The following is a 58,506-nucleotide window of genomic DNA, read 5'->3' as shown; positions in this document are numbered from 1 at the left end:
GCAAAATAAGAAATAGTTCATGTCCAGAGAAATTCTTACCTGGTCCAAGGGTTAAGAAGGAAAGGAACTTTCTTCCCCATTTTACAGAAGGAAATGGGGCAGGGCAGGAGCAAATCCCAGGATTGCCGCCCCAGCCGGGTGCTGTCCTCTTTACAGTCGGGGAAGCCACATGACCCCACCTGCCCCCAGAGCTGGCCCAGGTGCTTCCGACTCAAGGGGAGCCGACTGGGACGAGCCCCTGCACCTCTGAGAAGACCTGAGCACCAGCTGGGCAGCAGGTCGCCCTGGGGGCCTCGTGCGCCTCTTCACGTCTCCTGAGGTGAGGCAGTAGACCCTCGCCTCCGGCTGCTCTGGAGGCTGGAGGGGGCCCTGCTGTGCCGGGGTGGGGTGGGATTCGGGGTACGGCAGGGATGTCCGGGGCCGGCATCCCTCCCAGAGGCTGCCCCTCGGCTCTCTGTCTCTGGCCAGGCTGCCCGGTCAGGCGGCCCCCACGGGCGTGGGCTTGGCCTTGGGACCTGAGCGCTCCTGAGCTGGGGCGCTGGGCCCCTGTGAGAAGGCAAGCAGGTGGGGGCTGGAGCCCCTGCTGAGAAGAACGGGGTGGGGGGTGCTGGTCCCGGGGTGGGGGAGGCCCAGGCCCGGCCCCTCCGCGCCGAGTCCCAGCCACCTGCAGGGCCCGGGAGGAGCTCAGGGGAGGGCCTCTGCCACCGACCTCCAAGCTACCCTCCTGCCCAGAGCACGGGGGTCTTGGTGCTGCCCACCCCCTGCCCTCTTCCTGGGCACTGCCTCCCCTCGCCGTGGCCACCGGGGTGGGTGACGGAAGGGAGGTGGCTCGCTCCCAGGGCCTCCTGGAGAAGCACGCGGAGGCCCCAGCAGCTGTCTCCTTGGCCCCTGGGGTGGGGGCCCAACCCTGATGCCTGGAGGGTCTGCAGCTGCGGATCTGGGACCCCCATGGGTGCGCTTCCCCCTGCCTGAAGGTGCTGGGGCACACCTGGGCCAGGCGTCAGCGCTTCCCCCTTACGAGGTTTGGGATAATTACCAGGCACAAGGCTGTGACTCTCTCAACCCGCTGAGCAAGCACCCACGGGGGTGGGGGGGGGTGTAGGGGCAGCCCGGCCCCTCCCAGGAATGAACAAAGTGCAGCAGCGAAGGGCACCACCAACCGCCCTCTCCGCATTCCCAGACCTCGCCCACCTCCCCTGGCCACCTGGCCCCAGGCTGTGCTCGGTTTCCCACCTATCCTGGTGCTGCGTACAGTCACACTCACCACCTGCCAGGGGTGGGCTGAAGCCTCTCTTCAGACCCCCACCGTGCCAGTGGGGGGGCTGAAGTCCATTCTTGAGACCCCTTCCCTTGGGAGAGTTTCCCAATAAACTTCGGCCTGCAATCCCCAGTCTTGGTGTCCCAATGAGTGCCGTTTTCTCACTGGGCATCTTGGGGGCCCTTTGCGGCCCCCTCCCCAGTGCCTGGCCACACACGCCCCGCACCTGGGGACTTCGTGCCTCCCCTTCCCCCATGGCTCAAGAACTCTTTCCGAAGTCCTTTCTGTGCAGAGCCAAGCCCTTGTCCTTCCTGAATGTGCAGCCTCTAGAAATGTGGTTTTCTTTTTTTTTGTTTTGTTTCTTTGAGGTCCTAGAGGCTGGAGATTGAAACCCTGACCTCGTTTGTAGGAAGCTGGTGCTCAACCACTGAGTCACATTAGCTCTCGGGAGTTATTTTTTGTTTGTTTGTTTGCTTGCTGTTGTTTTGTCTTTAGGAGGCATCAGGAACCAAACCTGGGACCTCCCGTGTGGGAGGCAGGCTCCCAACTGCTTGTGTGTAGAAGTTGAGAGAGGTTCAGTTATTTGCATATAGAAAGGCCAGGTTTCAGTAATGATTTTGAGAAGGAAAAAATGATTTTATTGACGCCGGCTGGACTCGGGAGCTTTTTGTTTCAAACCCGAGCCCCAAACAGGATTTTTGAGTTCCTCTTTTACAGAGGGAAGGGCCAAATCGTTTTTTTGTTTCAGTGTTCAATAGGCTTGAATTAGCATATATTTTCCACATTCTAGGTAAGCTTTTAGCATGAACTTCATACATTTTAGATAAGGTTTTAGCACATTTGGTTTGCATTTTTTCTGAATATTTAAAGTTATAGAGTTTGCATTGCTAAACTGTTTTTCTGGGACTGGAGTCGTTGCCGTGGTCACCAAAGGCAGGACTGCAGCCTCTCACTGTCCCACACCCACAGGTCAGGACACACAGCTTGGGTTATCTACAAAGAGACAACAGCCTCCCACCCACAGCCCACATCACTTGAGCCGTATCTACTCCTCAAACCCTCAACCCCCCCCCCAACTATCATTCCCCTGCCTAGGAAAGTTCTGTATAAATTCAAGTCCCCCCTTCCAGGAGTGGCTGAAGTCTCCCTTCAGACCCGCTCTGTTGGGACAGCTTCTCAATAAATTATTTGCTTATGGTCAAACAGTCTCCATGTCCCAGTAAGTGCCATATTTTCTCCAACATATGGTGCTGAAACCCAGGACTGGGGTCATGTTGAGACTGACCGACTAGTGAGGCGTCTGCCCCCTCTGCCCCAGCTGAACGCCCACCCGACCCCGGACACAGAGTCTCAGCTGGGCGAGTGAAGGATTTCTCCGCCGGAGGATCCTGCTGCCGCTCTCTCTCCTTTTCTGTTGTCCAGGACAGCCCACTGGGAAACCCTAGCGCTGGGCCAGGATCCCCGCCGTTCTGAGGGCCACGGCGGGGGGGAGGCCGCGTCCTCGCGGGAAGAAACCCCTTGGCTCCGGGCCGTCTGGCTCCAAGAGCGGTTTCCTGTTTCCTTGGAGATACCTGACTGATTTGGGGACGCCTGTCTCACTCAGAATCTCCCCCATTCTAGAGGTCCTTAGTCTCACCCAAGGCACCCAAAGTGGGGAATTCAAGTTCAGTCCCCCCAAAATTCACGCCTCTGGGCTGTCTCCTTCATACCTTAAAACTCTGTACCCGGAAAGAGACATCAGACCTGAAAAACTCATTTTCTGTTTGACCTCTGTGTGGCCGCGATACCAATTGGACAATGAAAATCAATGCACTTTTAATTCCCAAGTTCTCCAAGACTTAAAAAACGTTATCCAGAGCAGCGGCAGACACGCGAGAGTCCTTACGCTCAGGCCTTCTCTCATCTTTGCATCCTGTTCTTCTTTACACCAAAAACCTCCTCAAAAGCTTTCTTCTTCCTCCTTTCTGCCCCCCAAATCCTCCCAAAAACCTCGACTTTGATCCAGCTGATCAGACTCCCCCTGCACCTCCTCCATATAGTCCTCGGGTGTCACGGTCACTAACTCCCCAGCTTCCCCCTCCGGTCCCCACCGCCTTCCACCCCAGCTCTGCCCCCTCCTCAGACAGGTGCTGGAGCTGGAGCACGCCTCCCCTCCCGCCCCTCCTTGCCGAGCGTACACAGAACGCCCTTCTTCCAACCCAGATCTCTCCATTCACGCCCCTCCTCCACTGCTGTATGCCTCATCAGCACCCCAGCTCACCCCACCCTCCTCCAGTGCCCCCACATCTCCCTGTGAACCCGCTCCCTTCTCCCCACCCACCCCCTCCCCACTCTCCAGGCTCCTTCCCCAGCTCCTGTCTGCCCTCTCCAGGAAGAGGCTGAGTTAGAAAGCACATCCCCTTCTCAAGCTGATCTCTCCCAAATCAAACACCTTCTCAGATCCTATTCCTCTCTACCAATACCCAGCTGTCCCTAATACCTTTCCTTAACCTACAATTGCTCACCTCTTACAAGTAAGCTTTCAGCTGACTCCTAAGTAAGTATATTCCTAAAAAGCAATAATCTAAAATATATGTGCTAAATATATGTCTATCTAAACTGTTAAAGTTTAACTGCATTTATCATGCTCGAATATTCCTAACTGTTGCTGACTACTACTAAACGTGTTTCCAAAAACAAAGTTGCATATTACAAGCAACACTGATTCCAAAAAATCTTAAAGGCAGTAAAATAACCATACCAAAGGTGTAAGAATTGTGAGTCAAATTAATGAACTTCATGTTTCTGTCCGTGTGCCGTAACTCTTTTTCTGTTTGTCTGATTGTTCAGTGCCGGCATGTATTTTAATATCTCCAGACGGTAGCGTTAATCCCCACAGCTCTGTTCAAATGGCCAAAAATTAAACGCGCGCTTGTATTCATCAATAGGTATGCGTAATGAATATTGTAAGTCTTGACTGATAAAATTGCTACAAATCGCTTCCTAAAAGATGGTTCTTGCCTAAATTAAAATGAAGTTTATTTTTCTTCACAGAATAAAATGTAAGGTATCGAAACAAGTAAAAAGTTTGTAAGAGTACTGATTGAAATTTAATAAGTTTGTTCAAGAAGTGTGTTTTGTCCTAAGATAAGATGGCTGGTTTTCATAAAATCAGAATGAAAGTATGTAGAACAAAACTTGAATGCAGATGGCAAGTTTGAAAGGTATGGTGATAGCATTGAGTATGGGAAAGTGTTCTGTGAAGGTGGAGTTTGTCTTGAAATGAGGTTATACGCTATGAAGTCATGAATAGTTAAAAAAAGTTTGTAAAGCAATGCTTAAACTGAAATATTCAAATAAAAATGATTATGAAAAAGAAACTAAACTGATAATTAAAAGTCACCTCAATCTGCATGTTACAGTGGTAATAAAAAAATCACTTAAATTCCATTGGAGATCTTAAGCTTTCATAAAATAATGGAAAAAGTAGTTTTTCTGCATTGCTAAAATAAAATACCTGCTAATTAATTTAATCATGGTAGTTGCATGTTGTAAAAATTTGCTTTATTTTTATTTTTTTAAAGATTTTTAAAAAAATTATTTATTTTTAAAAATTACATTAAAAAAATATGAGGTCCCATTCAACCCCACCGCCCCCACCCCCCACTCCCCCCACAGCAACACTCTCTCCCATCATCGTGACACATCCATTGCACCTGGTAAGTACATCTCTGAGCATCACTGCACCCCATAGTCAATGGTCCACATCATAGCCCACACTCTCCCACGTTCCATCCAGTGGGCCCTGGGGGGATCTACAATGTCCCGTAATTGTCCGTGAAGCACCACCCAGGACAACTCCACGTCCCGAAAACGCCTCCACATCTCATCTCTTCCTCCCATTCCCCAAACCCAGCAGCCACCATGGCTACCCTTCCCACACCCATTCCACATTTTCTCTGTGGACATTGGATTGGTTGTGTCCATTGCACATCTATGTCAAGTGGGGGCTTAGATTCCACATGGATACTGGATGCAATCCTCCTGCTTTCAGTTGTAGGCACTCTAGGCTCCATGGTGTGGTGGTTGACCTTCAACTCGATGTTAGCTGAGTGGGGTAAGTCCAATAAATCAAAGTGTAGGAGCTGAAGTCTGTTGAGGCTCTGGGCCTGGGTGTCATATTATCAGTCCAGAGATTCAAATCCCCTAAATATATCTAAAACCCCAGCACCAACTACAATTCCAATAAAGTAGCATGCAAGTCTTGTGAAAAGAGATCCCCTCTGAGTCCAATTCCATCACACAGAAACACCAGCTCCAAAGAAGGGCCATCTGCCATGGCAGTGACCCCCATCTGCCATGACCATAGAACCCATGGGTCTCTTTATCCCTCAAAAGAACCAATACCTGAGGTTGTATCTACTTTATCTGTCTCTTAGACTCTGCTCAGTTGTGCATAAGGGCATTCCTTCTGACAACCTCCAGATTCTTTTTTAGAGACTCGTAGCCTTATAAACTCATTTCTCCTTTCCATTTCCCCCTTACATTAGGTCAAGCAGCATTTTGAAGTCATGTTATTACATGTAGACAGGGATATTCTGCTGATCCGCATTGAACCTTTAATTCAAGGTCATTTTCTAGTTGCATCTTCAGCTGGTATGTGGTAGTGATCCCTCGGTGCCAGGGAGGCTCATCCCCGGGTGTCATGTCCCACGCTGGGGGGAATGCACTGCATCTACACGCTGAGTTTGGCTGTGAGAGTGGCCACAGTAAAAATTTGCTTTAAAACAGTTTCCAAAATCATTTTAATAACTTATGTAAAATATATACAATGTGTTTTATCGTTAAGGAAAAAGATAATAATTTTGTTCTAAAATAAAAGAACTGGTTTATTTTAAAAGTCTGAGATAGGTAAACAATTAGGACAAGCTACAAAGCCCTGTCTATCACATTCTTAAATGGTGTTTAGTTAAGTAAAACAAAAACTGTACCCTCTGTTGTAACTGATAAAGTATAACATTTTCTCATATTATTGGGACACTGAAAACCCTTCATCCCTCACTTAGCTCAGATATTAAAACCATTATATGTGCTAATCAGAAAAAGTTGTGCATGGAAATGGGAGCCCCCCTCCCAGCAGGCTGCTTTTAAAACAATAACACAGGCTCCAGCAGTAAGGGGGTGGATCTGAACTTACCCTGTGAACTGGATGGAGCCAGTACCAATATTGGCTTTGGGTGGGGTTTGTGGCAAAGGCAACTTTCTAAATAAATACCACCTGAGTGTTAGTCACAATTACAAGAAAAAACCAAAGTGCAAAACAAGAACAATGAACTGTCTCAAGCTACCCTCTATAAAAAAGAGAAATCAGTGAAAAAACACCTGGAACGCCTGCCAGCAGTGACAGGTAACCGTCTATCACGTCCCTGCCCCCTTCTCTACCATCTCTTGAGACTGTTGAGGCAGATGCTCTCACGAAGATCCAGTGCCATACTACTGAAACCCAAGAAGCAGGAGAGTGGCTCCAATGAAAAGCCAAACATCGTGGATTCCAGACCTCGTGGTGCCCAGTCCAGCAGCTCCAACTGCCTGCCACCCCAGCAGCTCCGGACATCGCTCACGAGCTCCATCGTGCTTGCTCCAGTGACTGTGGCAGCTGCCTCACTGGGTGAGACACACCGGCCGAGCACAGACTCCACGGTCCCCTCCCGCTCTCTGAGGGGCAAGGTGTGCTTTCCCTGCTGCAGACACGGCAAGGGGACTCTTGTAACCGTGTAACTGAATCCTTACAACAATGGACTAAATCTAAATCACAAGTTAAAGTGCCAGCTGCCCCAGGCCCCGAAAGGGAAGTAGTAATAATTTGTTGTTGCCTACTATATAAACTGGGAAAAACGTGGTCATTTTGATCACCGTACTGGTCTATGCAGCTCTGCTGATTGGGAATCTTAAATCCATGAAAATCACTCAAAAACACTGTTCTAAAACCACAGTTAATAATCTAAAGTCTCCTATTCCAGCTAAAACTCTAATAAGTGTGTAAGCCCATCAAATCATGTAATTTCACTGTCAACCATTAATGCCATTGTTTAATGCTGAATGTCTAATCTTATTCCTTCTCAGACTCCTGGAGGCTAGAGCCTCACAGCCGACCCTAAATTTCCTGGTTAATTCCTATCCTTACCACAATTATAACTCTCGTTCTCCTCCTATCAGCAGGTCCACACATCTTCATGCAATAACTCAGTTTACCCAGACAGCCGTCCAGGATGTCGCCATGATCAGGTGCATGATCTTCTCCTGCTGCAAAAACACGGTGCCAGCTGCCGCGCCAGAATCCAAAACACCTCAGCACCAAAAGGAAAACAGTAATTAAGCCCCACCACGCCTTCCTGCTCTCCTCTCCACCCAACCATATCAAAAAGAGTTGGGAATTTCAGGCCTCCCCGGCCCCAATAACAGATAACAGATAACCCCCAACCCCCACCCCTGTCCCTAATCCAACAGGATGGACTAGGCCCCTGTGCAGTCATAAATGAAACTTGTTTTTTTACATTAACAGAACTGGTCAGGTAAAAAAAAAAATCTTAAAGTCTTAAAAAATATATAGAAATCATTTAGAATACCTGAAATAATAATTATAGAAATCAGCCATGGCTATCCTCATTCCTTTCTTATTTTTCTTCACCCATAAAATCAATCCTTCTACCCATTATAACACCGTCACTGAGAGCACTGCTGCTTCTTTTTGGTCCTCGTCTCTTACAGCTTCTTGTCTGATTCATACACCACTGTTGGAAACTGAGGCACAGTGGCCCCTCAAGGAGAGATGTGCTGTCTCCACGCTGGTGCTGTCTCCATGGCTACGCTTGCAACCTAGGGAATGCAGCGATTGGGATTGGGAGTTCGGGGCAAATGGGCTGAAGCTGTTAAAGCTGAAGGAAAAGATGAGCTCATACCTTTTGTAATGTATAGAACACTTAGGCTTTGTACTTTGAGATAAGGTTTTTTTTCTAAAATTCCTTAGACTATAGGTAATGCTGATAGTTAATGCGAGTTGCTTCTTAATGTCACGTAAGCTGTGTTTCTACTAGGTCTGTGCTCATTGGCATGTAGGCTGTCGTGGTCCTGCTTGTAGACACGCACACTGTGGTATATAAAGAGCCCCTTGTAATCAATAAAGTTGTCTGATGAGTCTCTACTCGCAGATCCCCTGATCCCAGCTCTCTCGTTCTTTCTCCTTGTTTCCTTCCCTCTTTTCTCTCATTCCCGATACCCTTTGGGTCCGTTGACTCTGACACCACCGAATCGTACAGTCAACAACGCAGGAATACGTAAACGGCCAGTGTCTCTCTGCTGCGTGAACAATATCAACCCCTGCGGGACCTGAAACCACAGCCCACTGGACAGGATGAAAAAAAACTTCTTTTCTCTGCCTCTTGACAGCAGGAAGTAGCCAGACAGAGCCAACACCCCAAATCCCCTCACCCTCCCATCCTGCCCAGTACCATATACCCCAATACCCAGGTTCCCCTATATATATAAACAAAGAGTTAGGAATGTTAGAGGTTCGCAATAATTAACAAGCTGTACCTCAGTTTCCCCTGCTATACATTGAGAAAAAGGCAAACCCCCTCCCCGGTGTGGCACTTTCCACTGGTTAAACCAGGGAACCGGGTAGGGACCGGAGTAAAGGGAGATAGAGATCTTTACATCTGCATATCAGAGGTGGGTGGAGATCTTCACTGCCTCTACCTGCATATCAGAGGGAGAGGGAGAAGAAACCTTCACTATTTACAAACCCTCCAAAACCTTCCAGATCAAAAGAAACACCTGCTCCTGCAGCATTCCAAGGAGCCGTGGACTCCCTCAGCCCCTCCCACTGCCTCACTCAGCCCCTCAGCCCCCTCCCACTAACCATCATTTCCCTGCCTAGGAAAGTTGTGGATAAATTCAAGTCGCCCCCTTCCAGGAGTGGGCTGAAGTCTGTACTCCAGAGCCCCTCTGCTGGGAGAGCTTCTCAATAAATTCTTTGCTTCTGTCAGTCTCCGTGTCCCAGTAAGAGCCGTATTTTCTCCAACATCCCCGAAATGTGGTTTTAGTCACTGATAAAGGCACCATTCCAGTAGAGGGAATTGCGGTGGGTTTTGTTTTATTATAAAAGTTTTCAAAGCAAAGTTCCATGTTTCAGGGGCACCCACGTGCCCACCCCCAGGGTGGAGCCCCGAGGGTCTCCTCGCCCCCACTCTCTGCTGTCCCTCCGTCCTTTCCCTTGCACCTTCTGTCCCTTTTCCCTCCCTCCCTTTCCTCTCTCCTCCCTCTTTTCCTCCTCCTCCCTCCTCCCTCTCTCCTGCCCTTTCCTCTCCCTCCCTCTCTCCTTCCTCTTTCCCTCCTCCCTCCCCCTTTCCTCTCTCCCTCCCTCCCTCTTATTTATTAATGTAAAAAATTAATATTTATTTATATTTTAATAATAAATTGTCTTTGATACATAAATCACGAAAAATGTTACATTAAAAAATACAAGAGGTTCTCACATACCTCACTTCCCTCCCCCCACTCCTCCCACATCCACAGCCTCTCATCATCGTGGCACTTTCGTTGCATTTGGTGAGTACATTCTGGAGTGCCGCTGCACCGCATGGATAACGGTTTACATTGTAGTTCACACTCCCCCCCAGTCCACCCAGTGGGCCACGGCAGGACACACAATGTCCAGCATCTGTCCCTGCAGCACCACCCAGGGCAACTCCAAGTCCTGAAAATGCCCCCACATCGTATCTCTTCCCTCTCCCTGCCCTCAGCAGCTCCCGTGGCCACTTTCTCCACCTCAATGCTACAGTTTCCTCCGTTACTAGTCACCATAGTTGCATAGTGGAACACCAGTAAGTCCACTCTAGTCCATATCTTAAAGTAAATTATAGACAGAAGGCCATCTCCCCAAACACTGCCGCCTGCCCATCATTATCTGAGTTCATTCCTGACAGTTTTTGGTGTAAACGTGCAGAGGAATGTACACACTTCAAGAGCTCGTGCTGGGTTTTACAGCTTCATACGCCTGTGTAACCAGACCCGGGGGGCACACAGCCCCCACCCTGGCGGTGCCCAGCCCCTGCGCCTTCCATCCCATCCCTCCCCGGGGAAACTGGACCTGGTAGTTTCCTCTGTAGGTTCAGCTTCACCCATTCTAGATCTGCTCAAAACCGGAATTACGCGTATGTCTTCCAGGCCTGCTTCTTTCATCAGCAAAGAGTTTGAGATTCAGCCTTGCCTTTGTTCCTTTTTAAGTTAAGTGTATTTCACCGTGGGAACACGTGCCGTGATGGATTCACCCTTCTCCTCCTGGTGGAAACCTGGGTCGTTTCCAGTTTGGGGCAATTCTGATTAAGCCACGGCGAATGTTTGTGGAAGGGCCTTTTCGTGGACATGTGTTCCGCTCCCTTGCTAAGGAGCGAGGAGGGGACTGCTGATCATAGGCTGGGTGATAGCGAGTGTTAGAGGAAACTCCCAGAGCCGTGCAATGTGGTTGTGCCATTTTGTCTTTTCTTCTCTCTCTCTCTCTCTATCTCTGCTTTTCCTGGTTATCAGCTTCTGGCTCTATGTCCAAGATCTGTGGTCTCTAAAGCCTTCAGCCTCTGGACGAGGAGGGGGATGATGAAGAGGTGGGAGAGGCGCTCAAGCATTGGACAGGAATGAGATTGAGGTGGAGGTGGAGATGCTTGACTCCGTGGGCTGAAGGCTGGGGCTGCCGCCAGCAGCAGAAGCTTGTGCCCAGGTCGAATGAGGAGCTCAGGACAAGCCCTGCCCCCTGCTGTCAGCGCGGGAGCCAGAAAAGCCCTGGCAGGGCCCTCTCCGAGAGCTGGGATCTCAACGCTGGGAGCAACTGGGTCTGGCCCTGACTGTGATGTGATGCTTGATGCCGTCCTCCAAGCCCTGGTGGAGGGGACATTCCTTGAAGGAAGGATGCCCTGGTTCGGTGCATCCACGAACCAGGCCGCTGTCCAGCAGGCAGAGCCAGTTGTCACCATCGCTCTCTGGCTGAGGCAGGAAGAGCTCAAGCTGAAGATCCTGCAGCTAGGAAAGGGGCTGCTCTTGGTCTGCATCTCCTTACCCATGGGGCAGGGACACCCTGAGTGGCCTGGTCCATGACCATTGATGGCCGAAGACTGACCTTTGTTTGCATAATGTCTCTTTGGGCTTGCTTTGGCAAAGACCAGTGCTCAGCCGGAATTGTCCTTTTTCAGTCCATTTTGCCAAAAGAGTCTTGAGGTCTCGGTGGGGGACTTGGAGCCAGGGGAGAGTGTCCTGTTGCCTTGGGGTCAAGGGATCTTGTGGCACCGTCCTTTGACTGTCCACTCATTCATTCTGTGCTCCTCACTGGACATGCTGGTGTGGTTGTGAGCAGCCTGATGCACTCGCCTTCTGTCGAGTGGGTGAGAGCACCGATGGGCCCAAAGCCGTGATCCCAAGGAGACTGCAGCCCGGGAGTTCATCCTTCTCTTTTCCAATAGAGAAGTGCCTGAAGGTCCCTTGGGACCTGGAGCAGAAAGGGGAGGAACAGAAGCTCCTGCTTCTAGGAGAAGCCCTGGCCCAGGAATCCTCCCAGACTGCGCTCCACCGGGGAAGTGGTCTGAGGCTGCCCTTTGCTCCTGGCCCTGGGACAGCCCTGGAGGTTTCTGCCTGGGTGGGAAGCCCTGTGGGCTGGGGGGTGTGGAGCCCTGGCTTGGAGGCCGCAACCCCTCCTTACACTCGGGACTCTGCCCAGCGCTGTGCCCTGGGCCAATCGCTCCCTCTCTCGGTGTCAGTTTCCCAGTTTTATACCGAAGAGCTGGACATAAAGTGTGTGAGTGTGCGCTCAGAGAGCACGGGCCAGCTCGCCTCCCGTGGATGGGATGTGAGCGCATGGCTGGCATGCCTACTGCCCACACCGGGGGAGAGGACAGGACAGGGCTCTCATCTGGGAAACTGCCCTCAGCCTCGGGCTTGGCCGCTCCTCTCCTGCTGGCGGCTCTCCAGGCGGCTCCCGACTGCTGGCCTGCTGCTGGGCTCCAGGCAGGGACGTCCTCCCCCAGCCGCCCCGGGGTCGGGGCTCGTCGCACCAGCCGCTGCCTGGCAGCCTCCCTGGGCGACGTCACTCCCGTCGGCAGGGCAGCGCCACGCTGCTGACTGTTCCCTCCTTGCTGCCCGGTTCCACTTCTGTTCTGTGCTCGGGTAGGAGTGGGCGGGGAGAGTCTCTGGCAAGACCAAGCTCCACCCAGGGACCCACAGGTGTGAGCGGCCCGCTCCAGAGCTCTGCTCCCACTGCAGGATCGAGGCGCGCATGCGCCCGCAGGCCCTGGCCGGCTTGGTCGACCAGGGGGACTCTGCGTGCAGGGCAGTGATGCCCACTGGTTGCTGCAGGGCACACGTGGGTGATGCATCCACGGCTCTGCTCGCAGGCACCGGCCAACGCCGTGTGCCACCAGCCCTCCCCGTGCTTCCCTGGTCCCGTGGACCTTGGGGGCACCTGGAACACTGCCGGGTGGGGGGCCATGCTGCTGATGGGCTTGGTGGGCTTGGAGAGCCCAGAGAAGCTGGGGTGAAGAGGGCGGGGGGGAGGCTACCTGATATCTGGCCACCTCCCCACGGCCAAGGTGCCCGGGTGACACCCACAGAGGACAGCCAGGAGCAGGGCACCTGGGGGCAGGCAGGGGAGTGTGGCCGACGACAAGGCCAGGCGGCCCCCTCCTCTTCCTCTTCAGCCACCCAGCCCCTGTGTTTGCAGACAGGACCCCTGAACTGGATGTCCAGCCTGTCCCCAGCTGGTGTAGGAGAGGACGTGAGGAACCGAGCCCCACTACCAGGGCGGAACGCGTGTTGGGGGACTGTGCCTGGTATCACAGCAGCCCTCCGGCAATCAGTGACTCTTTCCCTTTTAGAGGTGAGCATCCAGCACCAGCAGCTCACGGCGCCTGCTGGAGCTAGAGACTGATTGACAGAGAAAGTGCATTCAAGACCAATATTTCCTCATGAATGTGGACGATGAGAGTGTTGGACTTCCCTGATCACGGAGACAGAAGGGGCCTCTCGGCCTTCACCTGGGGCAGGTGGGAGGCTGGTGCAGGCTCCTGGGCTCTGTGCTGAGCCAGGGCTTCCACCTTTAGCTCCCGGTCATGGGGAAGCCAGGCTGGAGCCCATGGGGAGCTCAGGACAGGGCCTGTCACCCCCCAGACAGGAAGTCGCTCAGCAACTGAACGTGCCATGAGGGGGATAGGGCAAGACTGTGGTCGTCGGTCCCAGCAGGCCGTGACTTGCACCCCCTCCCAACAGGACCTGTCCACACCCCCGTGACATCAGCAAAGCCCGAGTTGTGGACCGATGGACGCAGCCCTCCCAGGGTCCCGCGAGCTCGAGGCGCTCAGAGCCAAACTCCTCCTGAGGCCAGGCAGCGGCCACACGGCGGGGAGTGTGGACCTCAGACCGCACGGCCCGTCTTCCCCTCGACCCGCAGAAAAGGACGCGTGGGGTCTCTGGCCACCAGGAAGCAGCGCTGTTCTCTCAGCATCGAGAGCTCCTGCGTGCTGCTGCAGGCCCTGGCCAGCAAGGAGAGCCCACGGGGAGCCCGCGCAGAGGCGGGGCCTGCGGGGATTTTCCGGGGGAAGGACGTGCACAGGGAATGGCACGGCAGTGGGAAGCACTTGTTCACAGGGAGCGGTGGTGAGGACCAAGGAGGCCCAGCTGGAGCCCGGGACGCTGCAGCTCAGACCCCCGTCCCCGCCTCAGGGAAAGGAATTCTGGTACCAGGAATGAGGATGGCAAAGCAGGAACTCCAAGGTCAAGCGTGGACCGTGAGGCCTGAGGGGCACTGAGGAGGCCGGGTCTGCCTGCCTTTGGGCTGGTGCCAAGAGCCCTCCTCGTTTGCTCCTCTGGCCCTTTCCATTCCACATTCTCAGCTCTGCTCTCCTTCTTGCCCTACCTACTGCTGCTGTCACCCTAGCGTTTGCCCTTGAAAACGACAAGTTCCTATTTGGTGCACAAGCAAAGCTTCAGGCAAGACGCAGGAAAGGTTCCTTCTTCCTCCAAAGTGGTGGAAAGGCGGCTGCTGCCTGCCCGGGCTCGGGAAACGGTCTTTGGGAATGGTCTAAGCCTGACGGTCCTCCTGGTGCTCTCGGCTCCTGCCGAGTGGAAACCGAAATGCACTGAAACGCTCTCTGCTGTGGATGCCCGTGCTGGCTTCAGGAACCCGGGGAAGGGCAGCTGGCTCTTGTCGCTTCTCCCTTCTAAAATCAACGGATGGCTCTGCAGTATTTCTCCTTTGGTTGAGCACTGCGAGAGCCTGTATCTCATTTCGATTAACACAGGAAATGCAAGAACTAAACTCAACTCCCAGGCTATAGTGGAAACAAGAATTTAATAATAAAACCTTCACGTCGAACATCTGCTAAGGACAAAGGTAGGTATTGCCCCTCCCCTTTAGATAGAGAGTCTTTGTTGCTGTTGATTCTCAATTCAGTTCTTTGACAATTTCGTCCAGATCCTCCCTCCGACTAGCCATGTTTGGAGCGGCAGGACAGGCCCAGGGGTGTGAGTGCAGTCTGGGGGTGGCACAGACTGGCTGCTGGGGAGGGAAGCGCCTGCCTGGCCTGGCCCACGGTGACTGGGGTCAGCAGAACGACTTGGCCAGGAGGACCTGGAAGGGAAGGGGGCCTGAGGCTGGGGGCTGCTGGGGCCAGTTACAGTTCCCCCTTTCGGAACCTGGGTCCCTTCTGCCAACTCCCGCGAAGGGCTGAGAGAGCTCTCCCCTTGACCTCGGCATCCAGGGGCGTGGTCTTCCTCAGGAGAAGAAACCGATAATCGGGCGAGGGCGCCATAGCATAATACACGTTGGCGCCGTCCGGGATCTGCAGCACTGGGGGGGGGAGAGGGGGTCAGCCGTGCTCCAGGGCATGCACGAACCCCACCCTCTGTGTCCCCACGAGAGATGGCCTCACCCGGGCACCCGACTTCCCCAGTCCAACTCCAGGAACACAGAGGAGCCGCCTGCACGACACCCTGAGCGACCAGGGAAGGCTCTGCAGAGGCACAGCTGGACGCAGGGACCCTTGTTCCAAAAGCGACTCTGACTCCCACTACCAGCCTCAGAGTGGAGCTGCCATGAGGTCGCCTCGTCCCCCCAGCACCCCTGCCGCCTCCCTGCTCAGGATGGCGGCGCTGAAACTGGCCTTCTCCAGCCCAGCGCACGTCCCTGAGCCCAGCGCTCCCGGGACCAGCCTGCCGAGCCCGCCCAGGGCAGCCCCGCACCGAGGCCTCCTGAGCAGGGTCTCGTGCCTTCATCCCTGGCTGTGCTGTCCCCCCACCCCTGCGCCCCCGCCCTCTCCACTCGCCCCGACTCACTGCCATCTCCTGAGAGGATCTGCACCAGCTGGTAGTCCTCGGGCTGCTCCCCAGCCAGCTCGAGCTCTTCCAGGGCCTTGCGGGTCACGGCTGGAGCCCTGTCTTGGTCGGTCACCTGCGGTGGGTCAACCACAGGCCTCAGGGCATGGGTCCTGGAGCCGGCTCCCCACGGCGCAGCTTCTAGAGACCCCGAGGAGGCCCCTTGGCTCGGGACTGGGTCTACAGGGGCCTCCCTGTCCTCTCTTGCTCCCCCGGGGACACTCCACGCCCTGAGGGCTCTTTCCCAGTCATTCCTCACCCCATCTCTACAAGAAACTGCACCTCTGTCTTGAGGGTGTTTCCAAGGGATGGTCCAAATCCCCTGCCCTGCAGGCTGAGCCCCGGCCCCTGGCTCCTCAGCCTGCACAACTGCTAGGGGCTCCCAGAGCCCTGGGACAAAGGGTGGCCTCGCAGCAGAGGGTGGGGACTGTGGAGTGACCTCGGGGCCTCTCTCTGTCCCTCCTCCCTCCCCATCACAGGAGAGGGCTCGCCCTCGGGGAGGGCCCCTGCCCTGCCCCTGCCCCTCCAGGAGGCCCCCGCGGAGCACTGAACCCCAGGCAGAACACACACGTCCAGTCCAAGCTCAGATGTTTGTCCGAGACGAGGCTGGACGAAACCCTACGGCCCCGCAGGAGGCCCTGGGTTCCAGGAGGCAGCTGTGCTCAGCAAGGTCTAGACTGCAGCTGCCTTGAGCACGAGGGCCCGGGTGCAGGCAGGGCTCAGGCCAAGGGCCACTCAGTGACAGCTTAGAACAAGCACAGCAGCTCCTGGCCACAAGAGAAGTGCAGCCCGTCCGGCTGGGCACCGCCGCAGCGCTGCAGCCTCTGGGCCGCGGAGCAGGGGTGGGTCCATCTGCACGTCCATCCGGGATCTGGGCCCTGCTCACACCTTCACGGCCACCGCCCTGGGGCAGACCCCGTCCTCCCCTCTGGCTCACGGCCGCAGCCCCTCACTGGCCGGTGTCTCCACCCACCACCTCACCGTCCACTCTGGGGCCAAAGCTCTCCTGCTGGCCCTGCTCTGCTCTGACCCTTCAGGGGCTCCTGAGAAAGTCACGCTCCATCCGGCAGCTCCAGGGCCTGATGGGACCTGGCTCCCAACGCCTCTCTGACCCCATCCCTGCCCCCGACCCCTGCTCCTTCAGCCCTGGCCTCGAGGCTGCTCCTTGGCCCGCCAAGCACACGCCTCCTCGGGCCTGCCTGTGTCCACCGTCCTGAGCCCTGACCGCCGTCGCACACACGCTCTTCCTGCCCCTGGACGTGGCCGTCTGTCCTTCCCCAGCCATTGGCAAGTCTGCTCCAGGGCGGCAGGCGGGGACCACGGCACCGCTCAGGTGCCTGCAGCCTGAGCCACCGTGGCCTGGGGGGCGGCTGCTTGCCCGGCTCACAAGGATGCTCTGGACCTTGTGGCCGCTGTCCTCGGCCAGGGCGACATGGACGAAGCAGCGGTCGCTCACGTGCCGTTTGTAGCACGGCCGTGAGTCACGGCGCTTTCGGCTGGTCCGGGTGGCCCTGGCTTGGATGGAGGAGGAAGAGGACGTTCCTCCCGATGCTGACATGACACTGGAGCCGATCCGAGACGATGCACAGGTCGATGGCCCCGGCTGTGGGGGACGGGAGGTCAACAAAGGCCGGGAGCCTTGGGGCAGCCCGGGCTGCTCGAGAAGCTCCTGGAGGCTCTAGAAGGTCTGGACGAGGCAACGAGACTCCATCCCTGGTGGACACGGGGAGGGCCCCGCAGGCACAGGAGGGGCGGCGGGAGGTCGAGGGCCCCAGGGAGCAGGGCTGGGCAGTCACCTTCGCTTCCTGACCGTCCTGGGCCTCCGGGACGTGGTCCGGGTGGATTTCCACCACAGAGCCGGAGAAGCCAGCCACGTGCGGGTGAGGAGAATCCACGGCATCCCCGCCGCCCAGGCCAGCGCCACCCTGGAGCTGGACACTGGAGAGGGCAGTGCTGCTGCCACTGCCGCTGGACTCAGCGTTGGGGCCCTGGCGGCTGGATGGAGGCTCGGCTTACCTTGGGGCCTCCCCTGGCATGCCTGCCCACCTCTGCCCTGCTAAATCTGCACATGGCTAAGTCCTAGGTCCACCAAGAGGAGTCACCGGGCCCCGACTGCCCCAGAGCTCACGCTGCACTACCCCGTTGCCCAGAGGAGGAAACAGGCCCAGGGAGGGGGCGACTCTCCCAGCCCCAGGGCTGGTCGGGAGTGGAGCTGGGATCCCGGCGCTCAGTGGCAGGCAGGCCCCCCCCAGCCCACGCTCAGCCTGGAGCTCCCCTGAGCCCCGGCCAGCCCACCCTCTCCTGCCCCACAAGGGGAACTCACTCTCCGCTCCAAGGCTCGCTGCCTTCCGGGGGGTGTTGGGCCTGGAGGCTCTCACTGGCCGACTTGGGTGGCGGCTCCCACTCACGAGACAGGAGGAGGTTACAGGACAGGGGGCGGCTGTCAGGTTCCTGGGAGCCCCAGCTCGGGCTCCCTCCCAGGGTCCACACAGCAGTTGGCGTCCACGTGCCCCGGCCTCCTTGGGCAGCAGGGCCTACGTGGGCCCAGGAGCCACCAGGGTGCTCCCGCCCCACTGGGGCCTGATGGCCCCCTGGCCTGACCTGTCCTTCTGGCCGAGCTGCTCCGTGCCTCAAACCAGGCCCCGAAGCGCCCGTCGGGCACAAGGTGGTCGTAGCAGCAGCGCACCTGCAGCGTCTGCAGCTCGGCCCCCAGCTGGTCTTCCTGGGGTCAGATGGAGAAGGAGGCACTGCCGAGGCCCGGGTGGGCTTGCCCAGTGGGCCGGGGCCTGGGGGCTGATTTGGCCTCTGGGTACCCCAGCCCTCCCCTGCCTTCCGCCTCTACCTGCCCTCAGGGCTGAGCTCACACAGCTCCTTCTCCAGGAAGTCGACCTTCCACTAGGTGAACCCCCCACCCTCCCGAGGGAGGGGTCGGCCCTGTCTTCTCTCCTCCAACTCCCCAGCAGTCTTCCAGGAAGCTGCTTGCAGCCCGGGGGGGCCCTGCCAGGAGGCTCTCACTGTCCAGCCCCCACCCCCAGCCCCACCCCACACTGCTGCCCGCAGCTGCTCACCTTCCTCCTTTTCTCAAAATTCACCGTGGTCTCCTGGAAGGCAGAGAGGTCACATCCATCACCAGGGGGTCCCCAGCCATTGCCGTGCGCATTGCCCCAGATCCCTTGTCGTGCGGCACTACTGTGGGTTCCACGGGCACAGGGCAGCCCAGATCAGGCAAGGACCCAGGCAGGCTTGTGGGCGCAGGAGTGGGGCCGCCAGGGGAGCCCCAGGCCCACCCGGCCCAGCCTCTGACCACAGTGGACACATGCCCCGGGACCAGCCTGCGCTCACTCTGCTGCCACAAGACCACGGCCCCCAGCTCCAGGGCGCCCAGGAGGCTCTCGGGAGATGCAGTGTGCTCACTGCTCAGTGCTCGGGGCTCGGGCCGGCCTCTCCTCCCAAGCCTCAGGGACCCTTTCCCACGTGGTCCCGGGCCCCCGGCTCACTCACATCCAGAAACTCCTGCATGGCAGAGTCCACCAGCGAAAACCGAGTGAGGAATGTCCCCAGCCATGGGACAGTGCCCTGGATGGCACCCTGTGGCGTGGAGTGGGTGGGGATGAGTGCAGGCACATGGGGGCCCCCGACACCCCGCCCTGACCACCCCCGCAGGCTCAGACTCCTAGGACCACCCAGCATCACCCCGGCACACGCTCGGGGACTCAGCTGTCACCCCGAAGTGCCCCGCCCGGCCTCCAAGGACCCCAAACTCCCCTGCAGTCCCCTCCCAGCACCGGCGTTTCTTCCATGCCAAGCCCACACCCCACCCCACCCAGTCCCCCAGCCTCGGCTCTTCCAGGCTCTTGCTCTGACTTGCTGCCACTAGTCCCCGAGGATTCCCTCGGCTCCCGGCCCTCAAGCTTCCAGGGGAACAGACATGGAAGGGAGGCTGCCTGGGCTCAGAGGCCCAGGAGGGATGGCTGGGAGGAGGGCCCCACCCTGACTTGGAGGCACCCGCCCTGGCCCCCTGGCAGGAGCCACCCCCTCCCCTCCTGCTGCTGCTGCTGCTGCTGCTGCTGGGCTCTGTTGGGGTTCACGTCCAGGGTGGCAAACTCGGGGTTCCCCTCCTGTCAGGATTGAGCAGCTCGGGGTCACTGAGGCCCTCCGTCCCTCCCCTTTGTCCCTGGGGCCTTGGACCCCTGGACCAAGTGGGCAGGTGTAAATCTGCTGCCCCCACGTGCTGGAGGTGCCCTGGGGGCCTGGTGGAAGCGACCTGGCCTCCCTGAGCCTGTTTGGGCATCTGGGATGTGACCACAAAGACCTGACCCCTTCTCGGGAGTCCAGAGGCCTCGGGGGTGCACGCCAGCGGCACGGAAGCTCTGGCCATCCCGCTGTCCCACTCGGAGTCCCAGGAACCCTCAGCCACGCTCCTTTTCTCCGGTCAACCCCGCCACCTGGCCGTGAGGGCTGCGCCGCTGGATGCTTGTGCTTCCGTTCAGCCGGAGGCCCAAGGAAGGATGTGCTCGGGGCGCCGAGGACGGGTGGCTCCCTCCGGCTGGAGGCCTCGTCTGCGCTGACGCCGCCCCACAGCCCGCCACTGCCAACAGCTGTCCGCTTCTCCCGACCTCTGCGCGTGGATGTGTGGGGGGCCTCGTGTTGTCCCAGCCTTGGAGCTGGAGGATGGGCTGTCCCGGGAGGCCTAGTTGAGCAGATCCTGCCTGCGCCAGCCCACAGGACGGAAAACCCAAAGGCCGCCCGAGGCCCGCACACAGGCGCCCCCTCCCGGGGGTCCACTCGGCATGTTCTGCCTGCAGGGGCACCCCGTCCTCCAGCTGCACGGCTGGACATTGCAGTACTGGACATCGAAGTTGTGCTGTGTCTTCTAGGTGGAAGCTTCTAGTTTTAGTCAGAAAGGACCCGCCGTGGTTTCCCGTCTCCCAAAGACTTCTCCTAGCTCTCGGACACAAGCCATTCGAAACGAGGCGCAGTTCTGAGACCCCCACGTGGATGGAGACTTCTCATCCTGCCGGTTCTTCATCTCCTCCTGGAACATCCCAGCCCCTCCCACCACGTCCGAGCACCAACCCCAGCCTATGGCCCGGCAGCTGCCCCCCACCTGCCCACGAACCAGGCAGAGCCCTCTTCATCTTCCTCCAGAAGAGGCCAGACAGGATGTTTGCAAAGAAACACCCAGGGAAACACTCACAAGCCCCCCTCCTGAGCCCTGGCCCCCCGCCTGCTCTTCACCTGGGAGATCATCTCGCTGCCCAGGGAGGCGTTGATCTCGGTGGACACAATCCCAGACAGTGTCTGAAAGAGGCGGAAGCTGGCCCTGGGGGAGGGCAAGAAGGAAGGAGAAAGGTGGGAGTGGGTGGGAGCGTCCGGGGACAGCCCACTACGCTGGAGCTGGGTCCTGGGACCCGGACTGCCTGGGTGGGTGGTGCTGAGACTGGGCAGCTCCGAGCACTGCAGGACAGCGTGGGCTTGGGAGCTGAGCTCTCAGGTGGGCACCGCGGGGACCCCCACTCCTAGTTCATGAGTGGCTGGTGTTGACACGGGGAGCTGTCCCCTGGACAGAGCAGGCTGCTGACCAGCACACCCTGGACGTGCTCATCTGGCTCGACTCCGTGCCTGACCATGGGTGGCACCAGTGTTGATGCACAACAGCTGACCTCAGGTCCTGGCGAGACCTGGAGCCCCAGCCTACCCAGCTCCTGCCCGGATCCCGCTGCCTCCAGACACCCTGCAGGGCGATGTCCAGCCTCCCGCGCGGCCCCTGGTCCCCCCCGGCGTCCCCTGGAGAGAAGCCTGCCCACCTGGAAACTTCCACCCATGTCTTCTTCTGACGTCCAATCGCGTGCCTGTTGAGAGCAGAGAGGATGGCACGGGCTGAGTAGAAGTTGCGGAGGGTTCGGCACTCCTGGGGAGGGAGAAAGAATGGGCCGTGAGGGGTGGTCTGAGCGTGCCCTGCTCCCGCGCCAGCCCTCTCGGCTGACCTCCCCCTCTGGATGAGAGACCCCCACGGAGCCCCTGAGGGCGAGCCGGGGCCCCAGAGCGGGACCCCCACGCTCCACCTGAGGGAAGAGCCTGGGGGGACGTGAGGAGGAAGGAGGGCTGTGCTCCAGGCAGGGCAGGGCCCGGAGGCCGAGAGCCCACCAGAGCGCTGGGGGTCCAGGAGTCCAGAGAGGGCCCGGCACGCACCCTGGCCACCTCGATCCAGTGCTCCACCACCCTGGCCTTGTCTGCGGCCTTCATGCTGGGGTCCCCGAGGCAGGTGGCCATGACGCAGTCAGCCACGCGGTTGACCTGGCTGATGAGGGCACGGTGGGCGCCACGCGCTCCTTGCCCTTCTGGTGGCGCTGGGACCAGATGGAGCCCAGGCAGTGGTGGGGCACCACCTTCTTGAACAGCTCCTGGGGAGGAGGGCAAGTCAGCCGGCCACACCCACCCCAGCTCAAATCCCGCGGGCCCTCAGGACCCTGGCCGTGGCCATCGTCACAGCAGTGCTTGTGGCAGGGACGGCTAGTGTCCTAGGTCCCCTCTCCAGAGGCGCAAGTGCGGGCTTGAGCTCAAGAAACTCACCCAAGGAACAAGGCAGGCAGGGGACCAGGGCTTGGACCCAGATGGCAGGATTCAGGATCAGGGTGGGGAGGGCTGGGGCGGCAGGTCCTGGGAGGAAGACCCCCCAGCTCCACCCTGCCGAGCCCAGCTGCTCACCGCATCCATGAGCGACAGCTGCTCTGCCACCAGCTCGGGAGGGAAAGCCAGGAGCTCAGGCTTCTGCTCGCGCAGACCGTCCCCGCAGGTCCCGGGCCAGGGGCAGGAAGGCTGTGGGGGGGCAGCCCGCCCTGCTGCTGAGCTGAGCTCTGGCTGTGGCTCAGGGGTGCTGTCAGCCTTGCCTCCCCCTCGAGAGCCGCTGCTCCTGAAGGAGCCTGAACCGGCTGGAGCTCCAGAGTGGGCACTGGAGCGACCTGTGCAGGTGGCACTGGAGGTGGCGGTGGGACCGCCTCCCCCTCGCCAACTGCTGGTGCGGATGGGGCTGCCCCTGCAGATGGGGCCGGCTCTGCCTCCGTAGGGGGCACTGGTGCTCCCTCCACAGGTGGCAGTGCAGGTGGCCCCGAGGCCTCTTCCAGCTCGCAAGCCGGTGCTTCTGCTGCTGGAGGAGCAGGCTCTCCCTCGAGAGCGGGCAGTGCTGATCCGTGGAGCGGTGGCGAGGCAGGTGGAGGTAGACTTGCCCCCGGCTCTGCAGCTCCTGCTCCTGATGGTGCTGCAGCTGCCCGCAGCTCCTGAGCAGGTGCTCCAGCTGACCGGGTCGGATGGTCTAGCTCCAGGGAGGGCATGGGCCCCATCTCTGCAGGGGGGCAGCTGTGGTGGTGCTGGAGCCACCTGCAGCTCAGGAGCTGGCGCCCCGGCGCGCAATGCGTCAGGCTCTATTTGCACGGCAGGCGCTGGCACCACCTCGCCAGCTGTCAGTCCAGGTGGTGATGGAGCTGACTCTGGCTCTGGACCTGTGTCGGCCGCAGGGGCTGGAAGTGGCACTGGCGGTTGCGCTGGAGGCATCGGTGGCTCTGGAGCTGACAAAGGAGCTGGACAAGAGGCAGTTTCCCCACCATGAATGGCTCCGAGTGTCATTCCAAAACAGAGAAGATCCCACTACCTCTAGGGGAAGATCCTGCCCAGGAAAGTGCTCCCCACCGCAGGCTCCCAGGGGACATGCCTGGGGCTCCCCTTGCTCGCAGCCCGAGGGCAGCCTCTGCTGGCTCCTGCCTCTGCGGTGCAATCCCGGGCCCCGGCCCACAAGCTCACGTGCCCCCACCCCGGGGCCCCTCACCCTCCGGCTCTGCCTCCGTGGGCTCCGGGTGTCTCCTCCGGGCAAGCAGAAGCGCGACACGGCACTGCGGGCCAGAGCCTGGCAGGTGCTCCCTGGCGTGGGCCGCCAGCAGCTGCAGGCAGGGAGAGTCCGGAGGCTGCAGGAAGTCCTCCCAGTACTGGTCCATCCAGGTGCCCAGCAGGGAGCAGAGGGTGCTGAGGGCAGGGGGCAGCACCGTCAGACGCCGGCCTTGCCCTCCATGCTGCCCCCAGGACCCTCCCACTGCACACAAAGTCCACGAGGACAGCAAGGGCTCTGACTGTCATGGCCACAGCCCGGTGCTGACACACAGTGGGCGCTTCAGCACCGGGTGAGTGCGGAGGGGGCAGGGCCCGTCCTCCCGCCCCGGGCCCTCGTGGCCCCCCCAGGAGCATCTGCCCGAGGAGCTGCCTCATCTTCCGCCTGGTGTTGTGTGTGTCTCCCCTTCCCATGGACACTGCCCCCCACCCCGCCCCGACGGGGACGCAGCCGTCCCCACCACCCCTGCAGGAGGCAGACAGGACTGAGGCCCCCGGCAGATTGGCAGCAGGCCGCTCACCACCTCCTGTCAGGGGTCTGCGTGAGGTGCTGTTTGGGGGCCTGGGAGCTGGAAGGGGGTGGAGGACGGGTGGGCTTCTCTGGGGAATGAACCCCCTGGCCTCCTGTACAGACAGTGCCCCAGGACCCCACCTCAGCTTCCTTACTCCTTGGCAAGGGGAGGGGGAAGCCCTCTGCCCTCAGCCTTAGGACGGAGGATGCGTGGCCCCAGGCCCTGCCCAGTCCTCTCCTGCCACCCACCACCCAACTCCCCACGATGGGGTCTGGGCAGAGAGCTCCTCGCCCTCACCCAAAGTGCACCTACGTTTTCACGTCAAGATGTCCACGAGGCTCGCCCCTCCCACCGAGGTCACCTCCATACCTAGGGGAGACCGTGAGGCTGTCACAGCTGCTTGCTGAGTGTCCCCCCTGCTGAAGATGGCTCGGCCTATTGCCAGCCGCCCCCCTCCAAAGGAACCCAGAAGGCAGGATCTCTGGTCTGCCGTGTCCGCTGCATGAAACCAGGTGCCGAAGGGAGCGCGTGCACCGAGTAGACACTTGCTGTCTACCAGGGGAAGGGGGAGCCCTCAGCGGCACCTCCTCAGACCTGGGGGAGACCTGGAGACCCCTGGCAGCCCACAGGGATCCCCGCTCTGACCACACCGAGGTCGGAGGCCCAAAAGGGCTCGCAGACCTCCCTGAGAAATGAGAAAACTGGGTGCGAAGGGAACGAGGCCGAGAGCCTCTTCCCTGGGCAGAGGGAAGTCCTGCCCAGGGGCAGCCCTGCATCTCCAGCCGCCCTGTCCGGGAGCCAGGCTGGGGCGGCCCTTCCCACGGACCCTCCCAGTCTCTCCTACAATCAGCCCTCGGGGCTGGTCCTCAGGGCGCCCCCTTCCCAAGGAGGACACTGAGGCCAGCGGAGCAGTGGCGTTTCTGAGACGCCCAGCAAGTGGGGGCGCAGCAGCCCAGGGGGCGGGTGGGGGCGGGCGTTCACCGGTGGAACAGCCGGTCCAGGACCTGCTCGGTGGAGGCGAACACGCGGCAGGTCCCCAGGAAGGTGCGCACGTAGCCGAGGTCGCCCTCCTGCAAGGCGGGCACCAGGTGCTCTGCCAGGGCCTCCCAGCAGCCGGCCTGGACCGTGCGCATGGGGCGGCTCTCCCCCCTCGCGAGGGCCCCCTCGTTCTTCCTCTGGGTGGGACAGAGGGGGCAGGGTGATCAGACGCCGTGCCTGGACCCAGCTGGGCAGAGCCAGGGCCACCTGCTGCCCCGAGTCCTGAGCAACGTCCTGCGAGGGGCCGTGTGGGCCTAGTGGAGAAAGGTCCTCGGCCTCCACACGGAACCGCAGCTGAGCCAGCACCTGAGAGGCGAGGCCCCTGGCCTGAAAGGGCGGGTGCCTGGAGGGTCCTTGGGGAGAAAGGCCCCTGCAGGACAGAGGGGCTGAGCAGCCCCTGGGGAACTGCAGACCCTCCTGGTCAGGAGACCACCTTCTGGACTGCACCGTCCCGGGGCCAGAGCAACAAGGGGATGCCGTTGGCCACCCCGACCCCAGCTCAGGACAAGGAAGGAAAACGCCAGGCCAGGGCCAGGGGCTGCAGGGACGCTCCCCCCAAAGACAGCCGGTGGTCCCCCGCCGCTGCCCCTCCACGAGGTCAGCTGGCCTCGCTGGAGAAAGGGGGGTCTGCGTGTCCTCTGCCTGGCCGGCCTTTCCTGCAGCCTCTGCCGGGGCCGGGAGGACCACTGCCTGGGGGCCTGTGGGCGGTGTCCAGGGCAGCAGAGCCGGCAGGGCCCCGGGACAGGACCTGCGGCTCCAGCAGCCCTGAAGGCCAAAAGGCTGCTCTGAGCTGCCCTCCTGGAATCCTGGGCAGCCGAGGCAGGCCCAGCTCTTACCCGGGAAGGTCAGGGGGGCGCTTATGGGAGACGGCGAGAACCCTCCTCAGCAGGAGAGCTGGACGGCTCAGAGCAGATGGGCAAGGACTGTCACGGAGATGCCGCCGGGGACGTGGGGCTGAGGAGGGGACTCGCAAACACAGCAGGACCATGCGCACGTGTCTGTGGCATGCCCACCCTCCAGCCGGCCCTGACGGGAATCCTGCACTAAAGACCCTCTCCTGCCCTCTCCACGTGTGCAGTGATCTTCCCCCCGTCTGTGGAGTGGCAGTGTGCTGGGGGACTGGGGGCGGTCCCAGGTTCCTCGGGGAGCAGGATATGGGGCCACTCGGGTGGGAAAGCCCTGAAGAGCGCGTGGGCGGTGGTCAGGGTGGGATACGGCCCCGGGGTGCTCCCCGGCTGCCTCAGGCCCACCCCCCTCGGCGCCTGCTCTCACCTGGAACCAGCGCCGGCCTTGGCCAGGGCCCCGATGGACCGGCACCTTCCTCAGAGAGACAGAGTAGACCAGCCCCTCCTCCAGCTCCTCGCCGACCACCTGCGTGGAGCTCTGCGAACACAGTGCCCGGCAGCCGGGCCGAGGGGCGTCAGCGAGGGGCCTGTCCTCCCCTGCAGGGGACGCTGCCCTCCATCGGGCCGGGACCCAGGGCAGGCCCAGGTGGGCTCTGCCTTCCCCCGAGCCCAGTGGAGATACAGGGGAGCTTGAGGCTCAGGAAAGACACGGCCCACATGGATGTCCCCAAGCTGCCTCTTCCCACCCCCACCCGTGACCTGGCAGGGAACAGGGAAGGCCCTCCGGGTCCCCAACCCTGACAGCCGCTCCTGCCCGTGGTGGTCCCCCTGTCCACGCCCCCACAGCCTGGGAAGAGGATGGACATGGGGCTGCCCAGGAGGAGCACAGTGGTGGCCTGTGCTCAACCGGCTCCCCTGGGCCACCCCGTGTCACCTCTGGTTGCCTCCTGGGTGCCGATGGCCAGCGGCTCCGTGGCTGAGGCCTGAGCCAATGTCGGAAGCGATGGCAAGGGGATTCATTCTCGCTTTGGTGGAGGCTGGAGACTTGGGGTCGCGCAACGCAGCAGGGGAACATGTTGCTCTCTCGAGCGTCTCCTGCCAAGTGAGCTGGGAAGGGGCTGCCTGTGGAATCTGGGTGCCTGGTTACCAGGGTTCCAAGTTCTGTCACCAAGGAAGTGAGGTCACCTCCTTAGGTCATTTCCCCTGGGCCCTTCAACTGTCAGAACCCTGCCAAAGTCCCTCTGCATGGCTGTCTGTCCATCCCCTCTCCTGGATTGCCTTGTTCCCTGGACGCCGTTCTGCCAACACGTCCCCCCCACAGCTCCCTGGGAAGGCTGCGGGCGGCTTGGGCCCCCGCTCGGGGGAGACCCAGCTGGGTTCAGAGCCCGCTGCTCCATCCATTCCATTTTGGGGAGCCCAGGCTAGTCACTGGGGCCCACCCCAGTCTCCTCACCACACAGCGGGATCCATTCTAGCATCGGCTTCCTGGGACAGCGGCATGTCCTTGGGGGGTGGACACTGTGAGTCCTGGAGTCTGGTTTCACATGGAGCGAATGCACAAACTCAGACACAGGAGAAGCAGGAAGGGGATAGACGGAACCCCGAGTCCAACTCCACACAGGGCTGGGGGAGGGCCGTGTGGTCTGCGGAGACCCACTTGCGCTCCTGGGCTGCTGTCTCCATCTGGCCCGTGACGAGGTGCAAATGAGACCAAAGTCAAATATGGCGGCTGTGCCACCAATCCTGCCAGAGGCTTCCCATTGCCTTGATTATTTCTAACTCTATCTTGTCCACTTAAGAATTGCAGATAGAAGCAATTGTTTAAAAAGAAAAAGCAAGCACAATTGAATAAAACTGTACAACTCTCAATTAAATGGACTGGCTACGTAGAAATTGTTTTTTATCGTACAGTATGTCACACAGTCTATTTGGTTCATCATAACACAATCCTGTGGTATTGGCCCTTTTGTGTCTGGCCGGCTTCACTTAAAAGAATCTCCTCCAGGGTCATCCACGTTGTCTTCTTGACAATTCATGTCTTCTTACTGCTGCATAACTTTTCCTCGGGTGAATTCACCAGCTTGTTTGTCCACTCATCCATCGACGGACACCTGGGTTGTTTCCAACTTCTGGCAATTGTGAAGAATGCCACTGCAAAAATCGACGTGCAGATGTCTGTTTGTGTCACTGCTCTTGGTTCTTCTGGCTATAGACACAGTGGTGGTACTGCAGGGTCACATGGCGAGTCTATTTTCAACTTCTTGAGGGACTGCCAACAGTCCTCCACAGTGGCTGGACCGCCCTGCATTGCCACCAGCCAGCTGGGAAGAAGTGTTGCTATCTCGCCACAGCCGCTCCAGCACGTGGAGTTCTCCGTCTTTGGGAGTAGTGGCCATCCTGATAGGTGGGAAACGATACGTCCTTGTGGGTTTTGATTTGCATTGCCCTAATCAGAAGAGATCTGGAGCATTTTTTCCATGTGTTTTTTTTGCCTTTTGTATTTCTTCTTTGGACAAATGCCTACTCAAGTCTGTTGCTCATTTTTAAATTGGATTGTTTCTCCTTTTATTGTTGAGATGTAAATGTCTCATTATAGATCCTGGATATTAGACCCTTATCAGACATGTGATTTCCAAATATCTTCCTCTATTGAGTCACCTGCCTTTTCACCCTTTTGACAAAGTCCTGTGAGGTGCAAAAGTGTTTAATTTTGCAGAAGTCCCTTTTATCTTTTTTTTTTTTTTCTCTTGTGGCCTGTGCTTTGGGTGTCAGGTCACAGAAACCACCACTTACTCCAAGGTCTTGAAGATGCTTCCTGATGTTTTCTTCTAGGTCTTTCGTATCTGCTTTTATATTAGGTCTTTGATCTATTTTCAGTTGATTCTTGTGTAGGGAGTGAGATAGGGTCCTCTTTCATGCTTTTGGTTATAGATATCCAGTTCTCCCAGCACCATTCGTCGAAGAACCCATTATGTCCTATTAACACGGCCTTGGTAGGTTTGTCAAAAACCAGTTGACACGGGAAACGGACTTTGGCCCAGTGGTTAGGGCGTCCGTCTACCATACGGGAGGTCCGTGGTTCAAACCCCGGGCCTCCTTGACCCGTGTGGAGCTGGCCATGCGCAGTGCTGATGCGCGCAAGGAGTGCCATGCCACGCAAGGGTGTCCCCCGCGTGGGGGAGCCCTACCCGCAAGGAGTGCGCCCGTGAGGAAAGCCGCCCAGCGCGAAAGAAAGAGCAGCCTGCCCAGGAATGGCGCCGCCCACACTTCCCGTGCCGCTGACGACAACAGAAGCGGACAAAGAAACAAGACGCAGCAAATAGACACCAAGAACAGACAACCAGGGGAGGGGGGGAAATTAAATAAATAAATAAATCTTTAAAAAAAAACAAAAAACCAGTTGACAGTAGAGGTGAGGGTGTTTTTCTGGATTCTCTATTCTATTCCACTGATAGATGTGTCGACCTTTATGCTGCTACCTTCCTGTTTTGACCACTGTAGCTTTGTAATACCTTGGAAGGCCAGGCAGTGAAATTGCTCCCATGTCGCTCTTCTTGTTCAGAATGCTTTTGGCTATTTGGATGCACTTTCCCTTCCAGATGAATTTGGTAATGGCCTTTTCTGATTCTGTAAAACGGCTGTTTGGCATTTTGGTTGGTACTACGTTGAATCTATAAATCGGTTTGGGAAAGATTGACATCTTCATGATATTTATTCTTCCAGTCCATGAGCACATCATGGCTGCGGGTTTTCCACCTATGCCCATTATCATGTTCAGGAATTTTCCTTCTATTCCTATTGTTTGAAGTTTGTATCTGAAAAAGATGCTGGATTTTGTCAAATGCCTTTTCCACATCAGCTGAGATGATGATATGTTTTTCCTCTTGGATTGATTTCCTTATGTTGAACCAGACTTGTGTGACAAGAATAAATCCCAACTGGCCATGATGTATAAGTCTTTTGATACGCTCTTGGATTCTATTGGCAAGTATTTTGTCGAGAGTTTTTGTGTTGATGTTCCTTAGAGAGACTGGTCTCTAATCTTCTTTCCTTGTGGTATCTTTACCTGGCTTTGGTATTAGGCTGACGTTGGCTTCATCAACTTTCTTGGGTCATTTTCCCTCCTCTTCAATTTTTGGGAAGAGTCTAAACAGGATTGGTGTTCATTCTTTTCTAAATGCTTGGTACAATTCACCTTTGAAGCCATCTGGCCCCGGACTCTTCTTGGCTGGGAGATTTGGGATGATGGATTCAGTCTCTTTCACTGTGATGGTCTGTTAAGATAGTCTATTTCTTGTAGCGTCAGTGTAGGTGGTCTGTGCGTTTCTAGGAATGTGTCCGTTTCATGCAGGTTGTCTACTTTGTTGGCATGCAGCTTCTCATAATATCCTCTTGGGATCCTTTTCATTTCTGTGGGGTCAATCACAATGTCCCCTCTTTCATTCATTTCTGATTCCAATGATTTGCATCTTCTCTCTTTTGTTTTTGGTTAGTCTGGCTAGGGGTTTGTCTCAAAGAACCAGCTTTAGGTTTTGTTGATTTGCTCTATTGTTTGTGGTGGTTGTTCTCAATTTCATTTATGTCCACTCTCATCTTTCTTTCTTTCTTTCCTCTTCCTTGTTTCGGGATTGGCTAGCTCTTCTCCTTCTAGTTTCTCTAGGCGTTCAGTTCAACCTTTGCGTTTACCTCTTTCTTTGTTTTTCATGTCGGCATTGAAGGCTCTAATGGTCCCTCCCAAGATTGCTTTTGCTGTATCCGCTATGTTGTGATAAGTTGTGTTCTCATTTCTTTGTCTCAAAAGATCGACTGACTTCACTGGCAATTTCTTCTTGGACCCACTGACTATGTAAGGATGTGTTCCTCGGCCTCCACACCTTGGCGAGTTTACTTTGGTCCTGCTTGTGACTGATTTCTGCTTTCATTCCCTCTTGATCTCAGAAGGTGCTTTTATTCATTTCAATCTTTCTCTATTGATTGAGAGCTGCATTGTGCCCTAACATGTGGTCTCTCCTGGCAAAAGATCCATGGGCACTTGAGAAGAATGCAGAACCCACTGAGTTGGGATGCAACCTTCTGTAGATGTCTGTTAGGTCTCAATCATTGATCATGCCGTTCAACTTCTCTCGCTCCTTGTTGCTCTTCAGTCTAATTGTTCTATCTCATGCTATGAGTGGGGCGCTGAAGTCTCCAACGATCCTTGTAGAGATGTCTGTTTCTCCCTTGAGTTTTGCCAGAGTTTGCCCCGTGTATCTTGGGCTACACTGGTTAGCTGCATAGATACTTACTTAGGACTGATTGCTTCCTGGTGGATGGTCCCTTTTATTCACACATTCTCTATCTCTCATAACTTTCTGCATTAAAGTCTGTTCTGCCTGAGAGCAGTCTAGCTCCCCTGCTCTTTTTGGTGATTGTTTGCATGGAGTATCTTTTTCCAACCTTTCGCTTTCAGCCGTTTTACAGCCCTGGGTCTACAAAGCAGCACATGGATAACTCATGTTTTTTTCATCCATTCCGTCAGCCTGTACCTTTTGACTGGGGAGTTTAATCCACTCACCTTCAATGATATTGCTTTATTTTTTCTTTTATTTTTTATTTATTCATTTAAAAAAAATATTACATTAAAAAAATATGAGGTTCCCATTCACCCCCACCGTCCCCACCCCACCACTCCCCCCACAGTAACACTCTCCCCCATCATCATGACACATCCATTGCATCTGGTGAGTACATCTCTGGGCATCGCTGCACCCCATGGCCAATGGTCCACACCATAGCCCACACTCTCCCACGTTCCATCCAGTGGGCCATTGGAGGACATACAATGTCCGGCAATTGTCCTTGCAACACCACCCAGAACAACTCCAAGTCCTGAAATGCCTCCACATCTCATCTCTTCCTCCCATTTCCCGCACCCAGCAGCCACCATGGCCACTTTTTCCACACCAATGCCACATTTTCTCGATTATTAACCACAATAGTTCATGAATAGAATATCATTAAGTCCACTTTAATCCTTACTGTATTCCTCCTTCCTTTGGACCTTGGCTTGGTTGTGTCCATTCCGCATCTATGTCAAGAGGGGGCTTAGATTCCAAATGGATACTGGGTGCAATCCTCCTGCTTTCAGTTGTAGGCACTCTAGGCTCCATGGTGTGGTGGTTGACATTCTTCAACTCCATGTTAGCTGAGTGGGGTAAGTCCAATAGATCAGTGTGTAGGAGCTGAAATCTGTCGAGGCTCAGGGCCTGGCTATCATATTGTCAGTCCAAAGATTCAAATCCCCTGGATATATCTTAAACCCCAGCACCAACTACAATTCCCGTAAAGTAGCATGAAAGGCTTGTGAAAAGAGATCACATCTGAGTCCAGCTCCATCACGCAGAAACACCAACTCCAAAGAAGGGCCAACTGACATGGCAGTGAACTCCATCTGCCATGACCATAGAACCTGTGGGTCTCTTTAGCCCTCAAAAGAACCAATACCTGGGGTAGTATCTACTTTATCTGTCTCTGAGACTCTGCTCAGATGTGCAGAAGGGCAATCCTTCTGACAACCTCCAGACTCTTTTTTAGAGACTCATAGCCATATAAACTCATTTGTCCTTTCCATTTCCCCCTTAATTTAGGTCAAACAGCATTTTTAACTCCTGTTATTATATGTAGACAGGGATATTCTGCTGGTCCGCCTTGAACCTTTAATTCAAGGTCATTTTCTAGTTATGTCATCAGCTGGTACTAGGTAGTGATCCCTTGGTGCCAGGGAGGCTCATCCCCGGGTGTCATGTCCCATGCTGGGGGGAAGGCAGTGCATTTACATGCTGAGTTTGGCTTCGAGACTGGCCACATTTGAGTAACACAGAGGCTGTCAGGAGGGAACTCTAAGGCACAGTGCTGCTCTAGGCCTTGTTCTTATTGATATTGCTTTAAATGCCTTATTTACTTCCACCGTTTTACTCTTGGGTTTTCTTAGGTCGTATGCTCTTTTTGCCTGTCTTCTTACTCTTTGGGTTAGCCATTCTGCTAGTCTTTCTTCTCTTTTCTTCTCCAGGCCTCTCCCTCTCCTGTCTTTTTCAGGTTCTAGGGCTTCCTTTACTATTTCCTGCAAAGGTTGATTCTCTTCTTGGCAAAGTCTCTTAGTCTCTGTTTCTTTGTGAGTGGTTTATACTTGCCCTTGTATTGGAAGGACAATTTTGCGGGATAAAGAATTCTAGGCTGGCGGATTTGCTCCTTCACTATCCTAATTGTATCATGCCTCTGTCTTCTCACCTTCATGGTTTCTGAAGAGAAACCCGCATGGAGTCTTACTGGGCATCCTTGTAGGTGATGGTTTGCTTTTCCCTTGCTGCTCTGAGAATTTTCTCTTCGTTTTTGACATTTGACCTTCTGAGGAGTATGTGTCCTGGAGGAGGTCTCTTTGGATTGATTCTGATTGGGGTATGGTGCACATCTTGGCCTCGTAAGTTCATTTCTCCCACGAGAGTGGGGAAATTTTTCCACTCATCTTTCCTCAAAGACTCTTTCTGCCCCTTTTCCCTTCTCTTCTCCTTCTGGTATGACCATGACGTGTACGTGGCTGTGTCCTGTGTTGTCATTCAACTCTCTGAGCCCCTGCTAAGTCCTTTCCCATTCTTTTCACTCTCTGTTCTTTGCTCCCTTCCATTTCAGTTGTTCTGTCTTCGGTGTCACTTATTCTTTTGCCTGTCATTTCGAGTCTGCTGTTGGGTGCCTCCGATGGGCTATGGATCACACCTCTTTTGTCTTTCATTCCCATGAGCTCTGTCACTTCACTGGTCAAGATTTCAAACGTGTCTTTGCACTCTCTCGATGTCTTCTTGTTGTCATTTATCTTCTTAGCCACATTGTCCCTCTGCTCATTCTTGTGATTTTGGAAATTTGTGCGCATCTCGCCGATGAGGCCTCTCGAATCTGCGTCTCTTCTGGGGCTTTGGTCTCTTCCTTTTCTTGGGCCGTGCCTTCCGTTTTCTTAGTAGGGTCCATAATTGGTTGCTGATGTCTGGGCATCTGATGAGGATGCGATGTACTCAGATGCTCCCTTTTTTCCTTTGGTAGGGATGGAGTGGCGGGAGGCTGTGTGTTACCACTGCTCTTTGATTTTTGCCTCGACCCGGACATGGATTGTTAGGATGGGCCCTGCTCCTTGCTCAAAACTGGGCTCTGGACTCAGGAATTGGTGGCAGACCTGCTTCTTAGGGCCGTGGGGAGGGAATCTCTGAAGGCCAGAAAAGCCTCTCACTGATTTTTAATTTTCTCACATGCCAGCGGACGGCGCACCTGGAGCGGACCTGGAGGTGGGCACAGCCTTGGGAGTCTGAGCAGGGGAGAAGGCAGGCCAGCCTGGTGCTCCTGCCCCTCTGCCTCCTCCTGTCCTCCCTGAGAAGCCCCAGGGCACCTGAACCCACCCCGTCTCTAGCAGAGCCCAGGGGGATATGAGAGGGGCAGGGGAGCCCAGGGTGGAGGCAGGGCGGACCCCCAGTGCTGAGGGTCAGGGTGCTCGCTGCTGCTAAGGAGCCCTCCTGGGCCGCCTGTCCCTGCCCCTGTGGAAGGTGAGCAGGCAGCTCCGGCGCTCAAGTCCTGCAGCTCCGAGGAGCGAGCCTGGCCTCCGAGGTGGGCTCCCGGTCCCTGCTCTTCGCCCGCCCCTAACATGCTCGCTGGGCCAAGGGACCTCCTGAGTCGAAGCTCTTTCGAGGCTTCACACCAACTCTTCCACCCCAACACACCCGCCTGAGCTGGCCATCACTGGCTTCCTTTGGCCTTCTGGAAAACGCAGGGTCTGCGATCCCGACACAGGGCCGTGACCTGCTCCAGCTGTGTGTTTTCCACCCTGGACACTCTGACTCCAAAGGCTGCGCTTTGCAGAAGAGCCCAAGCAGCTGGTGGGTTACAGGGATTAGCCGTGCGGGCAGGGGGCTCTGGGGTGGACAAGGCCTCGCCTGCGTAAGGCTGAACGCAGCTCCTGTGGAGCAGGAATGCACGGCGGGGGCCCCCCGGGAGGGCTCCTGGCCACGGTACACAGAATGGCAGAACTGGGGGCTGCCAAAGGGGCACGTGCTCTCCCCACACCCAGGCCTGGGTCCCCGAGCACCTCCACGGTAAGGAGGCCGGCCTCGGGGTCCTGCTCTGAACACGGCAGGGGTGCGGTCACCTCCCTGTTGACCGTGCTGCCTGCACGTCCAGTGTGAGAGTCAAGCAGCTGGTCGGGAGGTCAGTGCCCAGACGCCTTCTGGCCTTGAGGTCCTGTCCTCCCCCTCGGGGCTTCAAGGCCGGCGGTCACCAGCCTGATGGTCTCCAGCTCAGAGGTCATGCTGGAAAGCTTCCAAAGCTCTTCTCTTCCCGCTGCCTCCCAGTCACACAGTCGCTCCACAAACCTTTATGGGGTGCCTTCTGGGGGACTGGCACTGGGGACAGGGAGTCGGGCACTGTCTGGGCCCTGCTAGAGCTGACTGCTGGGGAGGGGTAGATTTGGGCATAAGAACATAGTCACTGCTGACACAAAGACGAGGAGAAGGTGCTGTGGGCACACGGAAAGTCGCCCACTCAGAGGGGACACGTCAAGGCAGGCTACCTGGGGCTGTGGACAGCACGGGGAGTCCCTGGAATGGTGCAGGTGGGGGTGGCGGGCATGGGGGGAGGAGCAGGCTGATGGGTGGGCAGGGTGAGCACGGCTGTGCTGGGCCAGGCCCCCACAGGCTGAGTGTTTTCCTTGGCTCAAGGGCGGCCGTTGCAAAGTACCAGCAGTGGGTTGGCTTGGGTTAGGGGATTTCTTTGGGGTCAAAGCTGCAAGAACGTGAAAAGTCCAACTCGAGGCACGGTGACAGGTGCTTTCCCGCCAAAGCCAGCCGCCACGAGGTGAAGCGAGATGGCCGTGGGTCTCTGCCGAGGCCTCTGCTCTCCGCAGCTCTCAGCAAAGCTGGCGCGGGGCTGCTCTCTTCTGGGTCCCCCGCTCAGGCTCGGCACGGCTGGATCACCCACGGCGGCGTGCTTTCCCTGCCTCTGCCTGTTTATCTCTCTGTACTTCTGCTTGTATCAGTGCCAGCGAGGGCGGTCGGCGGAGACTCGACCTGAGTCAGGCCTCACTGACATAGTCCAATCGAGACCGGCGAGTGCTCTTGTTAAGTCATCTAGTCAAAGGCCTCTCTCCTGACGGTCATGCTTTGACCCTCTCTACTCAAATTCAAAGTGGATCACACCCACAGCCAGAGATGGCTGTAAGAGCATCACCTTTCTCTTCTTCGGTGTTCATCCAATCAAACGGCCACACTGTGGGCAATGTGGGAGTGGAACGTCAGGGAGGGAGACCTTGACCATGAAGGACTGGACCCGAAGGTGAAGATGCAGGAGCCCATGGCAAGCGGGCTGCAGGCCTCTAGGCATGTGGTTCCTGAAGGGGGCACCTCCCAAATGGGAAAGCTCAGTGCCCTCGAAGCGCTGACCTCTCCTGACACCTGTCTTTGGAGAAACTTCAGACCTGATGTCCTGGGGGCAGGGCTGAGGTGTCCCCGCTGGAAGTAGGCCCCAAGCGTGCTGGTTTGCTTAAATCACAGAACTTCACTGGCCCAGGGGTTCAGAGGCTAGGAGTCCAAAATCAAGGTATGGGCAGTCTCTCTCTCTCTCTCTCTTTTTCTTCTTTCTCCTTCCTTCCTCCCTCCCTCCTTCCTTCCTTCCTTTTCTCTCTTTCCTTTCCTTCCTTCTTTCCTTCCTTCCTTCCTTATTTATTATTCCCTCCCTTGCTGCTTGTTTGCTGTCTGCTCTCTGTGTCCATTCGCTGCACGCTCTTCTGTGCCTTTTCTCCCATTGTAGCACCATCTTGCTGTGCCAGCTCTCTGCGGGTGCAGGCCGTCAGCTCAGGTCTCCGTGGGTGCGGGCCAGCCTGCCCTCACAAAGAGGCCGCGGGACGTGAACCCAGGGCCTCCATGTGGTAGACGGGAGCCCAGCTGATTGGGCCACAGCCGCCTCCCTCAAGTTGTTTTGATTTGGTTTTGTTCTGCTTTGTGTTGCTTTGCCTAAAACAGCCCGCCCTCTTCTCCCGCGGTTCTGCAGGCGCTGGTAAGAACCCGGTGTCCGCAGCTGAAAACCCGGCCGCGCCGCTTTCTCCAGCAGAGCCCCCTCCTCTTTCCCGGCTCCAGCATCCCTGGGGGGCGGCTCTCGTCCTGGTCATCCGGAGCGTGTAGCTGGCTTTTGTCGAGGCTCTTGGCTGTGCTGCAGAAACGAATTTCAGGAGCACGCCGGGTGAGTTAGGCCAGTGATTTGTTAAGGTAGGGAGGGAAGAGAAATGAGAGAAAAGAGCAGATCATGGGGCCCAGGTGAGAGGAAGGGCTGAAAAGCGGCAAAGCAGGCTGGCATACAGACTACAGTTCCCATTACCGATGACGAACGCCTGGGCTCTACCTGCGCGTTGATGCACGCGGGGCGCACGACGATAGCAGGGCGCAGAGGCCGGGGCAGGCCCCGGGCCGGCCCCGGGACAGGGCCGCGGCTAGAGAGCGAGAGGTCTCTGTTTTTGCTTTTTGAACCATGCGTTATTCCGCCCTTGGCTCCTGGCAGGGGAGGGGTCCCCGCTGTTTGCTGTTTTGATTGACTACCCCCCATCAATCCCCGGGAAGGCCCAATGACAAGGCCCTGGAGAACAGCCGGGCTTTCCCGGCTTCCGAGGAGCTCTCGCTCTGCACCGGCCTTCCCGCGAGGGGCCTCCAGCCTCGTCTTGGGCTGTTGCCGTCCACATGGACTTCTTGCCGGGGTCCAGAGACGCCTCTTGGTTGCCCACTGGCCAGCGTCAAGGGCGCAGTGCTCAGCTGCTCCCGCCCCCCCACCCCCACCCCGTTTTAAGGACCCTGCACGTGGACCATCCGGCACCCCAGCCCCTCGAAGTCGTCACGTCTGCACCCTGTGCCTTCTAAGGTCCCGGCGTGGGTTCCGAGGACCAGGACGTGGGCGCGTTTGGGGCCATTATGCAGCCGACCATGACCCCAAGCTCCGCCTTCTGGGGTCAGTGTGGGGCGGGTGACGGCGTTGCCCCCCACGTCAGGCCTTCCCGGGAGCAGGGCCAAGTGGGAAGCACGAGCAGCAAGCGCCGCTGCGTCCCGGCTCCCCGACTGCGGACGTCACCCGCCGCGTTCTTTGAGGAAGGGGGTGGATGGGTTTGACCTGACCTGTGGGTGGACAGACGTTGGAGTCCCCTGGCCCCCGCCCCCTGCCCTCTGTTCCCCCTGCCCCCTGCCCCACCCCTCCCCTCTTCCTGCCCCTCCGCTCTCCACATTCCCAGGGGAACTTTGCTCAAACCGAGGGAGAGCGAATGGGGAAGTCTGTGCCCAGGCGCTCCCCCAGGCCCCCCGGTGCTCCCCCAGACCCCCCTCAATGCTCCTCCAGGCTCCCTCATTGCTCTCCCAGGCCCCCCTCAATGCTCCCCCAGGCCTTCTCCAGTGCTCCCCCAGGCCCCCCTCGTGCTCCCCCAGGGCCCCCCAGGGCTCCCCCACACCCCACAGTTCTCCCCCAGGCCCCCCCCAGTCCTCCCCCAGGCCCCCAGGGCTCTCCCAGAGCCCCCGGTGCTCCCTCAGGCCCCCCCAGTGCTCCCAGGCCCCCAGGGCTGGGTTGAAGTCAAGCTGGGCGGGAGCTTCAGTTCAGCCAGGCCTGGGAGAGCCCCTGGACCCTGCTGGGGGTCCCACGCTGTGACCCGCTGCGTGGGAGGGGTGCCCCAGCACCTTCAGGCCCAGCAGAGGAGACAGGCCCCGAGCGTGTGTTTGGGGGCGGCTTTCCCTGCTGCGAGACGCGAGAACGAGCCTCCCACGGCGGAGGCGTCGTGGGCCGAGCCCCTCCGGAGCAGCCGGGCCCTGACCCCTGCGCCGGCGCAGAAGGGGGAGGCACGGCCCCGCACGGCCCCGCACGCTCCCGGGGAGTGGGGCTGCGCCGCACCCGGCCCGAAGGCGGGGGTCCCGCTGCCCGTGGGACCGGTGGTGTGCCGGCCGGCTCCGTGGGCCCCCGACGCCCGAGCAGGCGGACCCCCCAGCTCCACGTTCAGAGGCGAGGGCAGCGCGGTGTGTCCTTGTACCGTGACACTGGAAATCCGCAAATGCTGGAGATCAGGGCTTCCCCCTTCCCCCTGGGCTGCCTCCCGTCCCCGAGCGCTTGTCCTCCCGCGGGGGTCCGTGCTGGCAGGTGGGGGGAGCCGCCAGGCGTGTCTCCGACCCCTGGGTCTGCACGGAACCTGGGCCCTGCACCTGCTGCCCTGCGGAGGCTGGAGCTGGGCTGCCCAGGCCTCCCTGGGCGGCTGCTGTGGTCGCTGGCCGGGACCCTCGTCACCCATGGAGGCACCCAGCAGGCCGGCCGCCCTGCCCCCACCCCAGCACCCTCCCCTTTCCAGCCTGGTGAGTGAAGCCCACCCGCTGGGCCCTGGGGGAATGGGGCCGGGGTCTCCTGACGATCGGGGCCCCTCCCTGTCTGCGCCCGAGGTCTGATCCTGGGGAGGAAGACCTGGACACGGGGGGCCAGTCCATGGGGCAGGGCTATGCCTTGGCCCTCCCTGGTTCGGGGTGGGGGAGCCCTGGGCCTGGTGGGTCCTGGAGGTGGGAGAGTTTGGGGGTTCTGCAAGGGACAGACCCCCCACCCCTGTATCTCCCCTGGTCGGCCAGGGCTGCATGTCTGGGACGTCCTTTGATCAAGGAGAGGAGTGGGGGACAGGCAAATACCGGGAGGATTGGAGTGGGTGGGCTGCAGGCGGCCCCCGTGTACCTGAGCGGAGGCTGCCGCCCATTCCAGCAGCTGCGCTTGCCCAGAGACCCCTGGCTGGAAAGCTCATCCACAAGGAGAGTTCTTGAGGAAGTCCTCCAGTTCTCCTGGGGTGGGCCTGGGGCAGTTTGCCTGTGGGTGTGTGCAGGCGGGGTGGCCCCCCCAACCCACTTCCCCCTCCGCCCCCTCCCGCCCTGTCCCGCCCTCACGTGCAGTCCTGCTCTTCCGTTGCTTAGCGCTCATCTCCTTGCGCTAGGCGGCCTCCCTCCTGCAGCTTGACGGTCCGTGTGGCTGTGCGGTGCCTCCAGCTCTCACAGATGATTCAGCCGGCAGCTCATTGTTTTTTTTCCACCTTCTCTGCCCGTTTCCTTCCATTTTTTCTTTTTTTGGCTGGTTTGTAACTGCTACATGACTGGACCATGTAATCTTTGCATTTGATGTCTATTATGCTCTTCTCATTCCCACTCTTTTTTTAAAAAATTGATTAATTTATTTCTCTCCCCCCCTCCGCCCCTTGCCCCATTGTCCGCTCTCTGTGCCCATTCGCTGTGTGTTCTTCTGTGTCTGCTTGCATTCTTGTCAGCAGCACCAGAAATCTGTGTCTCTTTTTATTGCATCATTTTGCTGTGTCAGCTCTCCGTGTGTGTGACACCACTCCTGGGTGGGCTGTGCTTTTTTCATGCTGCGCGGCTCTCCTTACGGGGTGCACTCCTTGTGCGTGGGGCTCCCCTATGCGGGGACACCCCTGCGTGGCAGGGCACTCCTTGCATGCATCAGCACTGTGCGTGGGCCAGCTGCACATGGGTCAAGGAGGCCCGGGGTTTGAACCCTGGACCTCCCATGTGGTAGGTGGACGCCCTATCCGTTGAGCCAAACCTGCTTTCCCTCATTCCTACTCTTGATCATTTTTAAAATGTCTGCCGTTAATTACATGGACTGCTCTCTGCCAATCCTTTGCCAAAGCTCTCCCTGCCGTCCTTTGGTGGGTAGAATGCATTTCCAGTAGGTGCTCGGAGAAACACTCAGGCGCACAGTATTTCCTGAATTCTTGCATGTTCAAAACCGTTGGTCTCGTAGCCTCTGCCCTTGAGGGCTGCAGGAAAACGGGGCCTGGGGACTCAGGTGAGCCCCAGGCCCAGCCGGGCGGGCCGTTAGCTTGCGGGCGCTGAGCGCCTCTGTAGATGGGAGCCTGTCCCTGGCCTTCCAGTCCACGTGCGGGCCGTGCTCCCCCCGAGCTCCGGGGTGGAGGCCCCCTCCGGGAATGGGACGGCAGCGGAACGATGGGGCCCCCACGTGCGGGGTGGACCCGCCCTTCCCACGCCCGTGGGTGGCCTCTCTCTGGGCCGCCGGGGGCCCTCCTTCCTGCACTTTGTTCCTGCTCTCTCCCTTTCAGGCATTGCTTCTGTTCATACAAATTGCACAGAAATCTTGTTGGCTTGGTGTGCAGTTCCAGGGATTCCAAAACACCCGACGAAACAACCTTACACGGATCCGCCCTGGTTCACGGCATTCCCAATCCTGACTCAGCTGAAACTGCCGAAGAGATCCACGTTCAGCCACACCCTGTTGAGCAAAAGCTTCTTCAGCTCAACGCTCCCCGGGAGCCCTGTTCCCTGGGGACTCACTTCCCAGAGGCTCAGGAGAGCCTGGTGCAGCGGCTTGTGGCCCTCGCCTTAGAGCACACTCTCCGGATAGGTTAGAATTTTCCAGAGTCTCATTTTCTGATTTCTGTTTTTTTGTGCCCAGGAGCTCAGTTCTCAGCTCATCCCTCTCCTCTCACATTTTACTATAAGCTGCGAGGAGAAGCCGGGCTGCATCTTCCACACGTAGCTTAGAAATCTCTTCAACTGAATACCCGAGTTTATCACTTTCCAGTTCTGCTTTCCATCCAACATCAGAACACGATTTTGCCAAGTTCTCTGCCACTTTATAGCAAGGATCATCTTTCCTCCAGTTTTAATAACCTGTTCCTCATTTCCTCATAGGAAGGCTACTTTGAAAAAGAGCTGAATTGTTAGGACTCCCGGGAGGAACATTTTTTTTAAAGATGTATTTGATTTATTTATTTCTCCCTACCCCTCGTTGTTTGCATTTGCTGTGTCTGTTGTGTGCTGGTTTTCATTTTTTAAGGAAGGCACCAGGAACCAAACCAGGACCTCCGATGTGGGAGGGAGGCGCCTAATCGCTTAAGCCACCTTCGCTCCCTGCTTTGTTGTGTCTCGCATTTTGTTTTTCCTTGCGTCTCTTCTTGCGTCAGCTTGCCACATCTGCTCATTGCATCAGCTCTCTATCTTGCACATCTTCTCTAGGAGGCGCTGGGAACTGAACCTGGGACCTCCCGTGTGGTAGGTGGGTCTCAACTGCTTGAGCCACATCCGCTTCCCGAGGGACACTTTTTATCCTCGTGCTTTTCCAACTTTCTTCCACCTGCACGATGGCATTGATGACTGGAGCTCGAGCAGCTGTTTTGGACCATGAGGTAGAGGCCGTGCCCTGAAGACGGAGGAGCGGGATAGCAGGGACCCAGAAGGCACTGTGGGCTTGCCACACCTCCCTGCATCTGTTGTCTCCAGACATTTTACTTACGAAATAAGTAAGCTGCTCTCTTGTTTCTGTCTCTTTAGTTGGGACTGCTCTGTCATGTGCAGCCAAACCAAACTGTAGTGGACACATTGCAAGGTATTCCATGACCGCTGAGGCTCAGAGAGGTTAAGGCGCTTGCTCCAGGTCAGGCAGGTCTGCCTGGCTCGGAGCCTGGGCCGTGCATTTATTGTGTCACCAACTTGGGGCCACATGGTGGCTCTCCCTGCGTCCCATGGCCAGACAGCCCGTGGCAAGCCAACCCAAGCTGCTGGAAAGCTGGCTCGAGCGGCCGTGTGGCCGGGGAGCCTGGTTGAGCACTAAGACGGTGGGACAGATGGATGGATGACAAACGAGCAGTTTTATTCCTGGTCAGGGTGGACCCGGGTGTCAGGTGACCCCCTCCCACCACAGGTGGTCACGAGGCGTTGGCCCACGCGGTGGGAGCCTTCCCACTGGCTCCCGGGAGTGCTGGCACCAGAAGCCCACCTGGGTACCCTGTGAGCTCACCTGCCCCCGGGGGAGAGCAGCCTGGACGGGCCAGCTGCCCGGGAGAGCCCGGGGGCTGAGCGAGTCCCAGAGGTCAGTTCTCCCCTCCGTGGCCACTAGCCACCCTCCCGAGGCTTCGGGAAGAGAGCTGCCCCTTCAAGGACCAAGCCAGGTGTCAGGAGGGGTAGGGTGGCCTTCTAGATCCCGAGCTCCCCTAAACCTCGATTCCACCAGCAAAAAGACAAAACGAAAGAAAAAGGCAGCCTCGTTGCAAAGTCCCACGGTTCCTCTTGCCCGACGTGCAGAAATGCCATTTGTGACTGCAGCAGAGAGCACCAAAGTGGGGCGCTGGACGCATCAGAAATGCAAAGAAGTCCGAAGTCCTTCCTTGCTAGCTTGGTTGGTCCCCGGGGGTCCCCGGGGCTCCTGGGCTCGCAGACGCGCCCCTCCAGCCTCTTCCCCCGTCCCGTGGCCCTCTTCCTGGCGTGCCTCTCCCCTCTCCTCACTTAGGGCCGAATCCTCTATGGCCTCATCTTGGCTTGACTGCTTCCACCTGCAGAGATCTGGATTCCAAATAAGGCCCCGCTCCGAGGTTCTGGGTGCACGTGGGTTTGGGGGGCACCGTCCAACCCAGGCCTCGCTCCCTCTGAGCTGTCCTCAGCCCTCCCCGCCGGCTGGCCTCTGTGCTCCCTCTGCACGAACGGAACCGGCTGCAGCTCTGACCCCAGCTGTCCCGGGTGCAGCTAGCGTCCCCGCGCGCAGCGCTTCATCCCAGTGACACGTGTGCGGGCAGAGTCGCGATTGCACCTCCCACACGTTCCTGCAGCTCGGAAGGGCTGGTTTGCTATTTCTGGAACGCTGCAGAGAGGGGAGGCTTTCAGAGGCAGAAGCTATTTCTTTTGGCAAAATAATTCCAGCATTACTCTCCGGCCCTGGCATAAAGGGCGGGAAGGAACACGTGTGTGGCGGCACCTGCCGGGGTCCCCCTGCATGCACCGTTACCTGCAGGCAAAGCTCCGTGTGTCCTCGGGGCAGGCGTGTGCTAAGTGGCCAGGTGCTGGCTCCCGGGTGGCCCCTGCCGCTTCCATGGCAACATGCCGGGGACATTTCAGTCTCCAGCTCTCTTGAAAGTGTCATCCCTCCGCGTGCGGTGTGAGCTCGTTTTGCGCCGGGCACCGAGCTGGGCTCCGAGGGAAGACGGCGGGGGCGTGAGGGGTGGTCTCCACCCTCAGCGTGACAAGGGGCAGCTTTGGGGATGAGGGGGAGAGGGCACCGGCTCTTCTCCCCTCCAGCTTCCCGGCATGAAAGGTAAATGCTGGAAGCCCACGAGAAGGGCCCGGAGTTAACCCAGCTCTGCGAGGGGCTGGCAGCAGGAGGGCCGTTGGCTCTGCGTCCCTGACAAGCCCTGCCTTTTCCCGTATGGTAGGAAACAAAAGCCAGCAAGCGTGGGATCCTGGGAGATGGTGCAGTTGGGGAGCTGGGAGGCAGGCGAAGGCCGGGGCCGTCTGGGGTGGTGGCATCAGGGTGGCAGGAGAGGGCCGAAGAAGGTGGGCTCTCGGGGGGCCTGCCAGGCAGTGGGGCTGGTCTGGGAGGATCACGAGCATCTGCTCCTGGGCTGGCTCCATGGCACCCATTTAGGTGGCACCCACCATCTGCTCCTGGGCTGGCTCCATGGCACCCGCTTAGGTGGCACCCACCATCTGCTCCTGGGCTGGCTCCGTGGCACCCGCTTAGGTGGCACCCACCATCTGCTCCTGGGCTGGCTCCGTGGCACCCGCTTAGGTGGCACCCACCATCTGCTCCTGGGCTGGCTCCGTGGCACCCGCTTAGGTGGCACCCACCATCTGCTCCTGGGCTGGCTCCATGGCACCCCTGAGTCTGCCTGTGCCCAGCCTGATGCTGGGCCACGCAGGGGCACAGAGTTGAGCTGGGCAGGGCGCTGACCTGGGGAGCCCGTGGACAGCTCCGATGACACATGCCCAGGGTGACGCCGGCAAGCTTGACTCTGAAAGTCTGCAAGTCCTCGGCAGGTCGGTCCCCAGGACTGGGGCACGAGCCTCCTGGGGGCATGGGCGTCCTCATCTGTCATCAGTGCTTCTCTTACTGAGTATCCTGGGTCCTCTGTGAGTCACTCGGTGCTGGGCAGGTACTGGGATGCAGAGCTGAGCAGACGCAGCTCCTGTGCCCCGTGCTCAGGGTCCAGTTGTGGGGGTTGGGATCTGGAACCCAGATGAGCCTGGTGAGAGCTTGGGTGGGAACCCCTTTTCATGGAAGAGCTTGTGGAAACCATGGCAGCTGTGGCTGCTCTGGCGGTGGGGTTTCACTCTCCCACCCACCCATCCATCTATCTGCCCATCCCCCCACTCACCCACCCATCCACCCAACTATCCACCTGTCCATCTGTCCACCCATCAATCCCTCCTCTCATCCATTCATCCACCCATCCACCCACCAATCCATTCACACACCAATCCATCCACCCATTCATCCATCTACCCACTCATCCATCCATCCATCTACCCATCCATCATTATCCATCCCCTGCCCACTCATCCATTTATCCATCCATCCATCATCCATTCATCCATCTACCCACTCATCCGTCCATCCATCTACCCATCCATCACCGTCCATCCATGCACTCATCCATCTATCCATCCATCCATCTATCCATCCATTCATCCATCCATCCACCCACCCTCCGATCCAACAGCCCTTTACTGAGCATCTGCTCGGAGGAGGTTCTGGGACCCAGCAGTTACTTGCCCTGTGGACTGTGCTTCCTGGTGGGGGAGGCACACAATCAATGTGACTGTTGCTTTAAAGGAAGTAAAACAGTGAGATGGGACAGTTTCTGGTACCTCCAGGGGCCCTATAAATAGCTCACTCTTGCCCACCCATATCCTAAATCCTTTGAGAAATAAGGCAAGAAGGCAACCAGATACCCAGGTCCTTCCTTTACCAGGGCCAACTTCATCAGGCACGAGTCTCGGAGTCCAGGGCCCATCATACTTGTAGGTCCCACAAAAGTGTTTTAATTTCTTTTAATTTCAGAGGGAAAACATAACCTGCCCTGGACTATATTCATCACTGTACTAATGCTGTTGTAATCCTAATTTTTTAAAACTTTACCTTGTACATTTAATAATTGAAAATATAAACAAAAATTAAAAAGAAAACACAGTTGCACAAAAACATGCATTTCTCAATTAAATGTACTGGATACCTATAAGTTTTTTTAAAATTATACACTATGTTACACAATATATTTGGTTCACAGTAATGCAGTCATACAGTATTTGTCCTTTTGTGTCTAGCTGGCTTCACTCAGCATAATGTCCTCCAGGTTCATCCATGTTGTCATCTGCTTCACGACTTCATTTCTTCTTAAAGCTGCATAATATTCCACCATGTGAATAGACCACAGTTTGTTTATCTGTTGATGGACACCTGGGTTGTTTCCTCTTTTGGCAATCGTGAATAACGCCGCTATGAACGTCGCTGTGCAGGCGTCTGTTGGTGCAACTCCTCTCAGTCCTTCTGGGTATATGCCCAGTAGTGGTACTGCAGGGTCACGGGGCAAGTCTATATTTGTCTTCTTTAGGAACCGCCAAACAGTCCTCCACAGTGGCCGAACCATTCTGCATTCCCACCAGCAGTGGATAAGTGTTCTTCTCTCTCCACATCCTCTCCAGCACTTGGAGTTCCCTGTTTTTTTTAACAGTGGCCATTCTGATAGGTGTGAAATGCTATCTCATTGTAGTTTTGATTTGCATTTCTCTAATCATTAGTGACGTTGAGCATTTCTTCACGTGTTTTTTTTTCATTTGTATTTCTTCTTTGGACCAATGTCTATTCACGTCTTTTGCCCATTTTTTGATTGGCTCATTAGTCTTTTTGTTATTGAGTTGTAACATTTCTTTATATATCCTGGATAGTACATCTTACTGGATATGTGATTTCCAAATATTTTCTCCCATTGAGTTGGCTGCCTTTTCACCCTTTTGACCAAGTCCTATGAGGTGCAATAGTGTTTTGTTTTGAAGAGGTCCCATTTATCTAGTTTTTCTTTCATTGCACGTGCTTTGGGTTTAAGGTCCAAGAAACTACCGCCTACTACAAGGTTTTGAAGATGTTTCCCTGCATTTTCCTCTAGTAGTTTTAAGGTCTTGGCTTTTATATTTAGGTTTTTGATCCATTTTGAGTTGATTCTTGTATAGGGAGTGAGATAGAGGTCCTCTTTCATTCTTCTGGTTATAGATACCCAGTTGTCCCAGCACCATTTGTTGAAGAGACTGTTTTGTCCCATTAACATTAACTTGGTAGGTTTGTCAGAAACCAGTTGACTGTACAGGTGAGGGTTTATTTCTTGACTCTCAATTCTATTCCACTGATCGATGTGTCTACCTTTATGCCAGTACCATGCTGTTTTGACCACTGTAGCTTTGTAATATGTTTCAAGGTCAGGCAGGGAAATTCCTCCCATGTCGCTCTTCTTTTTTAGAATGCTTTTGGCCATTTGGGTGCACTTTCTCTTCCAAATGAATTTGGTATTTGCCTTTTCTAATTCTGTAAAGTAAACTGTTGGGATTTTGATTGGTATAGCAGTGAATCTATAAATCAGTTTGGGTAAGATTGACATCATCAATGTTTAATATTTAATCTTCCAATCTAAGAACACAGAATGTCTTTCCATTTGTTTAGGTCTTTTAACTTTTCTTTTAACATTGTTTTGTAGTTTCCTGCATATAGGTCCTGTACTTCTGTGGTTAAATTAATTCTTAGTTATTTGAGTCTTTTTGTTGCTACTGAAAACGGATTTTTTCCCCTGATTTCCTCCTCAGCTTGCTCAGCACTAGTGCAGAGAATCATTACTGATTTTTGCATGTTGATCTTGTATCTTGCCACTTTGCTGAACTCATTTATTAGCTCGAGTAGCTTTGCCATGGATACTTTAGGATTTTCTAAAGTACAGGGTCATGCCATCTGCAAACATGAGAGTTTTATTTCCTCTTTTCCTATTTGGATGCCTTTAATATTTTTTTTCTTGTCTAACTGCCCTGCTAGGACTTCTAGTAGAGTGTTGAATAGCAGTGGTGACAGTGGGCATCCTGGTCTTGTTCCCATCTTAGAGGGAAAGCGTCCAACCTTTCCGCATTGAGTATGATGTTGTTTGTGGGTTTTTCATATATGCCTTTTGTCATGTTGAGGAATTTTCCCTCTAGTCCCATCTCTCAAAGTGTTTTTATCAAAAAAGGATGCTGGATTTTGTCGAATGCCTGCCTTTTCTGCGTCAATTGAGATTATCAAAACACAAAAAGGTGTTTTTTTTTCCTTCAATTTGTTAATGTGGTGTATTCCATTGTTTGATTTTCTTATGTTGAACCAGCCTTGCATACCAGGAATAAATTCTATTTGGTCATAATGTATAAGTCTTTTGATATGCTGTTGGATTCGATTTGCAAGTATTTTGTTGAGAATTTTTGCATCTATGTTCATTAGAGAGATTGGGTTGTAATTTTCTATTCTTGTAATATCTTTATCTGGCTTTGGTATTAGGGTGATGTTGGCTTCAGAAAATGTGTTGGGTAATTTTCCCTCCTCTTCAATTTTGTTGGAAGAGTTTAAACAGGATTGGTGTTAATTCTTTTTGAAATGCTTTGTAGAATTCATCTGTGAAGCCATCTGGTCCTGGACTTTCCTTTCCTGGGAGATTTTTGATGACGGATTCAATCTCCATAAATGTGATTTTTTTGTTAAGCTCTTGTATTTCTTGTAGTCAGTGTAGGTTGGTTGTGCATTTCTAGGAATTTGTCCTCTTCATCCAGGTTGTCTCATTTGTTGGCATACAGTTTCTCACAGTATCCTCTTATGATTCTTTTTATTTCTGTGGGGTTGGTTGTAACTCCCCCCCTTTCATTTCTAATTGTGTTTATTTGCATCTTCTCTCTTTTTTTCTTTGTTAGTCTAGCCAGGGATTTGCTAATTTTATTGATCTTCTCAAAGAACCTGCATTTGGTTTTGTTGATTTTCTCTTTTTTTTTTTGTTCTCAATTTAATTTATTTCTGCTCTAATCTTTATTATTTCTTTCCTTCTCCTTGCTTTGGGATTGGTTTGCTGTTCTTTTTCTAGTTTCTTTAGTTGTTCAATTAAATCTTTGAGTTTAGCTCTTTCTTCTTTTTTACTATAGGCATTTAGGGCTATAAATTTCCCTCTCCAGACTGCCTTTGCTGTAACCCATTAGTTTTGTTAAGTTATGTTCTCATTTTCACATGTCTCAATATATTTACTGATTTCACTTGCAATTTCTTCTTTTTTTAAAAATTTATTTTTATTTTATTTCTCTCCCCTTCCTCCCCCAACTCCCTGCCATTGTCTGCTCTCTTGTGTCCATTCACTGTGTGTTCTTCTGTGTCCGCTTGCATTCTCAGGGGCACTGGGAATCTGTGTCTTTTTTTGTTGTTGCATCATCTTGCTGCTTCAGCTCTCCGTGTGTGGCGCCACTCCTGGGCGGGCTGTGCTTTCTTCACGCAGGGTGGCTCTCCTTGCAGGGTATGCTCCTTGTGCATGGGGCTCCCCTACACAGGGGACACCCCTGCATGGCATGGCACTCCTTGCGTGTGGCACCACTGTGCATGGGCCAGCTCACCACATGGGCCAGGAGGCCCTGGGTTCGAACCCTGACCTCCTGTATGGTAAGCTGACGCTCTATCAGTTGAGCCACATCTGCTTCCCACAATTCTTCTTTGACTAACTGATTATTTAGGATGTGTTGTTCACCTCCACACTTTTACTTTTATCCTATTACTGATTTCCAGTTTCATTCCACTATGATCTGAGAAGGTGCTTTGTATAATTTCAGTCTTTTTGTATTTATTGAGAGCTGCGTTGTGCCCTAACATGTGGTCTATCCTGGAGAAAGATCCATGAGCGCTTGAGAAGAATGTATAACCTGCTGAGTTTGGATGCAGTGTTCTGTATATGTCTGTTGGGTCTAACTCATTTACCATATGGTTCAAGTTCTCTGTTTCCTTGTTGATCTTCTAATGATGTGAGTGGGGTGCTGAAGTTTCCAGTGATTATTGTAGAGATGTCTATTTCTCTCTTTAGTTTTGCCAGAGTTTGTTTCATGTATTTTTGGGCACCTGGTTAGGTGCATAGATATTTATGTCTGTTATATCTTCCTGGTGTATTGTTCCTTTTATTACTACGTAATGGCTTTCTGTATCTCTTATAACTGTTTTGCATTTCAAGTCTATTTTGTCTGATATCAGTATAGCTACTCCTGCTCTTTTCTGGTTACTGTTCACGTGGAGTATCTTTTTCCAGTCTTTAACTTGCAGTGGTCTAAGGTGAGTTTCTTGTAAGCAGCATATGGATGGCTCATGTTTTTTTATCCATTCTGTCAGCCTGTATCTTTTGATTGGGGAGTTTAATCCATTCACATGCAATGATATTACCACAAATGCACTATTTACTTCCTCCATTTTATTCTTTGGTTTTCATATGTCATATCTTTACTTTCATCTATCTTTTTACTCTTTTGGTTATCCTTTCTGCTATTCTTTCTTCTAGCCTCTCTTCCAAGCCTGTCTCTTCTGTCTTTTTCTTTCAGGTCTTAAGGCTTCCTTTAATATTTCCTGCAAAGGTGGATTCTTTTTTGCAAACTCTCTTAATTTCTGTTTGCTTGTGAATATTTTACATTCACCTTCATAATTGAGGGACAATTTTGCTAGAAAAAGAATTCTCGGCTGGCAGTTTTTCTCTTTCAGTATCCTAATTGAATCACAGCACTGTATTCTTGCCTCCATGGTTTCTGAAGAGAAATCTGCACTAAGTCTTACTAGATGTCCCTTGTATGTGATGGTTTGCTTCTCCCTTGCTGCTCTCAGAATTTTCTCTTTATCTTTGACATTTGACATTCTGAGTAGTATGTGTCTTCAAGTAGCTCTATTCAGATTTATTCTGATTGGGGTACAGTGTGCTTCTTGGACATACATGTTTATTCTTTCACAAGAGTTGGGACATTTTCAGCTATGATTTTCTCAAATACTCTTTCTTCCCCTCTTCCCTTCTCTTCTTCTGGAACTCCCATGACATGTATGTTGTTGCATTTTGTGTTGTCATTCAACTCTCAGAGCCCCTGCTCAATTTTCTCCCCATTCTTTTCTCTCTTCAATTTTAGCTGCTCTGTCTTTGGTATCACTTATTCTTTCTTCTGTCATTTCAAGTTTGCTGTTGTATGCCTCAAATGTGCTTTTGATCTCACCTGTTGTGTCTTTCATTCCCATGAGCTCTGTTACTTTTCTGTTCAGGATTTCAAATTCTTCTTTGCGCTCGCTCAATATCTTCTTGATGTCATTTATCTCCTTGGCCATATTGTCTTTCAACTCATTCATTTGATTTTGGAAATTTGTGCACATCTCAAGGATTAGTTCTCTCAAATTCTGCATCTCTTCTGGGGCTTTGACATATTCCTTTTCTTGGGTCATGTCTTCAATTTTCTTAGTATGGATCATAACTTTTTGCTGATATCTAGGCTGATATCTAGGATTATGATATAGTTTACTTAGATGCTCAATTTCTTTCTCTTTTGTAGGGATTTAGTGGCAGGAGGCTCTGTGTTACCACTGCTCTCTGATTCTTGGCTTAACCTGGATTGTTAGGATTGTCCTGCTGGTTTCTCAAAACTGGGCACTGGACCCAGCAATTGGTTGTAGAGTCACTTCCTAGGGCCTTTGGGAGGGAGGGTATAGAGGCTGGAAAAAGACTCTTTTGCTTAATTTTAATTTTCTTGTGTGCACTTCCTTGGTCTGCCAGTGGATGGTGCTCTTTGGCAGCTCTCAGTTCAGTGCCTCGTCAGAGTGTATTTGTTGCAACACAGATCGGGTCAATGTGCTAGAGCTTCCTGCTGGAGGCTAGGAGCCTTGTGATTCAAACTTTCCCTGAGTTTGTTCTCCAGCCTTCTCTGGGAACCCCTCCCTTTTCCCAGGTAGGAAATATTTCCACTCACTTCTGAGTCCTCAACAATCAATCGGTCCCTGTTAGTAGAGGAGGAGCTGGGGAGGGTCGTCTATCTTTAGTCCTTTCCTGGCTCCAAGGCAGACAATGGTGCAGCCCCACCCTGCATGGAAGGGCTCGTGGACACAGCAGACCAGATTTGTGGGTCAGAAGCTGAGTCAGCCTTAGGCTGTGCCCCTCCCTCTCCCCTTTCCTGGGGGTCCTCAACAATCTGTCTGGCCAGGTGAGAGGGAGGTTGTGAGGATCGGGATTTTCCAGTCCTTTCCCGGCTCCCAGGGCAAACCAGTATGTGGTCCCACCTGGCCCGGAAGGGCTCGTGGACACAGCAGACCAAATCTGTGGGTCAGAAGCTGAGTCAGCCCTAGGCTGTGTCCCTCTCTCTCCTTTCCTGGGGTGGTGGATCCCCAGACCCCCTTTGTCTGTAGCTACAGGTCCAGAGGCCTGAGAACTCTGAAGTGTCTTTAGTGTGGGGAGGGAGCCGGCAGCAGCAGGTGCTGCTTTCAATGCACAGTTCTGTGTCCCCTCCTTTGTCCCTCTCTCCTCTGGGCTTTGTCCAGCTTTCCCTGGTGTCCTAAACTCTAGAAGATCTTTTTCTGGTGCTGCAGCCTGTCCTCCAGCTGCTTTTCTGGAGGGGAGAGTCCCATGTCTTTCTAGCCCGCCCTCTTCCTGGAAGTCTCCCTGATTTTCAGTACCTTGTATGGAGGAGGGGGCCCACGGAGGCCTGAGTGTCTGGACCCTGAGGTCCCAACACGGCCCTGCCCGTTCTTCCTAACAAAGGCCGGCCAGAGCATGTGCTTGGTGTGGCGGCCAGGTGGGCTCACGACCCCGAGCCGCTGGCCGCCCAGGCCTGCTGGTGTGGACTGTGGCCTCCAGGTGCTCCTGGCCCCTGAGCTCCCAGCATAGGGTGCAGGGAGCAGAGCAAGTCCCCAGGCCCCCAGACTTACCAATCACCCGCCCTCAAAGGGTGCGAGCAAAGGTGGGCAGGAGGCCGGGAGTTAGATGGACGGATTTCTCCTCGTGGAAAGAGCCTCTGGAACTGGGGAGAAGTGGCCCCAGCTTCTTGGCACTTTGCCCCTGGGCCTGAGGTCAGCCGGGCTGGCCCCCTGAGGGGAGGGCAGCGGTCCCGTCCTCTGTAATGGGGCCCTCCCCGCTGCAGCTTTCCTGGGCCAGAGCAGGGCGGTTTGGGTTTTGCTCCCCGGAGTCAACAGAATTGACGAGTCAACCCCAAAGCCCTTTTGTACCAAAGCTGGAAACGCGCCCCTTCTGTTTGCTGTCCCCAGCCGCGTCCAGCTTCACTGTCAACACGGCATTTAAGAAGTTCTGCAGCGACCACTTCAAGACTTTCCAGTAATAACACAGGGCCCCAAATATGAACATAAATCTTCCATTATCACATTTCTGGGGAGAACAAGTTCATAGATCAAATCCCCTTGCAAATTATAGTTCAAAGACGTTACAGTGAAAATCCATTTCCTCGCCCTCGTGATTTAAAAGTCAAAACTTCTACGTTAACCTCTAAAATGATCTTTTTTTTAATTATCTTTTTTTATTTTTAAAGATACATAGATCACACAACATCTAAAATGCTCTTATCCACTTTCTCTTTTTCGGTCCCCAGGCACAGGCCAAAGGCTCCCGGCGTGTGTGGGGAGCTGAGCTGCAGCGGGTGTTTTGGGGACGGGGGAGCTCCTGGGTGGGTGGGCGGTGAGGGTGCCAGTCGCAGGCAGCTGTCCCTGCCGGGGGCGTTTTCCAGATGTCACTGTGCCAACGGAGCAGGGCGAGGGTTTTGGAGTGGAAGGTGAGGCAGCGGCCGTCCCTGCTGTGCAGAGGCGTGGGGGGAAGTCAGCTTCTCCTGCACGGGGTTTGCATCCCATCCCAGACGCCTGGGCATCCGTAGCAGGGGGGGGGCACCCATTTTGCAGAAGCAGCTCCGGCAGGCACGGTGTAGCCCCACAGCGGCTTCCTGATTCCCCGCCTGCTGGGACCGGCAGAGGCTCCCTGGAGGGGTCCCTGCTCCATCCCGGAGTTACTCCCGGCTGCCCGCCTCGGCTCGCGTCGGCCTCGTTATGCCCACTGCAGCAGCAGTCTCCGTCATTCTGCAGATTATTTATTTCCGGGCCCGTGGTTCTAGTCCCAGCCCCTCCCCCACCATGGGTGCTCTCCCCAGATCCCCTCTAACCTCTGGGCCCCCCTGCTGGGACCTGCTCTGGCCCCCTGGGCTGCCTTGGGTGGGGGTTCATGCCGTGGGGCTGCCACGCACACTCCCTCACCCCAAGACAGGATGGACTCCAGGACCCCTGCAGGGCCAGCATGAGGGGCTCTGCCGGGGAGCTGGAACCCCCTTTCCCAGCCTGCCCCATCACCAGGGTCCCCTGCAGCCTGCCCGTAGTGACGAGGCTGCACGGCTGGGCTAATCCAGCCCCTCCGGAGCCTCAGGTAGCGGCACTCGCCGCCCTTGCTCGCTCGTGTCCTAACTGCTCATATTTTCCATCCCTTTGCCTCTCTGCATTCTGGGCAAATCCTGCAGATCGACCTTTCGGTTCATGGAATCTCTCTTCAGCTCGATTTCATCTTCTATTTTGTCCATTTCAGTTTCTAACATTGATTTAGTTTGGGCTTCTAGCCTCTGCTCCTGTGCACGCTCAGTCCCCCTTGCCCGTTTTGATCGGTTTCTGCACTTCCTCTGTACTTTCCCTTCTCTCTTCTATTTCCCTGAACGCCTTCCGCAGACTCAGTTTTCACTCTGCGTATTTTGCCTCTGGCAGCTCCGACGCCTCCGGCCCCTCTGGGTCTGGCTCTGTCGTCTGGTATCTTGGTTGACTCGCTCAAGCTGCTGCTTTCCTGTGAGTTGAGTGATTTGACAGCAGGACGCCAGCCTTGGACCTGCGCGGGTGGGCACTCTCCCAGGCCTGGCTTTACAATTCTTTTCTCCGGAGAGGACTCGCTTTGTGTAGGCCAGATGCTCGGGATACCAGGATGGTTTCAAACTAAATTTTGGCTCGGGATTTTTTTGGGTTACACAACAAGTATGAATTCTGACCCAAGCCACCTAGGTTAGGCCTGTGGCTGGAATCCCTGGGGTGGCGTCCCCCCTCCCCACCCCCACCCAGCAGCACAGCAGGTGGGCTGCCACCCTCTGCCTCTTTGGGATGGGCTTTTCCCTAGTCCCTCCCTGGGGGGTCCCAGCCTTCTCCGTCCTCTTTCTGTGGGCTTTTCTGGTCTCCCGCCTACCTTCTGTCCCCACGTTTGTCTCCTGTTCCCAGGATATGTGTTCCATTAAAACCAGTTGAGGGGAGTGGCTGAGCATCTGCTTCCCATGCAGGAGGTCCTGGGTTCAATCCCCGGTACCTCCTGAAAACAAGCAAATGAAAAAGCAAACTCTCACTGGGGAGCAGATGTAGCTCAGTGGTGGAGCCCCTGTTACACACGCATGAGGTCCTGCGTTCCTGCGATACCTCCAAAAAAACAAACAAACAAAAACAATTGAGAAGCTCCCTTCTATTTGAACCTATAGGTTCTACTATACTTTACAGGTGGATGTCCAAGAGACTTAAATCTTTGGGCTGTCCATGTGCCAGCTGGGTCCTGGATCTGAGCAGTGCTGCAGCACCTACTCTCCAGTTCACTGGACTCACCCAGGACAACTAACAAGGAGATGATGATGGACAACAACCATCTCAAGGAACAGAAAGGGTCTGTAACTGCAAGTGAGTCCCACCCATCTGCCCCATGGGATCTAAGCCAATTAGAGGCAGGGGGGGCATTCCCAAATCCTCAAGATTGGGGAATGAACAATGGACTAGAGTAAACTTACTATTATTCTAGCAATGGATCCCAGCAATGGAAGACCTTTTATCATGGATGTGGAGGCAGTGGCCGCTGGAGGTCCTGAGGGGAGGGAGAGGGAAAAATAGGTATAAAACGGGGGCATTTTAGGGACACTGGAATTGCCCTGCGTGATGTTGCAATGATGGATACAGGCCATCATATATAGTGTCAAAACTTACAAAATTGTACAGGACAGAGCGTAAGCCGTAATGTAAACTGTAATCCACGGTTCGTGGCAATGCTTCACTATGTGTTCACCAATTGTAACAAATGTACCTCACTAATGAGGGATGTTGTTGACATGGAAAAGTGTGGGAGGGGAGGGAGTGGGCATATGGGAATCCTCTATCTTTTTTATGTAACATTTATGTAATCTAAAGTTTCTTTAAAATAAATAAATTAAAAAAAACCCAAAACTTGATTAAAATGTACAAAAGACCCAAACAGATAGTGTGTAGAAAAAGACAAATGGCTCTTAAATATTCGAAAAGGTGCTCCTGATAAGGAAACACAAACGAAAGCAGCAGTGACGTGCCACGTCTTACCTTTCAGGTTGGCAACGGTTCAGGAGTGTGGGAACATGCCCCGCCAGTGAGGGCAGCACGTAGGCAGCAGATTGGGCGCTATTTCACAAAATTGCCTCGGCTTGGGAGCAGATGTGGCTCAAGCAGTTGAGTGCCCGCCTTCCACATGGGAGGTCCTGCGTTTGGTTTCCGGTGCCTCCTGAAGAAGACAGACAAACAACGAGCAGATAGCGAGCAAAAAGTGAGCAGACAACGAGTAAACGATGAGCAGAAACAATGAGCAAACAGATGAGGGAGCAGTCTCAGGTTTTTATCTTTGACCCAACAACTCCATTTCTAGGAACATCCGCTGAGGCTGCGATTCTGCAGATAGGAAGTTATGTGTGCACAAGGAGATACACTGTGTCATTACGTAACATAGCAAAGTATTAGAAGTACCCGGGGTGCCCCTTCTAGGTAGAGCCCCCGGGGTGGATTATTGTGCAGCTATAAAAAACCAGGGGGCTGAGGTGGCCTGACCCCAGGGCCTGCTGCTGTTAAGGAAAGCAGGCAGAGGACAAAGGCATCCAAAGCGGGCGGGGAGAGGGAATGTAGTGTTTTGCAAAAAAAAAACAACAACCCCCAAAAACAACAAACAAAAAAACCCAACCAAAGCCGGGAAGGCAAACCCAGAGACAGCCGGCAGGTCCTCAGCTGGGTGTCTGGGGCTGAGTGCGAATTCTCTGAGCAGCTTTGTCATGTTGTTTTGACTTTTGAACCATGTAAATGTCTTTTTTCACATTCAGAAAGATAAATTGAAATCAACAAGGATTTACAAAAAATCCTAGAATTGAATTCAAACAGAAACAAATGACCAAAATAAATCTGTCACATGACCTGACAGAACAGAGGCTCCAGCAGCTTCCGACCCTGGGGGACCCCTGCGAAGAAGCCCTGAGCCTGCCCGGGAGCTTCGGAGGGGTGGGCGCAGCTTCTCCCGTCATCCTGGAGAACAGGGTCCCCCCCAGGGCGGAGCTGTGGGGTGGTATCCTCTAGGTGTCGCACAGGTCTGTGGTTTTTTTTTTTTTTAAAGATTTTTATTTATTTATTTAATTCCCCCCCCCCCCCTCCCCCGGTTGTCTGTTCTCTGTGTCTATTTGCTGCGTCTTGTTTCTTTGTCCGCTTCTTTTTTTTTTTTTTTAATATTTATTTATTATTATTATTTTAAATTACATTAAAAAAAATATATGAGGTCCCATTCAACCCCACCACCCCTGCCCCCCACTCCCCCCACAGCAACACTCTCTCCCATCATCGTGATACATCCATTGCACCTGGTAAGTTCATCTCTGAGCATCACTGCACCCCATAGTCAATGGTCCACATCATAGCCCAGACTCTCTCATGTTCCATCCAGTGGGCCCTGGGGGATCTACAGTGTCCGTAGTTGTCCGTGAAGCACTATCCAGGACAACTCCACGTCCCGAAAACGCCTCCACATCTCATCTCTTCCTCCCGTTCCCCACACCCAGCAGCCCCCATGGCTACCGTTCCCACACCCATTCCACATTTTCTCTGTGGACATTGGATTGGTTGTGTCCATTGCACACCTATGTCAAGTGAGGGCTTAGATTGCACATGGGTACTGGATGCACTCTTCCCGCTTCTAGTTGTAGACACTCTAGGCTCCATGTTGTGGTGGTTGACCTTCTTCAACTCCATGTTAGCTGAGTGGAGTAAGTCCAATAAGTCAAAGTGTAGGAGCTGAAGTCTGTTGAGGCTCTGGGCCTGGTCAGTCCAGAGATTCAAATCCCCTACATATATCTTAAACCCAGCACCAACTACAATTCCAATAAAGTAGCATGCAAGTCTTGTGAAAAGAGATCCCCTCTGAGTCCAATTCCATCACGCAGAAACACCAGCTCCAAAGAAGGGCCATCTGTCATGGCAGTGAACTCCTTCTGCCATGACCATAGAACCCGTGGGTCTCTTTATCCCTCAAAAGAACCAATACCTGGGGTTGTATCTACCTTATCTGTCTCTTAGACTCTGTTCAGTTGTACATAGGGGTATTCCTTCTGACAACCTCCAGACTCTTTTTTAGAGACTCACAGCCTTATAATCTCATTTCTCCTTTCCATTTCCCCCTTACATTAGGTCAAACCGCTTCCCGAAGTCATGTTATTATATGTAGACAGGTATATTCTGCTGTTCCGCATTGAATCTTTAATTCAAGGTCATTTTCTAGTTGCTTCTTCAGCTGGTATGTGGTAGTGATCCCTCGGTGCCAGGGAGGCTCATCCCCGGGTGTCGTGTCCCACGCTGGGGGGAATGCATCACATCTACACGCTGAGTTTGGCTGTGAGAGTGGCCACATTTGAGTAACATGAAGGCTGTCAGGAGGAAACCCCCAGGCACAATGCTA

The 58,506-nt window shown here is 55.2% G+C and overlaps 1 protein-coding gene and 3 long non-coding RNA genes across 4 annotated transcripts; all 4 read right to left on the bottom strand.

Annotated features, from left to right (window-relative positions):
- Positions 1-14,605: 14,605 nt before the first annotated feature.
- Positions 14,606-16,447, bottom strand: LOC139436443 (uncharacterized). The gene is made up of 2 exons (XR_011645733.1): positions 15,608-16,447; positions 14,606-15,122 (listed from the first exon to the last, which is right to left on the bottom strand). It is a non-coding gene; the product is annotated as an uncharacterized lncRNA (long non-coding RNA).
- Positions 16,448-17,975: 1,528 nt separating this feature from the next.
- On the bottom strand, positions 17,976-19,233 carry LOC131279159 (uncharacterized). The gene is made up of 3 exons (XR_009186512.1): positions 19,148-19,233; positions 18,715-18,835; positions 17,976-18,368 (listed from the first exon to the last, which is right to left on the bottom strand). It is a non-coding gene; the product is annotated as an uncharacterized lncRNA (long non-coding RNA).
- Positions 19,234-20,392: 1,159 nt separating this feature from the next.
- LOC131279838 (ral guanine nucleotide dissociation stimulator-like) lies at positions 20,393-22,679 on the bottom strand. Its single transcript, XM_058304367.2, has 4 exons — positions 22,355-22,679; positions 21,839-22,050; positions 21,454-21,557; positions 20,393-20,969 (listed from the first exon to the last, which is right to left on the bottom strand). Exons 2-4 carry the CDS (start codon positions 21,917-21,919, stop codon positions 20,840-20,842), a joined length of 315 nt encoding a protein of 104 aa, XP_058160350.2. The 5' UTR covers positions 21,920-22,050; positions 22,355-22,679; the 3' UTR covers positions 20,393-20,839.
- A 115-nt stretch (positions 22,680-22,794) lies between these two features.
- Positions 22,795-26,434, bottom strand: LOC131279153 (uncharacterized). Its single transcript, XR_009186505.1, has 4 exons — positions 26,347-26,434; positions 24,349-24,405; positions 23,469-23,662; positions 22,795-23,223 (listed from the first exon to the last, which is right to left on the bottom strand). It is a non-coding gene; the product is annotated as an uncharacterized lncRNA (long non-coding RNA).
- Between the last annotated feature and the right edge of the window lie 32,072 nt (positions 26,435-58,506).

Source organism: Dasypus novemcinctus, chromosome 1, assembly GCF_030445035.2.
Source record: "Dasypus novemcinctus isolate mDasNov1 chromosome 1, mDasNov1.1.hap2, whole genome shotgun sequence".
In the NCBI taxonomy this organism is placed as follows: domain Eukaryota; kingdom Metazoa; phylum Chordata; class Mammalia; order Cingulata; family Dasypodidae; genus Dasypus; species Dasypus novemcinctus.
Note: the sequence above shows the minus strand (reverse complement) of the source record. Positions and strands in the feature narration are given on the sequence as shown.

Coding starts and splice junctions, on each gene's coding strand:
- LOC131279838 (XM_058304367.2), bottom strand. CDS start 21,919: ATGGCCACCTGCCTCGGGGACCCCAGCATGAAGGCCGCAGACAAGGCC. Junction 21,558..21,838: donor ACTGGATCGAGGTGGCCAGG/GTGCGTGCCGGG, acceptor CTCCCTCCCCAG/GAGTGCCGAACCCTCCGCAA. Junction 20,970..21,453: donor ACATGGGTGGAAGTTTCCAG/GTGGGCAGGCTT, acceptor GCCCTCCCCCAG/GGCCAGCTTCCGCCTCTTTC.